The sequence below is a fragment of the Pantherophis guttatus genome, chromosome 2 (assembly GCF_059756535.1).
Source record: "Pantherophis guttatus breed Tessera chromosome 2, ASM5975653v1, whole genome shotgun sequence".
NCBI lineage: Eukaryota > Metazoa > Chordata > Lepidosauria > Squamata > Colubridae > Pantherophis > Pantherophis guttatus.
The window spans coordinates 58,816,122-58,888,210 of record NC_142064.1 but is presented as its reverse complement, the minus strand read 5'-3'; the positions used below and the strand labels follow the sequence as shown (position 1 = coordinate 58,888,210).

The 72,089-nt window shown below is 37.4% G+C and overlaps 1 protein-coding gene and 1 long non-coding RNA gene across 4 annotated transcripts; one reads left to right on the top strand and one right to left on the bottom strand.

The window, feature by feature from the left end:
- Positions 1-1,975: 1,975 nt before the first annotated feature.
- LOC148115120 (uncharacterized) lies at positions 1,976-5,952 on the bottom strand. The gene is made up of 2 exons (XR_015732206.1): positions 5,816-5,952; positions 1,976-3,565 (listed from the first exon to the last, which is right to left on the bottom strand). It is a non-coding gene; the product is annotated as an uncharacterized LOC148115120 (long non-coding RNA).
- A 23,787-nt stretch (positions 5,953-29,739) lies between these two features.
- Positions 29,740-67,892, top strand: SYK (spleen associated tyrosine kinase). Of its 3 annotated transcripts, XM_034410025.2 has the most exons (14): positions 29,846-30,213; positions 39,221-39,679; positions 42,742-42,902; positions 45,985-46,123; positions 49,135-49,222; positions 52,449-52,489; positions 54,088-54,156; positions 57,123-57,207; positions 61,678-61,855; positions 63,938-64,147; positions 65,635-65,821; positions 66,065-66,205; positions 66,403-66,515; positions 67,622-67,892. In XM_034410025.2, the coding sequence occupies exons 2-14, from the start codon at positions 39,272-39,274 to the stop codon at positions 67,692-67,694; spliced, it is 1,893 nt and encodes a 630-aa protein (XP_034265916.1). In that variant the 5' UTR covers positions 29,846-30,213; positions 39,221-39,271; the 3' UTR covers positions 67,695-67,892. The 3 variants fall into 3 exon arrangements, with proteins under 3 accessions (XP_034265918.1, XP_034265916.1, XP_034265917.1); XM_034410026.2 differs by lacking the exon at positions 54,088-54,156 and having other exon boundaries at positions 30,106-30,213; XM_034410027.2 differs by lacking the exons at positions 52,449-52,489; positions 54,088-54,156; positions 57,123-57,207 and having other exon boundaries at positions 29,740-30,213.
- Positions 67,893-72,089: the final 4,197 nt, after the last annotated feature.

Below are 72,089 nucleotides of genomic sequence, written 5' to 3'. Positions count from 1 at the left end.
ACCTTCTGGTGAGCAAAGTCAATGGGGTTACTACCGGGTTACTAATTTATCAACTGCAGTGATTCACTTAACATCTGAGGCAAGAAAGGTTGTAAAAATAGGGCAAAATTCACTTAACAAATGTCTCATTTAACAATAGAAATTTTGGGCTCAATTGTGGTTGCAAGTCAAGGACTACTTGTATTGAAAGGTTGCCAGAAAATATCCTGTGGTCAGTTTGGTGCTGAAGGAATTTTGATGTCAAAACTCATTTTCTGCACTTTAGACTAACTTAAAAAAAAAAAAAGCAAGAAAAAAGGATGCATTTGGACCTGGAAGTCCATTTTCTCAATCCTAGAAAAATTGAATCTTTGCTTGTTACTCTCAAGAATGTTCCTATTTTGGTTATAAATTTTCTGGTATTCAGAATACATGAAAACTGTGCCAATGAATGTGCTATAGAGAGGTAGTGTAGAATAGTGTCCAAAGCAATGTTTCTTAATCTGGCAGCTTTAAGATGTGTGGATGTAACAGAGTAACAGAATAACAGAGTTGGAAGGACCTTGGAGTTATTCTAGTCCAATCCACAGTCAAGCAAAAGACCCGTGAAGATAAGTGGGGGGGGGGAGTATTCATACTTGTAACATTCTATTATCATAAATTTATCATAAAGTAGCATTAGCATTCATAATTCTGCCATCCTTATCTGGTCTACTTTGAAGGGCTCGTAGTAACATATGCAGAGGTGGGCTGTTGTCAGTTTGTACCAGTACGGGCGTACCAGTTGTTAAGATTCAGCGAACAGGCAAATCCCACCACTGGCTGGTCCCCCATCCCACCCTGCCCCACCCTATCTTGCCTCATCCACCTTGGCCAGTGGCTAGAGTCATGTCTGTACCCAGCGGGTGCCTCTGGCTCCTTTGCTCACTTGCCCAGACCACGTGGCCCAGCTGAACTCCACGCCTTGCCCGCTTTGCTCACCGCGGCTGGCCACAGGGCCGCTTCGGGATGGACATGGCCAGGCTTCGGGCCTGGCTCTCGCCATCCTTCCGCCTGCATGCCACCTGCTCGCCCTTCACCTTGGATCAGCTCCAGCCAACAAAGAGGTGGCTGCTGCAGGTCCTTTGTACTGGCAAAAAGTGGCAGCTACAGAATTCTCGCACCAGCAAAGAATGGCAGCCAGAGGATTCTCACACTGACAAAAAGGTGGTGGCTGCAGGATTCTCACGCCAGCAAAGACTGGCAGCTGGTGCGTCCCCCAACCCAAGGCAAAGGGCAAGCGGGCGGTATGTGGGCAAAGGCCCAGGGGAAGACCAGAGCCAGGGACTGGTGCATTCCTGGACCCAAGGGAGAAGGACTGAAGAAAACTGGCGGCTGCAGGCTTCTCGCGCTGAAAAAGAGCCGCAGTGGCTGCAGGCCAGTGTCTCGGGTCAGGGTCATGTGCCCAGCTGCACCAACAAAGGCCAGAAGTAGCCGCCTGCCATTTCCTGCTGCAAAAACATTTTTTTTAAATCCTGACTGTCGGGCAGCGAGATACAGTGAGATGGGGCATCAGAGAATCACTGTTGCTGTTGCTGCACAAAGGTATCTTATTTTTCAGAGTATAAGATGCACCTTTTTCCCCCCTAAAAGGGGGTGAAAATTTAGGTGCTTCTTTACACCAAATGTAGCCCCTCCCACCCACTGGCCCCCACCCTTTGGCCTCTGCTCCCCAGCAGTTACCTCCTTACAGCAAACAACAAGAAAAAACAGCTCCTTTTTGCTTCAGCACAGCCTAATTAGCACAAGTTGATTGGATCAGCCTCCCGACTCTCAGCTGTCTTGCTCTCAGCTGTTTTGCGCGGGCCTCTGATGCTTGCTACAAGGAAGAAAATTGCTGGAACAGATTTTTTTTCCCCTTATGCTAATCAAGCTATGCTGAAAACAAAAATGAAAGTAAAGCAGGCTGTTTGCTGTGTGCTGCAACGACGCAAAATTGCTCAGAGGCAGAGGGAGATTTCTTTTTCTTCTTTTCCTCACCAAAAAAGGTAGATGCGTCGTATAGTCTGGTGCATCTTACACTCCGAAAAATACGGTAAGTCTAAGGTTCTAGCCACTGCCGCTTCACCCCACCTTGCCATAAGTGACATCAAGTTGGCCACACCCACCCAGTCACATGACCCCTCCCCCAGCCATGCTCACCCGGTCTTTAGGATGAACCGGTTGTTAAATTAGTTGGAGCCCCCCAATAAATATATGTCCATCATGAAATGTTTGTCTCACAAAACTGAATTTAGCATAAATTTAATGGGAAAAAAGTAAACATATGTATAAGCAAATTGATGGTCTGTAACATTGGTACCATAACATTTTTGAAGAAATGTTTGAAGTTTGAATGCAGTATTTAATAAAAGCTAGAGCAGTCGTGCCCCAGAAGACTGTAATTGATTTACAGACATAATCCCTGATTTTCCAATTACTCTGGTCAATATTTAAAATTACGAGATTTCAAGTTCACACAGTTGGCAGACTGTCCAGGTTTGAGAAGACTAAATCAGGACATAACTACATAATGTAATTTTAAAATAACTCTTTTGTTCTGTGTACACATGATGTGAATTGTGCACTTGTGCCAGATTTCATGGTAGAATTACATAATTTGTTCAATTATATCATAATACATGTCATCATCTTGGTGTCATCATGGCTTGTTTTGGATACTGCTGCATCCCAGTCAGGGGTGGGTTCTACTTACCTTTACTACTGGTTCGCAACGGGGCCGCGCACACACACACTCTTCTGCACATGCGCAGAAGCTTCTGCGCATGCTCAGAAGCATTTTGATGACATTGGAGTCAGTGGGCAGAGCCTCCCGCCGGTTTTACTACCGGTTCTATAGAACCAGTGCGAACCTGGGGCAACCCACCACTGATCCCAGTTATCTTTCAGTCTAACCTCATTGGGATATTTACAAATAGAATACAGTACTCACCTTTTTCTTCGTTTTCTAAGGTTGAATTCAGACAGTACACATAACCAGGTTAATTAAAAACCTAGCAGCTTCATTTGCACAATATACTAAACACTCATTTTTAACTTTATTTAGTGTATTCATAATTTAGCATGTTGTATAAACAGAACGTCTTTGGTTTATTTCTCATTCAATGTACTGTGTCAGCCTTGTAAGTGGGTGAATTTATTAAATGAATCAAGTGGATTATGTAAACACCACCTCAGAACGCTTGAGCGGCCTGTATGGTCGGTTTGCAAAATGTCACTTCCTATTTATTCATTCTTTTAATTAAAAGAACCTAATGAAAACAGTAACAGGTGGGGCAAAGAGCCTGGCAAGTCCCAAAAGAGCCGTCTACCGAGCTGTCGTTGCCTATCCGTGCAGTAAATCTATGACCAATTGCTTCAGAAATGAGAATATGCTTTCTCTTCTTCAAACATCTGCCCTTTTGTGAAAATGGAGCCAAAAAGGATTTCATGGCGTACACAAATATTCATTCTCCAAGATTAGTTCAGCACCGGTGTAACTAACTAGCTGTATTTCTGCATAAGCTGACTCCTTGCTGACATCTTGACAAAGGATGAAAAATGCCCCCTGCAATGGAATAAAGAACTAGGTTCATTTATTTAAGTTTGAGAACATTTGAAAATGAGGCAAGTAAGTGCATTCATAAATTAGCAAAACAAAACAAAAAGGCTATTTTTCTGTTTAGGGTGCTTTAACTCAAGAACCCAGATATGAAACCCAGCAGTTTAATGGCTTACCTAGGTAAAAAAAAAAAAAAAATCCATTTACATACCTGCGATGCTATCAAAGTAGCATCTGTATTCAGGCCCCCAAGGAAAGCTATTGAAAAACTAACTGTTTTATCGAATGTAAGTGATGAAACCCACAAGTCCAAGAAATCTCTGCTTGAATATGATATGCACAGATTGAAAAATTATTGACTTTGAGTTCTCCCGGGCACAGCTGTTGCCAGATATCCCATGTATATCATAAGTGAATTGCTTCCAATTTGAAAATATTGGCTTGGGCTGGATAGAAATGATTTTGCATAAGGGAATCACTTTTCCATAATTATCAGATACCCCAGGAGCCTATGAGCAATCTCAGAAAAGGGTAAAATAAAAGGCCCAGCTCAGATACTCAGTTCCAATTATAATAAGAGCCATCTTGGCAGCCAACATTAATGCACATTTCTGGAATCAGCTTGGCTCAAATATATCTTTTTCCCCCCTTTAATTGTTTGGATTTAAGAAGAACCAAGGGGGGGGATTGCAATTGGATAATCATTTGGAACTGTAATGAAATGATTTGACGCTATTATGGATTGGACTTTTGGTTTTCCCCAAACATTATTCTTTAGCACAGAATGTAAAATGAGATTCTGTGCATGCTAAATCTCATGAGTGCCTACTATTTTCTAGATGCACCTGCAGAGATTCTTCAGTTCTAATTCTTTGCTCACATATACTCATGTTAAAAATGTTTATTTGACAGTTCTCTTTCTCATTTCAGTTAAAAATATTTTTATATATTTATTGTGTTTACTTCATCCTATTCATTACAATGGGTAAACTTTAGAATTTGACAGTGGGAGATGGAGGAAGGAGGAAGGGGGGAAAGGAGAAAGGAAGGAAGGGGAAATTGGAAGTTTTAGTCCCAGAATGTAAAGTATGGAATCTATTTTGAGTCACATTTTATTTGGTCAAAAACTCACTGAGCCTACAGTCTGGTTTATATCACTTCAGACTTTATTTGGGACAGTGGTGGGTTGCTCCCGGTTTGGTCCAGTTCTTGCGAACCAGTAGTAATGGCGGCGGGAGGTTCCACCGACCCGCCCGGATGTCATCATGAACAATCTGTGCATGCGCAGAAGCGTGTGTGTATGTGCGTGCTCCCGTTGCGAACCAGTAGCGGAGGTAAGTAGAACCCACCCCTGATTTGGGGGCACTCAAAAGTCTCCTCATGTAGAAAATTAACAAGTTGGAGGAAAGGATAAGCAGGAACCCAATAAAAGCCAAACAATGGCTTGGAACTATGATTCTTCTTCTATATTTCCTACATACACCAAATGTTAGAGGACTGGGAGACCAAGGTTCAAATCCACTATCAATTATGAAAGCTTACGGAGCATATTCAAACTGATTACTTCCTCTCACTTAACCCATTTTATAGGCATTAGGGTTGTGCCTTTAATATCAGAAGAAAGAGATTGCTGGTGTATAAATTGCCTTAAATCTTTAAATCCCGGATCTACGCACCTTTTGCCGTGCTCTAAAGACGTTTTTATTCTAACAAGCCGGGCTGGCCTAACTCTTTTAAATTGTTTTAATTTTTTAATTGTTTAATTATGGGTTTTAATACAGGGCTGCTTTTAATTGTGGGCCAAATTAATTTAATCGGATTTTAATACTGTTTTTAAATTTTGTATTTCTTGTGTTTTATCTGTTAGCTGTTCACCGCCCCGAGTCCTTCGGGAGAGAGGTGGTATATAAATATAAAAATAAATAAATAAATAAATAAATAAATAAATAAATAAATAAATAAATAAAATACAGATTAAATAACAAGAAATAAATAACAAATAAAATAAATAAGATTAAAGTTGTGATTGAAATAGAAACTGGAGGATTAACAAAGACAAATAGATAATATGGTTGGCTTTGGAGAGCAACTGGGTTAGGGGTGTTTTGAGCATTATCAGGAAAAGAAATGTAAGCATCCCCATCCTCCAGACCAGTCCCCATCTGATTTCATTCCTCCCTTCGCTCAGTAAGCATTCACACCTCCACTCCTACCCTACTTGCAAATATATGCAGGGACATATATATAAATACATACCCTTATAGATGGAGAAATGTCTCATCGTCACCTAGGCTTCAACATCAGCTGGGTAATCAATTCTGAGGGAATTTCAGTCTGGATTCAGTTGAAAATAAGAATCTTCCACACCCACTTTCCACCCCCAAAATACTTTACTATTAACCTAGCTGCTCTTATGAACAGTAAGGACTCTAAGTTACATTTTGACTATTACATGTTCACTTTGCTAGCAAACTCTCTAATTGTCCCCTACATTATCTACAGGAATGATGTTGAACTGGTCTTTACATAAACTTATCAGCAAAAGGACTAAATCTCTCTGACCTGACATACCTTCTGAAATGGTGCAGCCCACCCAATTGATAAATATTCTGAAGGTTTACAGTTCAATTGATCTATGATTTATAAGGATTAGTTCTATGACAACTGGGGGGCGGGGAACCAGGGAAACCTGCATTGCTGCAGAGGCAACTTTTCAGATTAATGTCAGGCACTGCCTGTTAATCTTTCTGGCAAGTGCTTTTGATTTCCTGTGATTGCACAGCTCTTGAAACAAACATCTGTCATATTTAAAAATTAAGAGCTCTGTGTTTAAAAACTATCCTAAAAATAACACTGTCCTAGTTTCAAGGCTCATTCTAAAAGCTAAGTTAAAAGGCAGCACACCCACTATCTGTGTGAAATCTTTAAACAGATTCCTATTCATGTCTTTATTTTAAAAGACAGCTTGGAATTGATAGCCTTGGTACCTGAGATGACTCTGTGTGGCAAAAAGCCCAAAACATAAAGGAACATTCTTTTTTTGTCAGAATTTTGCTAAAGTAAGAACCGTATTTCCCTGAAGTAGAGGGAGAAGATGCTCAGAAACCTATTTAATGCATTCTCCAAATGTCCATATTTATCTCCTCCTGCCTCACCTAGGTAAGCAACACAGTAGATACTTTTCATCTTTTTGAATGCAAAAGGATCCTTAGGATACAATTCCTTCTATAGTCTTTTCACCCTCAGAGGCCATGTTCTATCAAGGATTAATCTTCCAAGAGCACGTAGCCATTTGCAGTATCAGACAAGGGGAGCCATGAAACAAAAATAGATTGTGGTGCACATTATTTTATAGTTGTTTATATGATGCAGGTATGAAAACGTGGAGCTTTCATTAGGACATCACAGAGCATGCTTCAGTATATTAACATTGTCATGGTAAGGATGCCTCTACACGAGCAATATGGTAGCAGAAACTGAAGCTAACAAGCTACAATTTCACACAGTTGTATATTGAATGATCTGTCATTCACACATGCAAACACACATGCTCCAACCTCAGTTCTACAACTTTGATTAATTCCGGATCTAACTGCTGCAAAAGGTTATCTGAAAATCAGGCCTGAGTTGACATTAATATGCAGATAATATTCAGACCTATTAATCCTTTTCTCCAAATCCAGAGTAAATCATTAATATTCTGAACCAATTCTTGAGTAGAGTAAGAACTAGAAGAGGGTCAGTAAATTTTGACTCCATCAAGACAAAATGGCGAGACTGTCAGCATTAAGAGTGTGAAATCTGCTATGGATTTCTATGGCAACAGATTGTAATATCTGCCAGATGGATTCTGCAACAGTTCAGAAGACTGTAATGAACAGCAAGGGTATAGTAGCAATTGGCTTTTACTGGTCAATAGCTCACTTCCAAAACATCCAACAACCCTTTGTTTTTAATGAACTAAATACAAAAGAGGTTGCTATGTTAACTATAAAGGAAAATACACTGAGAAGAGTTATATTTTAAAACCCTGTACCAGGAAATTGATATAACAAGGAATGACTGAGAAATTTGCATTAAATGAAAATTACAGAAAGAATTATGTTAACTACCAATGTTAGGAATTATTATATGCCAAAGCTCCATATGCAAGGAAACCTGCAAACATAAACTAACACAAATCTTTTTAAAAATCATTAGGAAAAAAACAAACTGCTTCCATGCTAAGCTTTATAGGAAAAATGATTGTTATACTGATCTGCACATCCCAGATGAACAGGGTCTAATGGAATTCCACAGAAATCAGCTTAGCAGAATTCTTCGATACAGCATTAGCTCTAGGGACACAAAAGCCTTAAATCAATTTTATCATTTTAGATTACTTTACCATATGCAATCTGATTTTGACATAAATAACCTGGTCATAGGAATTTCATCCAGAATTTCAGTTGTCCATGACAATCTGTGCCATTATAGTTATTCTGCAATTATAAGGTTGCAATTTCATTTAATTACAGGAGAAAATTATGCTAAATACTTTTCTCACAATTGCATTGTAGTACCAAAAAAAGAGACCAATGTAGAGATTTGGACAGGTCTTTCTTGTAAAAGAGGAACATATTTCTTTGCCTGCTATGACACTTTGAACCCAGAAGTTGCAAGAAAGAAAAAGTGACACATTTTTTCCAGATAGAAAAAAAAATATCTAAGGTTTAATAAACAGATGTGACCGCTTCACATAAACAAACATTTGCTGTCTCAACATCATGCCTTTCCAATATATAAAGATGTGATACTGTAATATATACAGAAGCTCAGTATCATGTTTATGTGCAAAATGTAATTTCTGGACAAAACTTAGAATTGCACTTCCACATTTCTGTTTCTATTAGGTCAAAGGGACTATTCCTGTTGACCTGCATTTTTATAATGGCTTTGCTGAGAAAAGGAACATTCTGAGGCATAAAAATATTTTGTAAGAGCAGTGCTTGCCTAGAAAAATCTCCTTTTGCTTCAGAATAGAACTTGCCTCCTTCTCTTAACAAAAGATTAATTAAGAAAAGGCCACATTTTGGTTCAAACTGATTTGGGAGGGGGGAAATCAGTTACAAGAGGCCTTTAAATGAAATGCAATCTGAAATAGTATGCTTCTCTTTTTACAGGAAGATTGTTCCCAACACTATGCACTTTTTTTTTGTGGAGGGGGGAATCATTTGGTTCTTTTCTTTAAAGCTGAATTTAGCCACCAGGGCTTGAATAATATGCTTTCCCTCCATCCATCTTTATTCAACTTCGATCTGGTTTTGCATCAGGATGGTAAAGTCACAAGGAAATGTTTCTTTGAAAAATGGAAGAAAACCAACCTGATGGAAGAATTGGAGAGTCCTTCTGCAGAATATCAGTTCAGACTTCTGGTAACAGAACAAACTTTATTATGGCCAGTGACCAGTGCAACATCTGCTAGGAATGATCTGTGTTTCCTTTCCATCAGGCAAGAAAAGGGCAGAAATGAGGAGATTGGCCTTTGGCCAATTTAACTATTCATGCATGACCAATTCATGCTAAGCAAATGTGGACCTTGATGGAAAAAAACTATCAACTAACTTAAGTTTAAAAAAACATGTTGCAAAGGAATGATTATTTTACTTAGGAAGCCTTAGGAAGAGGAAGGAACTATACTGACAGCTTTCTTTAAAACAGAGGTCAGTGACACGATATATGAGAGTACTGGGGAATCCACTACAATGAAAAGGATACTTGTGGCTCTCAATGAAATTAAAGTTAAAATAATTCTAATATTTTAAATTATTTTTTAAAAAAACTTCTTGAATATTTTAAAACCTGAGGAGGAAAGAGGGCTCTAGACTTTTAGTAATGACAGGGCCTGAAAATGTTGCTGTTCATCAAAATCATGTTTTCCCCTCAAAGTCTTCTGAAATGAGAGTGATTCTATTTCTGGGGGCAAGAGAGCCCACCACCCCATTCTTCAGTTAGGTCTATAAGTCTACAATGGTTATAGAAGCAAGCATATACAGTAAAATAGAACAGAATTTTATTAGCCAAGTGTGATTGGACACACAAGGAATTTGTCTTGGTGCATATGCTCTCAGTGTACATAAAAGAAAAGATACGTTCATCAAGAATCATAAGGTACAACACTTAAATGTTACTGCATTCTCTTTTGCCATTTCAGCCTTCATTGCAAAGCCAAAGAAGAAGTGCTAATGAGCTTTTTAAAAAATCTTCATGGAGAAAGAAGAGCAAATGTGTTAAAAGTGAGCTATTCGTGGCACTTCTAAGATATTTCCGGAGTGTTAAGAACATATAATTGTAAAAATGCTAATAAGGAGTATGAAAACTGAAAACAAGAAAAAGTTGACTTGCTTAGTTGTGATTAATGTAAGTTCCCAATTAACCAGCATCTTTGAACCTTCATCACACTTCAGGGTAGAAAGGACTTCATAATTTGTGTTTGTTTATCTCTATAGATACAACCAGTTCCCTGCTAAGAAAATGTGGTTTACAAATTTCATGGCCAAAAGATGATTTGAAAATAGGCTCAGAAGTTTCACCATTCAGTCTCTCTTCTCATTCGACAGCTCAATCCAGCTGCTCCAAGGATAATTGAGTGTGAGAAGCCAGTGGACACAGGATTCATTATGGAAGAGGAGAAATTGTTGTCTCTGTTGAAAGGATGAGTGATGATAGCACTATAGAAGCTAATGTTACTTGGATAGCCAGAAGCACTTAAATGACAAGCTGAGTTCATTTCCTTCCATTTGTCATGACTCAAAAGCAGGGAAGGAAGGATTCATGTAATCTGGGACAATTTTTTTACCAATTTAATTTAATACTTTGTTATACTTACAATACCTTTTATCCGTCTTTATTTTTTAAGCTCAGAACTGCTGATCTCTGATTGTCAATGTGGCAAATAATTCAGTAACAACTTTTCCACAATATACATACATCCTAATTCCAAGTTATAAATTAACACCTTTTGAAGGATGTGTATTCAGGCAGGCAACAAAGGAGGGTTGATGTGTTGCAACTTCTTATGAATTCTTGTGAACTTTAACATCTTCTTTAAATTGTTAAAAGTAACTTAAACAGGTGGTGCCCAAAACTATACATGGACGAGCAAGCAGATGTTTCTGGTTCAAGTAAGTTTACAAGTTGCTGGTTAGTATGCATGGATGAAACTTCCTTTTGCAGAAAAATATTTCAATGGTATTTATAACTATTTGTATTGACACTTCACATCACTTGGGATGCAGATGTAAAAAAGAGAGTTTGTTTTCTTAGAAATAAAAACTAGAGGTATTACATACAGCACAATAACTTGAATTTAAATTATTATTGCAAATTCAAAATCATTTCATAGTGTTACATAAAAAACAATCTAATAATATAAAAGGATCAGGTTACTAAGGGGGCGCTCACACTTGATTTTGATGCCACTAGAGAATTATTATTTCTTTTTCTTCCTCCTCCTCCTCCTCCTCCTCCTCCTCCTCCTCCTCCTCCTCCTCCTCCTCTTCTTCTTCTTCTTCTCTTTCTTTCTCCTTCTTTTCTTTCTCCTTCTTCTCCTTTTCTTCTTCTTCTTCCTCCTCCTCCTCCTCCTCCTCCTCCTCCTCCTCCCCTTCCACCTCATCCAGTCTCAATTAGAGTCATTAAGTCAGGACTACCTATATTCTATGCCCATTCCATCCAATTTACTTTGGTTTTTCTTTACATATACAATTGACTTCTATATAAAAAGTAGGCAGCATATTTTATACATAACATTTTACTTATGTTTAAGTAACTTTATGTAACTTTACTTACTCAACATTTATTCCTTGCAACAGAACACATATTACCCAATATATTTTTGGCACCTATTAAACACACTTCATATTTTCATCTTTTTCAACATTATATTAAAGTACACACATTCATCTATTTACAATAGTTTTTTCTACTAATATATAACTGGTAATCTTTCACTCCATTTTCACTGTCAAACAAAATTGCTTTAATCTTTGTCACATTTATTTCCAGATCCATGCTCCGGATTGCATTATCTTCTATAATCTATGTAACACTGTCTGTAAATCATGTAGTTTTCAGGCAAAAAGTAAACAGCTCTGCATACAAATACACACACATTTAAGAAGTATGTGAATGAAGTTCATGCTCATTTTCAGGTTTACACTGTCATAATAAGGAGGCAGGGTGTGCTTACTTTTCCTTCTTAACAGAATAATAGAGTTGGAAGGGAAACCCTATACCAGGGATGGCTAACCTTTTTGCCATTGTGTGCCAAAAGCGGGGGGAGTGTGGGGGTATGCGCATGTGTGTGCCCACACCCATAATTCAATGCACCCTGCCCCCCGGTGCATGCATGCACGAACAGCCCCCGCTCCCCACGCTTTTGGCACGCGATGGCATGGTGGGCCTGGTAGGCCTGTTTTTTTGCCCTCCCCAGGCTCCAGAGGCATTCTTGGAGCCTGGGGAGGGTGAAAACAGCCTTCCCACACACACCCCGGAGGCCCTCCAGAGACCGGAAATGGCTTATTTCCTGACTTGTGGTGGGCCCGGAAGGCCCAAAAATCAGCTGGCTAGCCCGCGCTGCATGCCAGAGCTGACATGGGTACACTCAAGTGCCCACCAATATGGCTCCGTGAACCACCTGTGGCACGCATGCCATAGGTTCACCATCACGGCTCTATACTATTTCAGACAAACGGTTGTTCAATCCCTTCTTTAAAACCTCCAATGTTGGAACATCCACAACTGTTTTAACTGTCAGGAAATTTTGCCTTAGTTCTGGGTTGGTTCTCTCCTTCATTAGTTTCCATCCATTGCTTCTTTTCTTCCCAAATGCTTTGGAGAATAACTTGACTCCCTCTTCTTTATGGCAGCCTCTTAGAAATTCAAACACTGCTATTATGTCATTCCTAGTCCTTCTTTTCATTAAACTAGACATACCCAATTCCTGTAACTGATTAATTTATTTTTAACATTTCTGAACCACCCATTTCCTTTGGATGGTCCAGCTACTCTTGTAGAATGGCAAATTTCCAGTTGGGGAAGAAACAGTCCTGTAATTTCCCACTTGATGTCTATGATCAGTTTTTGCAGCATTTTGTCAACAAAGTCACTCGGATTGAGTATACATCAATGTATCTGGGTCAAGATGGAGAGAAGAGTCACTTGGTGTGTTTCAAAACACCATTATTAAATTTATATATGATGCAAAAGTAGGGGGCTAGCCAACAGAGGACAATATCAAGGTTTAGCAGAACAGACAATGGGAACAATGGGCAGAAATTAGCATGTTGATTACCATCTTCAGATGTTTGAAGTATTGTCATGCAGAATGCTGTATTAGGCAGGTTTGCTAAGGATTATTTCATAAGACAGGGCACAGAACAATACATATGTTTAAATCAGTAGGAAGTAAAGTTCTTTGCACATCAGGAACAATTTCCTAATGGTAAAAGCTCTTCAGGATAACCTCAGGAGATGGTGGACTATCCTTTGCTGTTTAAACAGATGCTGGATGGCTATTGGCTTAGAATACAGAGATAGGAGATTCTTGCATTGGTCAGGAGGTTAGAATACATTACCTCTAAAATTTTCAATTTGTGATTCTGTAACTATTGCCTTCAACCCACCAACTAGAAGGTAAATGCACTTTCCTTATATTATTATTATTATTGTTTAGACTTCTATACCGCTTCATAGTGCTTTACAGCCCTCTCTAAGTGGTTTACAAAGTTTACAAAGTTAGCATATAGCGTATTAGCATATTGCATTAGCATTAGCATATTGCCCCCAACAATCTGGGTCCTCATTTTACCCACCTTGGAAGGATGGAAGGCTGAGTCAACCTTGAGCCGGTGAGATTTGATCTGCTGACCTGCTGAACTAGCAGTCAGCTGAAGTAGCTGCAGTACTGCACTCTAACCACTGCGCCACCTCGGCTCTAATACCTCCCATATATTTGATAATCCCACATATTTTGTTGCATCCAATTTCATTTCTACTTGGAAATGCTTCTAGCTCTTGTCTTGAAACAGAAAAAAATTAAATTCTAACTTTTGGACTTGATTAGATATGTTTGTTGTTACAGAAATAGCTAGTATATACTAAGCATGCAAAAGTAAAAAGTAAAAACCTTCCATGGCCCTTTTCTAATTGAACGTCCATCAATCCATCAGAAATAAAAGTTTTGGTTTTGATTGAATAATGATTGTTAAAATCCTTTGTATCACTGTAGAAGCTCCATCATCTTCTCATTCACTTCTTCAATTCTTTAACATTCCCCAACTCAGAATCAATCTTTCCCTGTCTGTCATCTCCCATTAGTTTCTAGGTTCATAACACTGCAGTACACAGCTGGTATTCATGAGATTCATAAGTCATGTAAGAAAGCTTGATGAAAACAAAATGAACAGGATTTGCTTCATCATCTAGGTACCACTCAGTACATCTTAAAGTGGTATTTCAAGCTATTTTATTTAACCTGTTCTTTGCTAATTCTAAATGACTACCATCTGAGTCCTGGAATTTTCTGGGTGAGCATATTGTACATAGAAGTTGCCCTAGCAACCAGTGGCCCCATGATTGACATGCCAGCTTTCCAAACACATTTCATCTTAATAAACCACCATTTTATATTCCTCTCATTTGTGCTTGCTTTAAATAATTCTTGTGTGTCCTACTCAATTTCAAAGCTGGTGAACATTTTGTAAGAGTTGGCTATCATTGGCTATTTTCAGTATATGCCATGCATTTAGCCATAGACTTAAGATGTTTGTATTAGATTTTTCCATCCTAGCAACAAGGATAAAGGCTAGAATATGCTGCCTGAATCAGTTGTGTTGGCAGAGACAGAAAGGCAAAAAGCAGTTTCATTAATTGCTGCCTCTTCCTCCTCCGATGAGTAACATGATATCTCAAAATACAACAAACGTGGTGCTTCTTCTCCATTTGCTACAACTTCACAGATATGCCTAACATGCCCAATCTATTTTGTTAGGTCTGTTACGTGCTTCCTTACATAAAATCATTTTGGATATCTCTGAAAATTATGGCAATATACAAAAATTGGGGGAAGGGAGGGGATGTTTCTTGATCTGAAAGTAATGACTAGGAAGTTTTATTTCTGATTTGCCTAGAATATATTTCACAGGCTTAGCTGGAACAATAAGGGTAAAATGTGCAATATCTATGAAATCATAGTTGACAATAAAAAGGGAGACACTGGCTTCAGGGATGGGTATTTTGATAAGATGTTCACTGTTTGCCATTTCTTCTGCCTTTTTCATCTGTTATACGTATCTTTGGCCATCCTTTCAAAAATGCAATAATACCAGAGCACGTTGGTATTGATAATCCTCCAGCATTTTGCAAAAGTAGTAGAAGATGTGAAGCCAAGAGAACACCATGATACCAAATACACCAAAACAAACAAAAAATTGAATAGAAAGCACAACTTAAATTGGAAGGGAGCAGATGAATAAAAAGTAACTTGGAGAAGCAGTGCAAATGTATGTCTCTCAGAATGTTCTAATAAAAAAAAAAAGATACAATAAGAAAACAAAAAAAAGTATTTTCTGTAGGACTTAAAAAAAAATTTATAAGGAAGAAAAAGAAAGAAAATAATGAAATACAATTTAGAAACTATAAAAATTTAAGCATTTAATAGAAAGAAGGCAAAAAATGACTCCACCAATTTTTCCCAAATAATACTGAATTAGAGCAAATACAAAGAAATTAATGTGTCAGTTCAGAACTTTACTATTAAAATTAAATCAGAAAATGATAAAAACACCCCAGATTAGAATTTTAAGTCAAATTAATATGATAGGAATTGGCAAGAATTTCTAAATAAATAAACTGAAGCACTATTCTATGGCCAATCAGACATTTAAAACACTAGATACTGAATAAGTTTTTAAATCTGATGTTATAATATATTGCAGAAAAAACACCTGGCTCTGGAGAGTTATTCAATTTTGGCTTCTATGTTGCTTCCTTTTTTTCATCTTCAGAAATTGGCATATTAAATAATTATTTTTGCTGATCTCTACATTTTATTATGAAAATACTCTATACTCTTTCCCAAACCTGATATCTGTTTACATACTATATATATTTGGGAATTAAAACAATTACTACCAACCTGCCTTCCATTGAGGATCTATATACTGCACAAGTCAAAAAGAGGGCTGTGAAAATATTTACAGACCCCTCGCATCCTGGACATAAACTGTTTCAACTCCTACCCTCAAAACAACGCTATAGAGTACTGCACACCAGAACAACTAGACACAAGAACAGTTCTTTCCCAAACGCCATCACTCTGCTAAACAAATAATTCCCTCAACACTGTCAAACTATTTACTAAGTCTGCATTACTATTAATCTTCTCATCGCTCCTATCACCCATCTCCTCCCACTTATGACTGTATGACTGTAACCTTGTTGCTGGTATCCTTAAGATTTATATTGACTGTTTCCCTATGACTATCATTAAGTGTTGTACCTTATGATTCTTAATGAATGTATCTTTTATGTACACCGAAAGTGAATGCACCTAGACAAATTCTTTGTGTGGCCAATAAAGAATTCTATTCTATTCTAATAATAAATTGACTCTTTTTTCTTTTTTCTTTTTGAAGTTGAAATATACTTCTTGCTGTCCCCAATGGAAGTTTTTTTCTCTCTCTTGTTCTATTCCCAATTGATAGGCTCGTCTGGTTTGATATTTTTGCTTAACAAAATTCTAATTTATTTAGATCATTAAAATTAATCACCAGAATTACATAATACATAAGAAAAAAAAAGTACAAATATTCACTAAAGTTCCCCTTTTGTGGGGAACAAACAACTTAAAAACCAGTGTTTGCAGCATTTTCTTAGTGCTGTCACAAAAGAGAGAACATTTTTAATGCAAATGCAAATAAAAAAGCAGAGTTATTCCTCTTAAAGCCATTCAACAATAATAATAAAAAATGTAGTCATATTATTGTTCTAAATTCCTGCAATGTATTGTGCCATCTGCTGGAAACAAGAACAAATCCAACAGAGAATTTCCAATTTACAGGAATCCAAAAAATACATTGGAACACAAATGCCTACTAATAATGTTAATGGTATATTTTCCAGCTATAGAAAAATTAGTATTTCTTTTGTGCATTAAAATATCTGCATGGGTTCTTAATTGGCTTATGATATTTTTATCCAAGCTAATTATAATTTCCATAAATATATGATGCTGAATAGCAGAATTCTAGATCTTTTTTCTACAGTTTTTCTTAAGATGATGCCTACACTTCTACAGAATAGTATACCATTCACTATTCAGGGAGAAAATATAAAGATCCTGCATGCAGTTCTTATAATTACTGGTGGATTATTCATGAAATAAAAAGTGATAATTAAGGACAAAGCTTCATTTTGCTTAAAGAAGCAAATATGATTTCCACCACATGTACGTTTTTGAAGAAAGGAAGGCCCTATAAAAATGCAGGTTCAGAGTCCAATCCATCCTGTGATAAGGAATCTGAATTTATACTTGCTGTTGTGATTTTAATAGCAATGTGATCTGCAGGATAATAATCAAAACTGGTAACATTTGCAAACCATTATGTGTGTTTTTTTTACCAACAACAAAAATAACTTCCAAATGCTGTTTGAAAATTTGCAAGTACTTTTGGTCCTCTCTGCAGGTGCTTTAATGCTGCCAAAATCAAAGATTCAATTGAATGTCATCCTTTTATATTTGGTAGCATTTCAAATTGACACGTCTTAAACATTTTAAATAGATGTTTTAGCATTTGTTATCCATTGACACATTAATTGCAATTTAAATAAGATGTTGAGTGTGTTACATATTGGCAATAAATAATATGGAAGTCAATATGATTGAATTCATTAGATCTTGTTTCCTGGGGGAATTTTTGGCATGATGCAACTCTACAATTTTCTTGACTGCAATAATAACCATATTTATTGAATAAAAATCGATTTTGGGAGACATTCCTCAATAATGTTCAATTCTTCAGTACAATAAGCGGTGTGCATCCCTTTGATTATAGCGGGAAGCTAGCTTTATATTTAAGATGAAAATGACACCACTTTCAAATCAAACCTATTGGTAAATGATTTCATGGCCTTATTCAGTAGTTTTCTTGACAACAAGAGAAGTTCTTTCACTCTGCTTTTTTCAGTTTCCCAATCTAGACTATAGCACTGGGAATGTTTGTTAAGGACTAATGAAATTCTGCCAATCTTTTTGAAGTGAGCTAAATGCCTAAATAATTAGAATCTGTAACACTGATTTAAAATACTGTTCAGGTTCACAGCAGCTATTTCATTGTTAACATCATCTCTTTCTCATAGTTTTGTTCTAGTTTTTACCCACAGCTGTTTCATTAATCTACTTTTATCTGGATGGTTTGTCTAAAAATTACAACATACAGGCATCACTGAGTGCCATTCAAAGTGACATCATTTGCAATACTATCTTCAACCTTACAAACCTATTTGTGCTTAGTTATGAACTTTTAGAATCTAATTTAACCAATTAACATACTTCCAGATACCCTCATTAACTTTAGGCATGGCTGTTGCTGGCACACCTACTTTAGAGTAATAGTCACATTTTTACAATTCAGCACATCTGGTAAGAGAAATGCATTCAGTGAACTACATGATGAGTTTAATAGATCAAAAAGTTGGAGAGGTACTAGTATGTCCATTATTTTTATACACACACACATGCATATAATTTATATCCTCTTTATTATTGAAAAACATACTCAACTAAGTAACACAGAATACTCGTATAGTGACACTCTAAAACTAAAGAAATGTAGAATATAATTTTCCGAAGCACCCTGTTCCTCCTAACCTTACTTACTTTATATAAGACAACTAGTTCAACTTTTCATATATCTGGCAAGACATCCATCACTCATTATAATTGGTGTCCTAAGTAGGTTTTAGGTTTAGGTTTTATTTGATTTGTATACCGCCCTACTCCCGAAGGACTCAGGGCGGTGAACAGCCAACAATAAAATACATAAATACACAAAATTTAAAAACCCGATAAAATCAAATTAAACTTTTTGGCCCAGACAAATTAAAATACCCCAATAATTTAAAAACAGATTAAAATTTACATATTTTAAAAAGGGAAGAGATCAGGCCAAGCCCGCTTGATGGAATAAAAAGGTCTTCACAGCACGGCGGAAGGAATGCAGATCCGGGATCCTCCGTATCTCCGGGGGGAGCTCATTCCAGATGGTAGGTGCCCCCACAGAGAAGGCTCTCCCCCTAGGGGCCGCCAGTCGACACTGTTTGGCTGACGGCACCCGGAGGAGTCCCTCTCTATGAGAGCGTACTGGCCGGTGGGAGGCTATTGGTGGTAGTAGGCGGTCCCGTAAATACCGGGGAGTGTGAAAGTACGGGTGAAATCTAAAAATTTTTGCTACCGGTTCTGTGGGTGTGGCTTAATTAGTGGGCGTGGCTTGGTGGTAAGGTGACTGGGTGGGCGTGGCCAAGTCAATGTCACTTCTTTGCCCTTTTTAACCTACAAAACACAACACAACACAATTGGCTCACCCACAATGTAAAAGCAGCTGTGCTAGACTCAAAATGGCCCGCAACAAGCAGGAACCTCACACAGCCACAAAAAGCCAAAAAAAACAACTTTCACACTTTACACACACACAACACAACACAACACAACTGGCTCACCCACAATGTAAAAGCAGCTGTGCTAGACCCAAAATGGCCCCTGCAACAAGCAGGAACCTCACACAGCCACAAAAAGCCCAAAAAACCAACTTTCACACTTTACACACACAAAATTCCACATACAGCTTTGTGAGATTTTGTGTGTTTGTGTAGTTAGAGTGAAACACTACAGAAACACACTAAATCTCAGAAAGCTGCACAAACATTATTTTATTTTAATTTATTTTTATTTTATATAAAAGCAGCTAAATTTAAAACTTCCTAAACTTTAAATGGCTAGGGCTAAAAAAAGAACAACCAGAAAAACCCCCAATTAACTATTTTTTTTAAAGCTCCCAAAGGGAAAAAGACTTACCCAATAGAACAGGGGTCTCCAACCTTGGCAACTTTAAGATTTGTGGACTTCAACTCCCAGAATTCCTCAGCCAGCTTTGCTGGGAGTTGAAGTCCACAAGTCTAGGCAGGAAGGCAAGCAGGCAGAAAGAGCTGCTCACCGATGAGCTTGATTGCAGGCAGGGAGATTCAGTTGCTTGCTGATGCATGGATTGCGATCATCATGCGATCAGCAGCTAAGGTAAGCAAGCTGGAGGCTGGGAGAGAAGGGGGGAGAAAAAAAGAAACTTCTTTTCTTTTACATGGCTCTGGTGATCCAAGCTGAGTTGCCTGATTAGCAGGCAACTCAGCTGGGATGTCAGAGCTTGGCTGGTCAGAGCCATTTAAAAGAAAAAAAGGCTCTGATGATCGCAGGGCTCAGCTGGGCGTGGGGGGTGGGGCAGGGATTTTTGCTACTGGTTCTCCGAACTGCCCGCCGCCATTGCTGCCTACTCGCCCGAGCTGGTCCGAACCGGGAGCATTTCACCCCTGAGTGAAAGTAATGTAAATACTCTTCATATCATAGGCTACCTATTTGCATTTCCTATCTCAATTCTTCCTCTGGCTGGTTGATGCGTAAATGTGGGCTATTTTGGCTCAGTTCTCATCAGGATGTCACAGAGAAGGAAGTGCATAAGCAAGTGAAAGAATGAGGTGGTTGTTCACCTGATAAAATTTTCTATAGTGCTCTGCCCATTTTATTTACAGGATGTAAATTTAATCTGGACATTTGGCAGCCCACCCACCCTTTTAACCTTCCAAAAAGTGCTCAAGACCCAGCCTTTCTCTTAAGTGCTGGAATATGGTGAGATTGGTAAAATGAACTTGTTGTGGGCTGCACAGGGAACCAAGAATGACACCAAAAGCTACTCAGAGTAGTTTATTGTTTCTTGCCTATAAATGGGAATCTTTCCAGACAAAAGCACACATCTGCCTAGGTATTAGATATAACCTGTGAAGAGTTAGGGAGGATCCACCCTGGCTCTCTTCCCACATACCAAGGATTCCAGGCTAATCTGCTTATCTCCTTGGTTTCTGAGACTCTGAACCACATTCCACCAGTTTAGCTATTGTGCCAGGTCTTTTGTTGGTAATATTTTTGTTGCTAAATAGATGTTGTTTTATTTTTGGTGGTAAGTTGCACAGCAGTGGTGGGTTCAGAGGTGGGTTTCAGCAGGTTCTGACCAGTTCTGGAGAACCAGTAGTGGAAATTTTGAGTAGTTCGGAGAACCGGTAGTAAAAATTCTGACTGGCCCCGCCCCCATCTATTCTCTGCCTCCCAAATTCCAGCTGATCGGGAGGAAATAGGGATTTTGCAGTAACCTTCCCCTGGATTGGGGAAGGAATGGAGATTTTATAGTATCCTTTCCCTGTCACGCCCATCAAGCCACGCCCACAGAACTGATAGTAAAAAAAATTGAAACCCACCACTGGGTGGGTTGCTCCTGGTTCGGTCTGGTTCTTGCGAACCAGTAGTAACGGCGGCAGGAGGCTCCTCCCACTTGCGCCCACCCATCATGAATGATCTGCGCATGCTCAGAAGCTTCTCTGCATGTGCAGGCAGGTGTGCACTCCCGTTGCATACTGGTAGTGGAGGTAAGTAGAACCCACCCCTGTTGCACAGGGTTTAGTACAAGGGGGGTGGGTGTTATATAAATGTTTTAAATAAATGTGTCCACACACCTCAGTTCATGGAACTTAGGAGATCTCCACACATCTTTCTCTGGTATGCAACAGGAAGGCAATTTTCTTACTTGAAGCCATCACCTTCATTGTAGACAATGCCCCCATCCCAGGGGTGGGTTCTACTTACTTTTACTACCAGTTCGCAACGGGGTATGAAGCATTCTGATGACATCAGGGCTGGTGGGCGGAGCCTCCCTCCGGTTTTACTACCGGTTCTATAGAACTGGTCCGAACCAGGGGCAACCCGCCACTGCCCCATCGTATTTGGGCACTGAGCAGTGGGGGAGAAATATTTTCTTCCCTTCAGTTAGTGGTCACCGCTCTCCACAGCCATGCTGTCCTGGACAGTTGAGTTGCTGCCTGCTTCTGAAGGGCTGTGGACTAAGACTTTTTTCTCCTTTATCAAATTCACTGATCAAACAGTGAAAGCTTAGAGGGTTTTTTTCTTTCCTTCTTTAAAAAAATTATCCACTCCGGATGCACCAAGTAGAATGAAGTCAAGTATGAGGATGGGGCTCACACAAAAACCCTATCAATGGAAATGTTGTCAACTCCATCCCCATGAAAAAAGTGATGCGTTACCATTGCAGATGGGATATGTAAATCAGCAGCAGAATCCCCTCTCGGGGCCTGTAGTAAGCATGTTTAAACAAGCCATCATAGTGAAGGCTGGGAAAAGGGATGGGAACTTTTCATATGTGCACGCGCACATGCTGTTCTTCTGTAAGTTAACGGGATATTTACTTTTACAGTGTTTTGGGTAAATAATCTCTTATTTCCAATGTAGATAGAGTGGTCTTAGTTTAGCAAACTATATATTCTTTTATATATAAAGCTCTTTAACTGACGCTTCACTATCTTGCTCCTTTGGTTCCTGATCACACAGGTCTCTAATTACAAGCTGATGTGCTCATTTTGTTAGCTGCTTTTGTATTTATACTTCTCCACTTACTTTTAGCACAGAAAGTAGAAAGAGGGAAAAATAATTCTTTCCCAAATGGTTAGGGTTAATTATTATTATTAATAATTATAATTATATATTACAGTTAATATAATTAATTATAATAATTAATAATCCATTATTATCTAGCCTCAATGACATCTGATCTGTCCCTCCCAGTTGTGGATTTTTTGTTGCCACCAGACCAATCTGTTATGCAGACCTCTCCTTCTAATTCCACTTGCCCTTGCTGGTTGCTCTGCTGCAAATTCCTTCTCCATTTTTGTTCATGCATCACCTCCAGACCCCACAGCACAAATATCTCTCCTCTGTTGCCTGTGAAGTCTGTCCTTTATATCTTTGCACTAAAAGGCAGAGGGCCTGTTCCAGTGGTGGGGTTCAATTTTTTTAACAACCGGTTCTGTGGGCGTGGCTTATTTGGGTGGGCGTGGCTAGCTGATCATGTGACCGAGTGGCCGTGGCTATGTGTATAGGGACTACTCAGAGGGCTGAAAAAAGTCACTTCTGACCGGTCCTCGCACTTTTGACTGGTCCTCGCACTTATGACCATCCTCACATTTATGCCCGTTGCAGCATTCTTAACAACCATGTCACTCATTTCACAACTGCTTCTCTTCACCATGGTGACAAGATAGGGCAAAAACCATAGTGGTGGGTTGCCCCTCGTTCGGACCAGTGCGAGGACCGGTCAAAAGTGCGAGGACCAGTCAAAAATAACTTTTTCAGCCCTCTGAGTAGTCCATATGCAGAAAAGGACTAGCCAGAGGGCTGAAAAAAGTTATTTCTGACAGGTCCTCACACTTTTGACTGGTCCTCGCACTTATGACTGGTCATCATTTATGCCCATTGCAGCATTCTTAACAATCATGTCACTCATTTCACAACTGCGGTGCTTCATGTGACTGGGTGGGCATGGCCAGGTGGTCATGTGGCATCGCTTCTTTGCCCTAATGACAGTTTGCTGTAATGGTCATAAGTGTGAAAAACGGTCATAAATCACTTTTTCCAGTGCCATTATAACTGTTGTAAATCAAGGATTACCTGTAGAAAAATACAAAAAGCTTCTTTGCTTGCAAAAAGCTGCCCTAAATACCAATCATTAGATTAGAAATACCTGCAAATTGGAGTTACAAATCAGGGAGGGTGCCAGAGCACCTTGAGGAATTAAAATAGTTAAAATGCAATGATAACTATCAGCAGCCAACTCTTGCTCATAAAGTGAAACCCTTTAGCAGAGAGATCATTTAAGCTCTTCAGAATGAAGCAAAGCAGCAAACAGAGTAGCTGTTGCTTGTTAAACCAATTACCAGAACAAATAGACACAGGACTAGTCAGATTTCCAAAGCTGCTTCTTTTCAGGAACAGAGATTAACATTTTTCCTTCCAAGCAAAACTGAATAGGGAAAATTATTCCATCACTAAACACAGGATTAAACATCATCAAGCACAGAATTAAACTTCACCAAAAACCAGTTTTAGACCAAAAGTCAGAAAGGGTAGGTAAACTCACGTTTGAAGGTCAATCTTTCTAGCTAGCTGAATGTCACTCATCTTGGTTCCTTGTCATTAAAAGCTTCTGCTTCGTTATTCAATTATTTCTTCAAAGTGCTGATCATTGCAACCTGGCTGGAAGAACTCCAACAGGGGAGTATTTCCTCCCAACAGCGGTGTAAAAAGTTTAAAACAACCCTTCCCCTTTAAGAAAGTCAAGCAAAAAAAAAAACCTCCGAGAACCTCCGGAACCGGAAGTGACAGTAAGTCTAGGCATACTGCCGGAGAGGCAGTTTCTGTAAGCAGGGCAATAAAGATTAGGCTAGGAAACAACACCAAATGTAATTCCTTACAAGATTAACTCTGTAAAGTGGAAAAAAACAAAAGGAGATTTCTTTTAACAACCGGTTCTCCGAACTGCTTAACTACTTAACAACCGGTTCTACCGAACCGGTGCGAACCAGTAGAATCCCACCACTGAATGGGCATAAATGTGAAGATGGTCATAAGTGTGAGGACCAGTCAAAAGTGCAAGGATCGGTCAGAAATGATTTTTTTCAGCTATATACATAGCCACGGCGACCTGGTCACATTATCAGTTAGTCACGCCCACAGAACCGGTTGTTAAAAAAATTGAATCCCACCACTGGAATAGGCCCTCTGCCTTTTAGTGCAAAGATATAAAGGACAGACTTCACAGGCAACAGAGGAGAGATATTTGTGCTGTGGGGTCTGGAGATGATGCATGAACAAAAATGGAGAAGGAATCTGCAGCAGAGCAACCAGCAAGGGCAAGTGGAATTAGAAGGAGAGGTCTGCATAACAGATTGGTCATAACACCACTGGCCTGTTCATACAACATTAGGCAAGAAGCTTCTTTCTTAGTTTCTATGTGACACTTTGCATGTCTTTGGCAGGTAGAAAAACAATTATCCTTGTGACAGTGGTGGGATTCAAATTTTTTTACTACCGGTTCTGTGGGTGTGGCATGGCTTGGTGGGCGTGGCAGGGGAAGGATACTGTAAAATTTCCATTCCCACCCCACTCCAGGGGAAGGTTACTGTAAAATCTCCATTTCCTCCAATCAGCTGGGACTCAGGAGACAGAGAATAGATGGGGGCGGGGCCAGTCAGAGGTGGTATTTACCGGTTCTCCAAACTACTCAAAATTTCCACTACTGGTTCTCCAGAACTGGTCAGAACCTGCTGAATACCATCTCTGCCTTGTGACTATTTTACAACATTATCCTGATCCGGAAACCTCACATTGCCATGTATCACCATGGCCAAAGAGAAGAAAAGAGTTAGAACTCAGAATGTCCTAAATCAGCTTTATTTCCATCCAGTTTCCAAATGGAAGAACAAGCTGCAATGCAGAAAAGTCTGAAGTGTTGTTCAACTGAGCCTTGGCACAGAAGTAATACTTAAGGCTGCAAAAAGAAAATGAGGAAGTGAGTGTTCTACTCATTCTTAACTGATTTCAGAGGGGAGGGAGGTAGGGAGGGAGAGCTTTTGGACAAAAAAATTGCAAATTTGAGACAGGACACGAAGGAGTATATCTGTCTGAATAATCAAGGTTTCACCTTAATAACATTCCCTTCCACAAATACTGGGACCTGAAAGGAAAGGCTTCCTAGGGGTTTCCTAATTTTTCTCTCTCCCTCAAATAGAGGAATTAATATCCTGGACTGGAGGTGAGAACAGGCTGATATAACTGAGGGAAGAAATGTCCACTTCAATTTATGTCTCAAATGATTTAAAGCTTGGGAATGTTGGGAGAGGGAGTCATTAATATTAATCTGGAAATACAGGAATAGCAAAGGCTAATTTTGGAAAGAGGAGGAAGCAAGACACATAACAAGCAAGATGAAGAGTTTGAGGAAAGAAATGCATATTAAGCAGAGAACAGATAAAAAAGCAGCTTCATCTTTGTAGTAGGAAGGGGCGCCATTTTTAAAAGAATACTTTAAAGAATTGCCATTGTGTTCGATTTACTGTTACAATCATTTTTCACCAATATGTTTGTAGTTACGGGCCAACACAACTTGGGGTCACTAGGTTGATAAGTGTTTTCTTCGTCTGTGAATATTGGGGCAATTGGTGTCTTCCAATTCCATTAATCGGTTGCCCTCTTGAGAACTAAATGAGATTAAGATTAAAGTATTCCTAATTAAAATGAACACAAGTATAGGACACCACAAAAATATCCAAGGAGCAAAAATAATGCATCTTAATTCAAATTAAAATGTGTCCTTTACATACTCATCCCTGATTATTCATTACAAGATCTATAGGCATCTTTACTAATAGAGTAGCTCTCTCCCCCAAGTTATAAAATGAGCCACATATTTGACAAAGACATTCTAGAATCCACCGGTCAGAATCCCTTGTTACAGAAAATTAGTAAAATGTGCTAGAGAAGACCCAATAGATCTGTTTTTAGTACTGTGAGTATTGAATTCTACCTAAGGAAATTCTTGTTTAGCAGAATTGTATCTTTAGGCTTATTTCGAAACACTTGAAGAAACACAGAATTAAATGGTGTGATGATAGCAAATGGGATCCAACTGTCAATAAAGGCAATACTCTGTGCACATCGAAAGAAACCATTTTAGCAGCATGAGATTTCATCTACACAGAACTACAGGTAGTCCTCAACTTAGAACAGTTTATTTAGTGACCGTTCAAAGTTACAACGGCACTGAAAAAAGTGACTTATGACCATTTTTCACAGTTACAACCTGTATAGCATCCCCTTGATCACATGATCAAAATTCAGATGCTAGTAACTGGTTCATACTTACGACCATTGCTGGGTCCTAGGGTCATGTGATCCCATTTTGCGACCTTCTGTCAAGCAGTCAATGGGCAAGCCGGATTCATTTACCAACCAGGTTACTAACTTAACAACTGCATTGATTCACTCAACAACTGTGGCAAGAAAGGTTGTAAAATGGGGCAAAAATCACTTAACAAATATCTCACTTAACAATAGAAATTGTGGGCTCAATTGTGGTCATAAGTCAAAGACTACCTGTACAGAGAGGACTCACCAATATGCAATCAATGAAATATCTCGGTAACATAGAAGAAAGCAAATACTTATTTTACGAATGATTTATTCTATATAAAGGCTATTACCTTTATGTAATTTAACTTAACTGTTTAATATCAACATCTGGAACTATTTTTCACTCCAGAGACATGAAACAATAAAAGCAGTGTATTTTTATATCTATTTCCAATACATTTACTATCATTATTCCTCTTATTCCTGTTAATACAATATAATATCTGAAAGAAAGAAACTGACTTAACCAGCTGGTTGGGAAATTTTGAAATGACAGACATCCAGCTCTTGCATAACTTATTCTTAACTTTTTCGTCGCTCACATCTTTGCATAGGAGTGGCTGCGAATGTCTTGGCATTCTGGGAATTCACTGCAGGCAATTTTTTTTTTAAAATGTTCCTAAATACACTTTGAAAAGAAGCACAGTATAAAGCTTTCAGTGTACCGTGTTCCCCCAAAAATAAGACCCTGTCCTATATTTTTTTGAATCCCAAAATAAGCACTTGGCCTTATTTTCAGGGAGATCTTATTATTTTGGGGTGCGTGGAGCAAGATGGGGCTCCTCTTGCCATCTTATCTGATTTCCAGCTCTGCATTTAAATATTTTCGGGGAGGGCTTATTTTCGGGGGGAGGCTTATTTTAGCGCATGCACTTAAAAGCCTGATTAGGCTTATTATCAGGGGATGCCTTATTTTCGGGGAAACAGGGTACTGCTTTATTTGTTAACTAGAATATATGGAATTGAGTGTCAAATATAGACAATACAGATAGACCTCGACTTATGAACACAATTGAGCCTAACATTTCCATTGCTAACCAAAACAGTTGTTAAGTGAGTTTTGTCCCATTTTATAACTTTCCTTGACACAGGTGTTAAGTGACTCAATGCAGTTGTTAAATTAGTAACACGGTTGTTAAGTGAACACTTCTGCATTAACTTTGCTTGTCAGAAAAGGAGATATCACATGATCCCGGCACACTGCAGCCATCAAATACAAACCAGTTGCCAAGCATCCAAATATTTTGATCATGTTACCATGGGGAGATACTGCAATAGTTATAAGAGTGAAAAATGGTCATAAGCCACTTTTTTCACTGCTGTTGTAACTTTGAACAGTCACTAAAGGAATGGTTGTAAGTGGAAGACTACACGTAAAGGCTAAGGACTTTTTTTTTTTTTTAAAGCCCTGGTATTTTCCCCCCTCCATGGGCTCATTTAACATAAACCTAAGCAATTTGATATAGATGGTTCAGGTACTTTTTAAAGATAATAGCTAAATATGTCTAAAAAAATTACTGTGTATAAATAAATGCACAAACTCCATTGATACAGGACCTCCTCTACCCAACAGTGAAGGCTGACAGACTGTACCTGTTGCCTGATTTTTGGAGAGGTTCAATAAAAGCACGGAAACAGATGTTTCTCTTGCTCCTTTCGTTTTTCTGAATGGTACAGCAGACATTTGGCACACCAGTGTATTGCCTGGAGGAAAAATTCAGGTCTGCAGATGAGAAGGCTGTTTCCATGCTGAATGTAAATGTTGAATAATCAAAGGAAAGATTGAGTAGCAAAAGATTATTATATTCTTTCTTAGGCCTTGGAACAGTGCAAAAGTTCAGTAAGAACTAAAGGCAACAATTGGTCTCTCTTCTTTAGCACACTTATCTACTCCATCCACACTCCCAAAAACAGTGAAAGGAAGCAGTAGCTGCTTCTTGCCTCCATGTTGTACTTTTCCTGTCCTCCAAGGAGTAATGGTTCACCTGTTTTCTCCTTTACAAAGGACTATATTCTTGCACTTCCTGTTTCAATTCTCTCATTGGTTGATATGTAAATCTAGACTATTTTGGCTCAGTTCTCATTAGGATGCCATGGAGAGGGGAGAGCACCAGCAAGTGAGTGAATGAGATGGTTTCTCATCTGTTGATCCATTTTCTAACCCAGCCACCCCCAATGGAGTAAACTCAGGGTTGAAATCCAGCAGGTTCTGACAGGTTCTGGAGATCCATTAGCGGAAATTTTGAGTAGTTTGGAGAACCAGCGAATATCACCTCTGGCTGGTCCCAGAGTGGGGAGGGAATGGAGATTTTGCAGTATCCTTCCCCTGGAGTAGGGTATAAATGGAGATTTTGCACGCCCCTGCCACGCCCATCAAGCCACACCACACCCACCAAGCCATGCCCACAGAACCAGTAGTAAAAAAATTTGAATTTCACCACTGAGTAAGATGAACTGTTTGTGCTCATGTCTCAGGTTACCAATGTGGGCCCTATGATCTGACTATCTTCCCAGAGAGAATAAGCAAGATGGTGCCTTTTCTTGCTTTCTTGCATCTTAACGAAGTGGGACAGAAGCCAAAGGGATGCTAGCAGCTGCCTATCTGGGAAGCCTGCCCTAGAGACCTTCTTCCAGGTACCTTAAGTTATGTTGAAAAAGAAAAAAACAAAACGAAAGAGAGCTAATTTTCCTGTTAGATCACTTCTCGTGTCAGATTTTTTTTTCTCCCTTCAGAGTCTTGTATCTTGTTTTCAGTTTAAGGGTCTACTGAACAGAACGCTCACGTTTATTATCGAGTTAATAAACCTAATAAAACAAATCCACAAAGTCCATGCCGAGCCACATCGGTATTAAAAGTAACCTACAATCAGCCTGTTGTTTTTGTAGTGGCAGACTAACACGGCTATCTTTCTGGAAAGTTTTAAACATAAGCCAAGGTCCTGCGGGTCACGCAGGCGGTGGACTGTGACAACCAATGTTAATTCCCCAAACTTTTCTGCCAGACTTGCAGGCGGAAAGCTCGACTTTTGAAATTGCCACGTTCCCGCGGAAGTCCTGGAAGCGCCCGTTGCCCGGTTTGAACAGGTTACTTGCCCAAAGCTGGCTCTTTTCCGCCCCTTCCCTAATCGGCCCGAAAGGCTCTTAAGCAAATGAAGACAGCTGCGTCCTTCGTCCGACGAGGAAGTGTTGCTCAGCTGAGCCTCGGCGCTGAGGAAATAGTTGGGGCTGCGAAGGAGAAAATGAGGAAGCGAGCGCTCCACTCATCCTGAACCGAACCTGAGCTTCAGCAGAAGCGCCCAGCGGGCGTGGGCAGAAAAGAGCCGAGGCGTCGGGGGAGAAGCGCGCCGATTTGGGAGCTGAAGTTGGAACGGGGGGTGGGGTGGGGGGTGGGCGAAAGCTCGCCGCCGAGATCCTGAAGGCGCAAACCGACGAGGATTTCACTTGCGAGCGCGTCTCTCCGCAAATTCCCTCCCGCAGAGGCAGGGGCTGGTGAGGAGAGGCCCCTGTCGGAGGTTCCCACCGCCCGTCGGTTTCTCAAGTAAGAGGCGTTTCTTCCCGAATTTCGAGAGACGGTGTGTGTGTGTGAGAGAGAGAGACAGAAAGGGGGTTCCGGATTCCCCTTTTTTAATGTCAGCCAGGATTTGGAGTTGGGTAACTGCGGGAGACGGACGGAGGAGGAGGAGGAGGAGGAAACCCGAGGTCCGACTTAAGGTTTCCCTACTCCTTTCAAGTTTGGGGAGCTGAGAGTAACCTGGAGGACAATGCCCTCCAAAGCGAGAAATATACCGAAAAGGTCGCTTGGAAGGCGGGGCGTGGGGATGCGAGGTCAAGCTCAGCAGAAGCAAGGCAGGGAATGAGTCATTTCGGGGAAAGAGGCGTCTCCAGTGTGAAAAGAGGATGAAAAAAAAAGCAGGTCCCTCGGGGGGAACTCCTTGAAAAAAAAAAAAACCTCCTTGAAAAATCGCGCCTGCGTTAGGTTACAGTTCTCGCCTTCTCTCGCAAAATGGTTGGCCCAATGCAACTGGACGAAACGGGTCCAAATGGTTGGTGGTTATGGTCCAACGAAACTGGAGTTTCACTAGGTTGTGACAGGCTGATGTGTCTATGGATAGTTATGGATAATAGTTACCTGGATGCACAGATAAACATAGTAGGTTTTTTTTTTCTGGAAGATTTTTTTTTTTGTTCCATACAAGCATTGACAGAACTGAAGTGAAAGCTGCCTTGCTCCTGAAGTCAACTCAATATCACTTTTCTTTGTGATTTCATAATATACAGACTACAAGTGGAAGGTGGTGTTTTTGGGGGGTGGGTGGGTGGGGTCAGGAACAATTTTGTTTTGCGTTGTTGTTTTTCTTGTCTCGGTATATTAGCGCGCAGATCCATTTGACAAAAGTTGCCCTTATAGGCACGATTTTATCTGTTTGGCGGATGAATCTTAATAAACACAGTGAGGAGTGCTTCAAAAAAAAAAAAGTAAAAGTGCCTTCTGGGCTACACCAAGATAGGGAAGTAAAAGAGGCTGTTTTACAATAAGTGCAGAAATAGGGTGGCTTGATGCAGATGGCAGGAGGGGAAACCAGGAATCAGAATAATGTGTACAGAATTGTTGATCATAAGCCATCTGCCTACAGGAGGAGAGAATGAAATGGGATTGGAAGTTAAGATCCTTCATGAACAATTTAGCAGGTTTCATTTGCTTTTGTCTCATGCTTGATTAGTAGGGTTGTTTAACTTCTTAGGATGTGTTTTGGGTGTCTTGTGCCAGTGAGTCAGTGTTGACTCCTGGTAACTGCCTGGATCAGTCCCTGCAATTTTCTTTGCCACTGCCGCCTCCTTAGAATTCCCAGTTTCTAGCCTGATGTCTTAACTACTACACCAGACTGGCTCTCATATCAACTTAGGACAAAGTAACCTTCAATTTCTATTGCAGTCTGTACATCGCTATTACTTAAGAACAGTTCTTTGGGATCTTTGTTTTTCCTTGTTTTATCCCCTTAGAATTATTCTACAGAGAAACACCCTCAAGACTTTGAATGGGTACTATTGACAAATTCTGAATGTGTGAAACTGTAGGCTAAGTTACAGGTTAGTTCACTTTTGAATAACTCAGAAATCTGTAGGCCCTGCCAGAGTAGGATTCAAGACAGAGTTGCCATCTTTGCAGTGAGGGCAAATCTTCTCCCTTTTCTGTAAACTGCCCCCTTTCCCTCTGCAATTGGTGGGCAGTATGTCACCACTGGACCTAAACAAAGATTGCAAATTCTTCAATTTAGCTGCTGCAGTTGAGAGCAGTGGTGGTCTTTTCCAAGGGCAGGCAAGTAAGAAAAGAATGAAACAGATATGGTAAGGGAGGCTAGGTAGAAAGAATATTATGGTGGGATGTGGTGGCAGGTTTTGTGGATGTTACTAATGAAAATAGTGACTTTATGCAATGCATTCCAAGCCAATACATTGTATCCTTTTGTCCATGCGGGAAAAAAACTGGGGTTTTGGTCTCTTGGACAGATGGAGGAGAAATAGAAATACAGAGCCCCATGGCTGGATGGAGGCCTTAGCCCTGGGGTGATGGGCCATTTATTGATTCATTTACTGATATTTGCCCATCTCATATAACTCTGGAGAGCTCACAACGATGAAAAAGGCAGAACTAAAAACAATAAAAATACAGTATAAAACCACATAAAAGCATATAAGAGCATATTTTATGCATTAAAAATATTAAATAAAATCAGCAGTATTCCAGAAACACTTCAGCAAAATTCAGTATAGCCATTGGCAGGTTCTGCCACACATCTGGATCCCCAAGTGCAGAGGCAAAGCCGCTTCTTCAAAGCCTTGCAATCTAATCTCTGGGGGGATGGTAGTCCAAAGACCAGGTACCACAATAAAGAAGTTCTCTTCCTGGGCCTGAACAGATGGCACATATTAGTAGATGAGACCTGGAGCATGGCTCTCCTCCTGGGCGAAATGAAATAGACACAGTACAACTAGGGAGAGGTGATTCATCCATTAATCTGATTTAACTGTAATACCACAGGTTGCTGACCTTTCTTGGAGTTTATCTTGGGGAAAGACTGATTGAATCATTAAGGGAGAAAAAATTACAACAGTCCTGAGAAAGTGTGAGAAAGTAATTCAAAATAACCCTGCCTTACCATAGGTAACCAGGCAACGTGAATGCAGACCATAAATAACCAGGGCTGTTGATTACATGCAAAGATTTCAATTACTTCAGCCCGTGTAATGAACGTGTTATGGGCGATTCTTTTCTATTCTTTAATATATCCTTTAAACCTTATGTATTTAAATTCATTAAACAACCCTGTTGACACATACAATTTTGCTGCAAAGCTACAAATGTGTACATTTTTTTCCTCAAACTCATTTTACTGAATTAGTAAATTCTACGTAAAGTCTACACTAAGACTATCTAATCTTAGTGTATGAAAATATTGTGTGTGTGTGCACCTGCTTGTTTTTCAGTCAGTCATGGCTCCTGGCAATTGCCTGGACAAGTCCCTGCAGTTTTCTTGTTACCATTTTTGCAAGTGGTTTGCCATTGCTTCCTCTTTAAGACTGAGAGAGGGAGAGAATGACTGGCCCAAAGTCAACCAGCTGGCTTTGTGCTTGACAACCAATACTGTATGCAAGTATATTGGGTATATTGAGACCAGAGTTGGTATTCAGCAGGTTCTGACCAGTTCTGGAGAACCGGTAGCGGAAATTTTGAGTAGTTCAGGGATACCATCTCTGACTGGCTCCACCGCCATCTATTCCCTGCCTCCTGAGTCCCAGCTGAACTGGAGGAAATGGGGATTTTGCAATAACCTTCTCCTGGAGTGGAGAGGGAATGGAGATTTTGCAGCATCCTTCTCCTGGAGTGGGGAGGGAATGGAGATTTTACAGTAACTTTCCCCTGCCACACCCACCAAGCCATGCCCACCAAGCCATGCCCACAGAACCGGTAGTAAAATTTTTGGAATGCCACCACTGATTGAGACCAATAATGGATCTCAAAACAGGTATCTACAACTTTTTCAGTAAACGGTGAGAAGACGGAAGAGACTTAGACCTAATTCCTAATTCTTGTAATGGGATATAAGACTCACCCTCCATTTTTCTGTAAGGCCTGAGTTTCAGACGCCAATCAATGTTTTTTAGGTAATGGTCATGTGGCAAACCACCTTATCTGGGCAACTCCAAATTACCCTATAAATACTCACTCATTATATGTTTGGCTGTTTTCCAGACCAGTACAAGAATACATAGAGAACATTTTGTTTAGTTAAGATTGTCCAATGAAAAGTTATCAAAAATACAGATTTATTTATATATGGAAGGGATCAAATCTGAGATTAAAAAAAAGACTAGTGAAGAAGAAATCAAAACAAACAGATCTCTCTATTTCTGCTGAATGATACCAATCTTATTTATTGGTTTTATTTATTAAGAATCTGTGGATTGCATTTTGTCAGTCATTACTTGTATGAGCACAGTTGAAAGTTACAAAAGTTGCTGCTCATTTTTTCCCTGAAATTTGTAATTAAGAATCTGATGCTACTGTTTGGGTGGGGGAGGTGGGGGTGGGGGGTTCCAAAGGCCAGTAGGTTGTCAAGCAAGACAATAAGACATTTGTGTCCTTTATTAGACTAAGCCAGCAGCATAGGCCTGAATCACATACAGTATCTCTACTCCATTGTGGCTGAGTTTTAAATAGAAGTACTGTATCATGTAAGTGGATCTGCAAGACAATACTGTAAGTCAAATTTTAGACTCTGCTGCCTTTACCGCAAGGTTTTCAACAGTCATAATAACACATTTAGTTATGTTTAATAAGGTTTATGTTAAAAACTTCTGAGGATGTCACAGAAGCACAGACATTTTGTCAGATTTTTGCCTTCAGGAATGGAAAGAGAGTACTGATTATAGGCAAAGAAATTCAATCTTGGAAACTCCCCTGTCAGACCATATGAAATTTGCTAGGACGAATAGGAAGGGGCATTGGACATTATGTTGAAAGAAGCCTAAAATGCACTGAAGGATCTTCCCCAAAGTAGTTTCTAATCTATTCCAGTAAAGGTATTAACCCAAAATGAAACCAGCTGAAAGGGAAGTATTCAGAAGATATTTGTTTAGGAAGAATTAAAAAAGAAAGAAACATTGCTCCTTCCTCAATTTACCCTGCCATCTGTACCCTTTAAATTCAGTAATTTTAATTTTCAACCATAGATATAGTTAAAAATACTGTGCTTGAGAATTATTTATGTGTACAATTTATATAAATTCTAGGGGTGTTCTAGGGGTGTAGATGGTTCTTGTCCTCAGTTCATGGGTCAGCAAAAATAGATACCCAAGTTATCCAACTGATGAACAGCTTTTAATTTGAAGTTGCAAAGTATTTCTGGATATTTGTTATTATTCTGCATCTGCATGCACATATATACTGTATAGTAATTCTGTGATAAAATCTTTTCTATTTTTTTTTTAATATTGTCTTTCAATTTGATTGGTTTGCTTAACTTTTTTTAAATCGATATAGTAATCTTTTGGTGACATATTGGGTAGAATCAGGGGTGGGTTCTAATTACCTTTACTACCGGTTTGTAATGGGGCCGCGCGTGCTTCGCTTCCTGATGTCATCAGGAAGCGGTGGGTGGAGCCTCCCGCTGGTTTTACTACCGGTTCTATAGAACCGGTCCGAACCAGGGGCAACCCACCACTGGGTAGAATCCCAGGGTTTTGCAAGTAATTAGGGGGCAGAAGTATTTGTTAATGTAACTTGTCTCTTATTGTAGATTTCTGCCTGTGTCCTCTTTGATTTTATATGTTTGATCAATTCCATGGGAATATTTCTGAAGGAAACATATGGGTTTTTCAAACCAAGAAATGTGGGAGATTTCAGAGCAATAGAGTGATGCGTAACAAGAATAAATCAAATGCTCTGCAACTTTGCAACATTAAAATAAGCTCAAAATTCATCATGTGTTATTGCTACATATAACAATCCATGATTGTGGAGGTTGAAGTAGATTGACTTTAGCTATTGTGGTATAGTGTCATACTTAATAAGAATATCTTCACTTACATTGAGGAACATTTAGATCATTACATACATACACTTTGTTCCACTTGATTTTCTTTACTTTCATGGGTAAAGTTTTATATTTGCTTATTGCTCTATTGGCTCTGAAATTAGGTATACCTTTTAATGTATTGATTCCTTGAGATGCTGGCTCTACATTTTCACATATATGCAAATTATTACAATTTTCTTTCTTTCTGCTATGCTTGATGAGATTTGTTTATTCACAGAATTGGCAGATAATTGATACTTGTATGTATAGTAAAATAAAAAGTCCAGGTTAAGATATAGAATATTGCCTTCACAAAAAATAAATTCAAAGTCAGGACCCACCACCCATAATCCCATTTATTAATTTATATGTCTATATATACATTCTGGTTATAATCTGTTGTGTGAATATGACAGATCTGTCATTTGATTACCTTTGAAATCATTATATGAGAATCAGTTAAGGCACCCAGCTAGAAACCAGGAAACCATGAGTTCTAGTTCCAACTTAGACACAAAGTCAACTGCTTTTCACAGGATGTGTTCAAGCAGAGCCTGGACAGCCATCTGTTCTGGAATGAATCTCTCTCCCGCCTCTCACTCTCTGCATTCTGCTTTATACATTTAGATGTTTGGTAGGCTAAGTTCAGAGCCATTGCTTCCTCTCCTCTGCTGTACTGTAAACTTCATAAATAGCATCTTATTTTCAATATTAAATATTATCTTCAGGCGAGTGAAATGTAGCTAACACATTTGGAAAAGTGTTGGCTTTTTCATGTAGTGTTGGATTGCTAGCATTAACAAATTATTTATAAAAATAGATGAAGGCAGATGGGCTATTAAAATTCTCAGGGGATTTTTCTCTTATTTTACTGGTTGACATATTTTGCTAAGTGTAACTATAATCCTGACTCTTCCGTCGCTAAAATACTTCTGGTTTTTGACAGAAAACACACTTTCTTTTCTAAGTTTTCATTTTAAAAAAATCTTTGAAAACTAGAGGGTTTTTTCTTTAAAAAAAAATCTAACTGGCTTTCTTAATTTGGTACTTGAAATTAGGACTGTCTTATTGATGCCAACTTCTATTAAATATGCATAAGACTCCCAATATTTTTTAAAAAAACTTTATTATTAACAATTATTTATTATTTTAGCTTGTGCAAGATAGGATATTATGTCCATGCAAGAATTTTAATTTAATCATATTTACTTTCAATTGAAATGGAATTATTTGCTGAAGAATATTATCATGTTGCATTTTTTCTTTCTCTTAGTATATACTTGGAAAATACTTCCGAAATCTGCAGGTAAATTTTTTGAGGATGATGAAATACATGCAGCTGGACTTTAGTAGAAAATTGCTAACTACTCATCCATTCTACTTGAAAAGATTGATGTATGGTATTAGTTGGGGGAGTGGGGTTTGAAAATTATACCAGTAATAAGAACAGTGGAAAATTGCCTAATGTAGGACAAATCTGTTCTCTGATGTTCACATTTTTAAAAGCACATATTAATTCTGTCCCATTTCAACTTCAGTTTGTAAGAGGTCTTGTCTGCTCATATTTTTTGCCTTTTTATACAGTAAATACATTTATAAAATACATCTATGCATGTATATTAATGTGACATATTTGTATAATTCCTCCCACATCCTATCCATGTATACATTTTTATCTTATTTTTCCGTCTCTCTCACCCCACTGCAAATCTCTAAGAATCATTTCAAATAATATTCATCCATTATTAATATTGTCAGATCACACATTAATTTAGAAACTATGAATTTTTAATTTAAAATAAAATTAAACTGAATAAGGTTAAAATAATTTTAAAAAGATATTCCAAGAGCCCTCAGCCCATCTTAGCAAGATGGGTGGCATACAAGTTTGATAAAATGAATATATATATATAAACAGTTTCTAAGGAATAGTCCAAAGATACAGTCATAACTACAGAATTCTAAGCAAACACAGTTTTTCTATCATTCAGAAGCTCTTAGAATAAAAGAGCAATTGGTTTTTAGAAAGCTTAGTACATCAGTGGTGTATATGTATGAGTTATGTGCACCAATATAGACAAACTGTTTGCTTGGATTCATATGCAAACCATTCACACTTCGGTGAATAAAGCTAAACTAGGAAGTTCTTGATTCCGAACTGATGTGCAGTTGTGTACATGTACCTATAAACTTTTAAGGAAAGCACTCCTTCAGCCTGTATGCAATAGAAGGATGGTGAAATATCTACGTTATTGACATAGTTCTACATTATAGTCATTTTAGTTCAAATGCTTCTTTTACCTGGGTGAACTTAGGGTAAGACCAAAGTTATTAAAACAAAATTAATTTTGGATTTTCACTTTATTGGGAATTAATTTGATGATCTAAAACATGTCAACAATTTTTAAAAATTATTTCCAGTTCAGTGGAATGTTGAAAAGGGAAAAAAAACCATAAAGGACTTTGGGAAACTTTCAGCTAAATATGTATGAAAAAACCTGAAGCAAATTATGTAGGCAAAGAAGATGGCAAAAGAAGCATTGAGATAAGAAGTGGGCCAGAGTTAGCCAGTAGTTTCAGTTAAAAAAGAAATTTAGTAATATTTTCCCAAATGCTTTTTCTGAGGAGATAGAAGAGCTGAAGGAAACTTCATGTTATATATTTGAATATATAGTTTAGATTTAGCCATTTGAATGATAAGCAGATGATGGAAAAATAATTCAGCACAAATGTTGCAGTGTTTCATGTTTTTCATTGATTTGACAAAAACGGATTTCAGCTGGGATCCTTAAGAATGAAAAGGTTCTCCTATCTCCTAACCCCCTGTCAGGTTATCCTTAAACTGCTGGAATCTGTTTTTCCTCTTGGATACTTGCCCTACTCTAAGTCCCATCCCTCTTTTGACCAAGAGTCAAAAGGTATTATTAAAGAGTTAGAAGGCATTTCAGAAGCCACAGAATCAGGAGTGCTATTCAGCAGGTTCTGGAGAACTGGTAGCAGAAATTTTGAGTAGTTCGGAGAACCGGCAAATATCACCTCTGGCTGGCCCCAGACTGGGGTGGGAATGGAGATTTTGCAATATCCTTCCCCAAGGAGTGGGGAGGGATTGGAGATTTTGAAGTATCCTTCCCCTGCCATACCCACCAAGCCACATCACACCCACCAGAACCGGTAGTAAAAAAATTTGAATTCCACCACTGCACAGAATTCTTTCTCTTTCGTGTTTATTTTCTGGCACTACATTGCTTACTCCTGTACTAGCGCATTATGAGCATACGGTTGGCAGCGAAATTATTGTTTCTCTTTGATTTTCATGATTATGATTCATTGATTATTTTTCAGCTCATGATCACATTGTGTACCTTTCCATCTCCTGGTTTCAAATAAGATCATCGAGGTAGCATACAAAATAACATACACTTGTACAAAAGTGTCACTAACTTGTTTTTTTTTTTTAATTCTTTCTAGGTGTAATATAGCTTCAAAAGCAGATAAGGAAAGAAAAGTAGTGGGAGAAAAATGGCAAGTTATGATAATGTTAGCCACCTATCTTATTTTTTTGGCAACATCACACGTGAAGAAGCTGAAGATTATCTATTGCATGGAGGACTAAACAACGGACTGTACTTACTGCGACAGAGCCGAAACTATCTGGGTGGTTTTGCTTTGTCTCTGGCAAACAGTGGAAAGGTTTATCATTATACCATTGAGAGGGAAATTAATGGCACTTATGCTATTACTGGAGGGAAATCCCACCGGAGTCCAGTGGAACTCATTGACTACCACTCAGATGAAATTGATGGTCTCGTGTGTTTACTCAGGAAACCATGTAATCGGCCACCAGGAGTGGAACCAAAAACAAGTCAGTTCGAGGACTTGAAGGAAAATCTAATCAAAGAATACGTTAAACAAACCTGGAATTTATGTGTAAGATTTATTTTTTTTTGTCCTTTTATGTACGTCTATGGAGATTCTCAATCATCCAGGTCATAGTTGTCCCAAAGATGCTTTTTCAGGCAACTGGACTTTCTGTTTTTCCTTTGAAGACGTTTCACTTCTCATCCAAAAAGTTTCTTCAGCTCTGGAAGCTTCTTCCTCCTCAGAGCTGAAGAAGCTTCTTGGATGAGAAGCGAAACGTCTTCAAAGAAAAAACGGAAAGTCCAGTTGCCTCTTGAAAAAGCACCTTTAGGGTTCCTTTTCTGTAGTTTTTCCTCTTTTGCTTTTGGGAGGTTAGTGGCTATAGTTGGATAAGTATCTAAGAGCATGTCATATATGTGGAGAAAGCCAGGATTTCCAATTTTTCTGGAGTTTTGGGAAATTGAATTTGAATTTGAAATTCAATTGGAAATTGAAGTTGCTTCCTATACTGTATTTGTTCAGTATAGACATCCTCAGCTTAAACCGATCCATTTAGCAACCTTTTGAAGTTACAACAGCATTGAAAAAAGTGACTTATGACCAGTCCTCACATTCATGATTGTCACAGTCACATGATCAAAATTCGGGTGCTTGACAACTGGCATATATATATGACAATTGCAGCACTCTGGAGTCATGTCATCATCATTCATGACATTCGTACCCAGCATCTGACAAACAAGTCAATGATGGAAACTGGGGTCTCTTAAAGACTGCACGATTCACTTAACAACTGCAGTAATTTGCTTAACAACATGGCAAAAAAGTCATAAAATCAGCTATGTCTCACTTAACAACCATCTTGCTTATCAGTGGAAATTCCAGTCTCACTGTGGATTTAAGTGGAGGACTACCTTTACTTCTATTTTCGGACTTAAACTACACTTGACGTATTTTCCCACTATTTTAACTACATACCATTTTAACTACATACCATTTTAATTTCCATCATAAACTACATGCCATAGTTTCCCACCATTTTAAAGTGATACATGTATTTATCCCTTTAAAATGGTGGGGAACTCTGGCGTGTATTTAAGCCATTTTGTTCTGAGCATTTTCTGTGAACTGCAAAAACAGGTCAGCTTGCCAGATACCCTCCTCTTGACATGTTGCTATCCTTTGTTCAACAAATAAGAAGTACAGTGATGCTTAAAAGTTTGTGAACCCGTTTGGATTTTTGGTATTTCTGCGTAAGTATGACCTATGATCTGATTTCCCCACAAATCCTAAAAATAGGTAAAGAAAACCCAATTAAACAAATGAGTTAAAAACACTATACAGATTCATTTATTTATTGAGGAAAATAATCCAAAACTACATATTTAAGTGGGGCAAAAGTAGGTGAACCTAATTTTGAAACTTGTGTGCAGAACATACCATATTTTAGGCCATACTTGGGAAGAAAAATTAAAAATTCAAAAGGTTTACAAACTTTAAAGCACCACTGAATGTAAAAGAGTAAGAAAAAACAAGAGGTGAACCAAAACCACAACTTGTAATAGCATGCTTGTTGTACTCCCTAATTAACATACCACTATTGCTGGGTGCAACATTTTTTCTTTTAATTTGAGAATGGATTTCAGAATACCTGGAATTTTCCAGTTATACATACACGTAATTCAATTTGTTATTTTGGAAACACTGATCATGTTATTTCTAGGCAACATTTATTCATATATTTTTTACTTTCAGATATATTGTGTTACTTTCCATGTTTCAAATTTGTTCTCATAAAAATATTCCTGTTGGAACTGACTAAGATCCATCTTAGTCCAGCATTTCCTTTTTCATGGTGTCCAACCCGATGCCTCTGGACTGCTCACAAGATGGAGCCATATTCCTGTCTTTCTGATGTTTCTTTGCAGCTGGTATTTGGGACATGCTAAAATTCGTAACCCTTGATAGACTCTAATCTTCAGGATGTGCTAGAACATCTGATAATACAATGTGCTTTGGATGTCCCAATTTCTATCCTGGGAAAGTCAGTACAGGTTCAGATATTGGTCCAACAAGTAGTTCTCAACTTATGACCACAGTTGGGATCAGAACCTCCAGCACTAAGTGATTCAGTTGTTAAGTAAGTTGTACCCAATTTTACAACTTTTTTTTGCTGCAGTCATTAACTGTATCACCACAGTTGTTAAGTGAATCCAAATTCCCCCATTGACTTTGCTTGTTGGAGGCCCCCTATGAAGGTTACAAATGGTGATCATGTGACACTGAGAAAGTGCAACTTTTATAAATATATGTCAGTTGCCAAGTGCCCGAATTTTGATCATGCAACCACAGAGGTGCTGCAATGTCATAACTATGAGGACTGGCTGTAAATCCATTTTTTTCAGCCCATCATAACTTTGAATGATCAATAAATGAATGGTTGTAAGTCAAAGACTATATATCTTCTACATCAGGGGTATCAAACTAGTGGTGTCACGTCATCATGTGACTTTGATGCATCTGGCCCATGGGCCGTGAGTTCTACAGCAAAAGCACAGGTACAAAGTATTAATTCAGTTTTTCTGTATTCATATTCTCTAGCATTCATTTCACTGCTTTGTCATCTAATCACCTAAACTGGTGAAGTTGGCTAATATCCAACTTTAAATATGAATTTCAAAATTCTTGTTTAATGATTTTGTAATTCATTTCTCAGTTATTTTAAATTTTATTTGTATTATTTATTATGATTTTACACCATCTCTACCAGGGTTTATATCACAATCATTTTCACAGTACTGCTTCTGCAGGCAGAAGTTAGAAAACACCACTTTTGGTAAGGGACAGGAAAAAAAAATGGACAGACTGCCCTTGCAGTGAGCCAATGATGGTTGAGAACAATATCATATTTTAAAATCCTTCAAAAAAGGATTAGTGGGGTAAATTTCTCTCAGGGCAAACCAGACATTCAGATGATCTCTAAAACTTATGCTAAAAGTTCTACACTCGGAATGTTTATACTTTAAAAACTTAGTAAACGGCTCTGTTTATGTCAAAACCATTCATACATCAACTTCCATAATTAACTATATTATATTCTTATATTCTTTGCCCTCCGGTCAATTATACAGGGACATGCCCTTGAGCAAGCAATTATTAGTCAGAAACCACAACTGGAGAAACTGATCGCTACAACTGCACACTTGAAAATGCCCTGGTTCCATGGGATGATATCTCGGGAGGATTCAGAGCAACGCCTACTTCTGGGTACAAAGACCAATGGGAAATTTTTGTAAGTATACATTGTAATTTTTGTAAGTATACATTGTAAGTATACATGTACATTTCCTACATGACTTAATGCTAAAAAAACAGAAGAAGAGTAGGAAAAATAATCAAAACAATCTTTTTAACCATTCCAACATTTCTTTTTAATGTTGGTCATTGCAGTTCCATTTACTTAAAACAGCATTCATGATTTCTTTACAGTGGCATGATCAGTTCTTTAAAGTATAAAGAACACCATGTCCACCAATTGTGAAGCTGGAAAAACCTTTTTTAATACACTATCACTGTCTCTAAAAATAAAATGGACAAATTAAAGGTAGGTGGTGGTTATAATCTCTGTAACCAAATAGAAGGTCCATATTTCAGTTAGTTCATAGTTCATTTGGTCATTGAATGTCAGAACTTGGATGAACAACTAGAGAACTCCCTGTGTTGCTCATTTTACATTGAAAGATATTGAATTTGACAGATATTTCCATATTCTTTTCTCTAAAACTATAGTTAGGTTGCTATGCTTTCTGACCATGTTTATACCATTTATACAATTTTTCAACGTACGTATTGTCCCATACATTATCATCTTTCTTCTTCTTTCATTCTGCAGTATTATTTTTAGATTAGTATTTCATACTTTGAACTCAGATCTAAAAGCATTGTCTTTCTTTTTGCTGTGCTGTTTACAAAGTTACTCTAAGCTTGACCTAAGAAAGGTCCTTCTGTGCCTAGAATTCTACAGCTAGCCTGATAGTTGCTGAAAACTCTTAAAGTCCATAGACATAGAAGCTACCCAGGTTGAAGAAAACAGAAATAGAGCAGTTTTCAGGAAAAGAAAAAAGAAGACTTGGCCCAAAATGCTATAGCACAATCTCCCTTTTCAATTATTACCTGTGCTTTGGCTTGAAAGAAAAAATAATAAATTACCTAATAACCCTGAAGCAAATCTTACTTGTTGAGGATAATCAAGTGAAAAGTTACAGTTGATAGGTTTCATCTACCATTTAGAAAGCAGATTGCAGTAGCCCCAAGACTTAGGCAACTATATACCTACTGTGATCTTAATAGATGTCTAATAATTTACTAAATAAGTAACAGAGAAATATAATAAATAAGATAAGCTGCATAATATGTGATTTCATTATAAAACTCTTTTCTAGTATCCTGAAAACCAGAACTAGATTGTGTGAAAGTCTAAATTCTGTAAATACAGAAAAATGCTGTAATTTGCAGATAAAAATATTCTGATCTATTTGTATTTCCTGTCTTTTTTATTAGAACTAAACTATTTATAGGTTAATCAAAAAATACACAGAATGATAGTAAATCAGGAACTGGAATATACTAATCATTCATGGAAGCTTGGAAATAATGCATTAAGATCAGATCAGTTATATTTTTTTACAGATTGTGATCACAGAATGAATATAAATCAGTACAGTTTTTTTCTAACTAGCCTTCATTTTTCCTTATTTTACAACTTTTAAAAATATAAACTTCACAGAACATGATTTGAGGGAGGAGGATAAGTAAAAATGAAACCAATTTGTATGATAGTCCTCCTTATCTGGTGTCATTCGGGTATATTAAAGTGCAATTTTCGCTCAAAGCATTTGAAAGGCATTAGATTAAGGTACAGTAGATTGCTATAAAACATCATGGTGTTACAGTCAGGATAAGACACTTTGTAGATATTAATATCTTTTCTTAGGGATTTTATAAAACTAAACAGATTCTTCTTGATAGATATATTCCCTATTGTGTGCCACTTACTCTCTTATAATCCCTTCTTTTCCAATCTCTCTGTTCTGCAAGAGGGGGAGGGAGGAATAGATCAGACATGGGAGAGATTGCCTAGAGAAATCATTTGTTTTTTTCCTATTTTCCCTCCCACCCCAAATTTTTCATGGTTTCAGTGTCTACAAATGAACAATGCAATCCAGTCATGGAAGACAAACATCAAATTTACTATAACTCATAATACACTAAGAGAAAAATGATATGTTTTTCTCCTGGTATATTAGCCCAGTGGTGATTTCTAAAATAGGCATATATATTCAGAAATTTTTTGAAAATGTAAGAATCAAGTTGGAATGTTTTATCATATGTGATGGTCAATTTTTGTGGCAAATGATCAACTGCAGGATGAACCAAATTATAAATACTGACTTTCGTTTGCAGTTATTTTCCCGTTAGGTATTGCTAAATTTTACAGAAACATACAAAATAGATTGAACTGTCTTTACATATGATATTTGCTGCCAGGATATTTTGTAATTTACATTTCATTTTGTTGATAGCTTGCGGCCATATCTGAGATTTGGGTTCTCTTAAAATAAGTGTCCTTTAAACTAAGATGGTTTATTTTCAGTAGATAGATCTTTAAAATTTATTTTAAAATTATTTTTAATAATAATTAAACATAACAGTATTGAAAATGCTAAAGTATTAAAATGTCATGAAACTATCTTTATAATTGTTTTGATCCAATTCTAAATGGCTATATAAGGATAACATTTGAGATGTTTCTTTCAGTGGAATAAGTTCTGCTTTCATTTTAATTTTATTTTAACATTATTCTGCAAACTTTTCTGTGTAATTTGCAATTTCTGTTTCTTTTTTCTCCTTTTCCTTTTAAAATAAATTATTCATTCTTTAAAAAATCCCTCAGTCTGAACCACAATCATCCTTGTTTACCTACTGGTGGCAGGAGCAGTTAAAGATTGTAGTTTGGGCAATGTGTCCCAACCAGGGGTGAAATCTACTTACCTTCCTTACCGGTTCAGAAATGCACATGCCGCACATCACATGCAGACCCTTGCGCATGTGCAGAAGGTAAAAAACACATTACTTACTGGTTAAAACCAGGAAGTAATGACACCCAAGCGGGTGGGTGGAGCCTCGCACCGCCATCGCTACTGGTTCTCCAAACCACCTGCCACAATCACTACCAGATTGCCCAATTCAGTCCGAACTGGGAGCATTTCACCCCTGGTCCCAGCATGTTTTGCCATGAATATTAAGTTAGATTTTCATAGACCTTCTTTTTATATAGACTATAATTTCCCTTTTATTCTTATTTTACTTTTTAGGATTCGGGAAAGAGATAACAGTGGATCCTATGCTCTTTGTTTACTCAATGAAGGCAAGGTAGCACATTATCGCATTGATAAAGACAAGAAAGGAAAGCTTTCAATACCAGCTGGAAAGAAATTTGATACTTTATGTCAGGTTTGTTGAATAGTATTCACTTAACTAACTTGTTTCCTGGTTGTTTACATATTTATGTTGCTGTAAGTGTCCATAGTTTTTAACAATATAATTATATTCATAGTTAGATTTATTGAAGCCTTATGTATGTGTTATGTGTGGTTGTGTGTATAAAATATGCCATGTTTAATATTAATTAAATTAACCTGTCCTATTAAGATAACCCAGCAAGTTTTGTGGCAGAGCAGATTCAGAAAGATATTTGTAATAATAGATCTATTACAGATCTATTATATTTAGATCTATAATGTATCTATTATATTTAGATCTATTTAGATCTTCATTTATACCTAAATGAAAATAGCTATTGAAAAAAATCTAGGATTCCATTTCAGAATATGTCAAATATTTTCTGTATCTTGAGTGAGTTTCAGTTATAAAATGTCTCAAAAGAGAGACTACCTTGGAAAATTTTAATCTTGGAAAGGAAGCAAACAATTGCAATAAACAAACAATTTTTTTTTGAAAAAAATTATTTAAAACATTAGACAATATTATACACAAAAACTTGCATAGAAGGAAAAAACAAAACAAACATATATGTAAATTGTCATCCCTAGTTGAATACTTATAAATATATTTGAAAGATAATAATTCTTGCCTTTATATATTTTTAAGTGTTTTAATCATTGTGACATTATTTTAATTGTTGGATGAACTTCACCCAGATTCACATTCAATGAGATGGATAGCCCTATCTCATACCACCTATATAACATTGTAGAGCAAGGGTGTCAAACTCGATTTCATTGAGGGCCGCATCAGGGTTGTGTTTGACCTTGGAGGGCAGGGGATAGGCATAGCTGGGGGTGGCGGTGGCCATGCTAAGCATAGCCAGCTCAACGTCACTCGTGTCAGGGCACCTGTAGTGGCCAAATACTAAGGCAGGATTTCCCCGAGACCCTACCTCACACTCATTATAATTTCCTTCCTTCCTTTTCTTCCTTCTTTCTTCTCCCTTCTTCTTCCTTCTCCTCTTTCCTTATTTTTTCTTCCTTGCTCTCTTCCCATCTTATCTTCTTTTTCTTTCCTTTTTCCCTTTCTCCTTTCCTGTCCCTTCTTGCATGCTCAAATGCAAAAGGGGAACATTGTTTTGTTTTTAGGTTTTTTATAGGCCTCTGCCAGCGAAAACAGAGCCCGGGGGGCCATGTGTACCCCCCGCACCCCATTTTTGGCCATGACAACCTCCTGCAGCCCTCTGCCACAACGGAGCTCCGTTTTCATTGGCAGAGGCACTGCAGACTCTTCCTTTGCTGTTTCTAGACCGGCCCTGCAGGGCCTTGAGTTTGACACCCCTGTTTTACAGTGAATTCCTTTTAGTTTGTATACTAAAACTTTACTCATATTTCTTGTTGATGGAAAAGGACAGTTAGAATTGTTAGAATAAATAAATTGTGCATTGTGACATCACAACACAAACTATGTAACTTACACACCAATTTCAGGAAACATTTGATAAGTGAGAATTTGTATTCTGACATCATGATGGACCATTAATCAGTTTTGCATCACAATACGTTGAACTGGATTTTTATGAATAATTTTAGAAGTGGGATGAACTGTTAATTTTATTGCATTTTGACTGTATGAAAATGAAAATCCTTAATATGGATTTCTCAAATTTTATTTATGACTTTTAATGTCATTCATATACTGATAAAAAAAAATCTCTCATACCACCTATATAACATTGTAGAGTGAATTCCTTTTAGTTTGTATACTAAAACTTTACTCATATTTCTTGTTGATGGAAAAGGACAGTTAAAAAGAGAGAGGCAATTATTTCTAATTGTGCTATAAATGTTGTACAGGTAGTCCTCAATTTATGATCACAATTGAACCCAAAATCTATGTTGCTAAGTGACAAATTTGTTACGTGAGTTTTGCCCCATTTTACTGCAGTTGTTAAATTAGTAACATGGCTGTTAAGTGAATCAGATTTCCTCATTGACTGGACTTATCAGAAGGTCGGAAAAAGATGATCACATAACCCCGGGACACTGCAGCAGTCATAAATGTGAGTCAGTTGTTAAGCAGCTGAATGTAAATCACATGAGTTTGGGATTGCTGCAACGGTCATAAGTGTGAAAAATGATCATTAGTCACTTTTTTTCAGTGTTGTAACTTTGAACGGTCACTAAGTGAACTGTTGTAAGTTGAGGACTACCTGTACTACTATTCTGTCTGCAGAAAACTGGGTTAAAAGTGTGGTAAACAAGCCAAATTTTTACTTTCTCTGGGCAGTTTGTTTTTAAATACACAGTTCTTCAATGATACTAGAAGTTTATTTTGATCAAACATGCAAAATGTACAGCAATTTGGTCCATACAATCTAATTTTCTAATGCTTATATACTTATATTTTTTTACCATATGAGATAGTTTGCATATTAGCAAATAAATATGATGTTGCCTCATCATATTTCTAATCTTGGGGTGTACAAGTTTAATGTCTGCAGAAATCTATTTAAGTCAATGGTTGGTGAAAAAGAAGAACACATACGTAGCTCCACAAGGCTGTTTAAATTTTATTATGAGAGTTAAATCTCACATACTTCAGAAGAAAACAGTCTGATATCACATAGTTATCAAAACAAGATTGGTGAAAATTGGATCTCGTGCTCCAAGAAGAAGCCAAGTAGCCCATTAAAAAGAATGAACAATATAACATAAAGAAAAGGTTTGAATAGTTATTCTATAAATGGCCCTTGTACTTGAAATGCTGCAATTTTTTTATGATAGCTTTCTAATGTTAATAAAATTACTTATCAGAAATTCTTACATTCTTATGAAATTGCCAAGTTATTTCCAGTCCTGTTTGTTCACTGAAACCTGATATTTATGTGCAGTATTAAGTAGAAATTATAATCCAAAATTTTAGTTGTGGGATAGAACTAAACGTTTAATAGCTTGTGCATGCATTTGTTTTCATTTAATTGCTGCTACCGGTATTTTATTTTATCCAAATGACAGCTAGTGGAACATTATTCCTACAAAGCAGATGGACTTCTAAGAATAATCACAGAGCCAGTTAAAGATCCAAATTTTCAGTCAAGAAATAGTAAGTAACTTACATTTTTAAAATATGGAAGTCAAATCCATACACTGTGTGCATTACTAACGTCTGATTATGTCAAGAAGATGAAGAAAATTCCTAGTAATAAAATTAAAAGTACCCTAACAATGTCATTATTGGCAAAATTAACTTAATTTTTCTGAAATACAGTTTCTTAAAAAAAGATAATAAGTATCTATTGCAGGAGTGTCAAACTATTGCAGGATTTCATTGAGGGCCACAACAGGGCTGACCTCACAGGGGTGACCGGATGGGTGTGGCCAGCTTGATGACGCTCACTGGGCGTGGCTGACTTGGGATGGCCGGGTCGGCATGGAACAAGTCATACCTGCTAACTTGATGTGGGGACAATTTTGTGCCCCACAAGCTCCTCGCTTCCCCAAATTGCTGGCAGCCAAGTGTGTGCGTGTGCGCACACACATACACACATTCCAAGTTTAGGGACTTCATCCACATAGGAAGAAGAGGACCTTCTCCCTAAGCCCAGACATGATTGGCAGTTTGTAAACTCAGATGTGGATAAAAGTCTCCAAGCTTGGAATGGTTTGTGTGTGTGTGCGCGCGTGTGTGTGTGCTTGTGCACAGCATGCCAAAAGAGGCGTTCTTCTCCCAATCCCAGACATTGTTGGCATTGCACCCTCCCCGCAAAGGAGGAGGCATAGTACGCCGCTGCTGTGTGTAGAAACATAGAGGAGAAAGTTTGCAGGAAGCAGTTTCCTCCAAGTCCAACTTCTGCCTTGACAGATCTCTGGAGAGCAAGAGGAGGTGGCAGGGGAGCAGTGCTCCCTGGTCCTGCGTTAGGGAGGCTGGTCCTTCTCGAAAGGGAATCCCTGTTTCCAATTATGAGTGGTAAAGATACTAGCTTGTTTGGGCAGTTTTTTCTCATGCTGCTCCCCCACCATCCACTCCTCCTCTCCATGGCAGCTCTCCACTCCACTCCACTCCACTCCACTCGAGGTCTTTCAAGGCAGAGGTTGGACTCGGAGGAAACTGCTTCCTGCAAAATTTCACTGCATCAGCATTATGGTTGCCCTCAAAGGGCCAGTTGCATGTAATTGTTGATTGTATCATATTAGTTCAGGAGTGTATTAACATGGAACGAACAGGATTAACATTTTAAATATGAACAAATATTTCAAATAAATCTGCAAAAACATTTAAAAGAAACAAACATAAGCTTTGAATATGTAAAAATAAATTTAAAACAAAGAAAAAAACAAGCTTTTTAGTTCTCTCTCTCTCATGTTGTTTTGTCCGAGCCGGATGCTTGGCATCTTTTATTGGCTACAAGTTCATCCATGTTTGGAGTTAGGTTCTGAGCTGTGGAAGCTCTCAGGATAGAGTGGGGGTGTGAATCAGTGTGAACCCTTCTGTCTGCACTCTTTCATCATGGAGAAACGTTGCTCACACAGGTATGTACTTCCAAACATGCACATCATTCAAGCTGCTTGTAGGTGGAGTTGGCGAATTGTTTCAGGTATGAACCTGATGAATTGTGGATGGAGGAAAAAATCAGCAATCCACCATCATTCTGAAGCTGGTCTAGCAGCCACAAGGGCTACTCAATCTCTCTAGTTAAGCTATCTCCATTTCTGATCAGATTCTGATCTTTTCAGGGCTGCCTTTCAATGTCTCTGATTGTAGGGGGGAAAACCCAAGACACAATCTAGCTTTCCCAAATAGGAAACAAGGAACCACCGTCTCCATCTTTTCCCAACATCCAAGAAGCCAAATATCTATCCAAAATTTAGCTTTCTCGGGCAATGCTGGTTAAATCCCTCGGGGCCTTCTTGTGGGTCTGTCTTTTTGGGGGGGGGAGACCCAAAGCATCCCTCCATTGACTTCCAGACATTTTCCACAAAGCCTTGGAGCATGGTGTGCTTTGGGGGCCTAGGGGATGGGGGCTCATGGGAGAGGATGCCCATCAGGTGTTCAGTGCCAATGGTTTAACGTGTGTAGTGTGCCAATGAAGGGTTTTGGGCCTTTGGGCAGTGTCTCCTGTACCCTAGTGATATCAGGGTACCTCATCACCTTTGAGTGATATCCTCCAGTTTAAGTGCCTTTAAAATGGTAGGCAAATTCCCAATGGATAATAGAGTTTGGCATGAAGGTACTGTCTGAATCAGAATATAAATTGTAGTAACTTTTATTTCTATTACAAGATCTATTGTAGTATTTTATGTGTAATATAAAATTACAATACATACAATTCAAATCACATTGTTCTTTATCACAACAGTGTATTGCATCTAATTTTGTAAATTAAAATCTAACGGGCTTAAAAATTTCAATTGACTAATATCATGTAATACCTGACTAAAAACCGTAATACCCTTACAGTTTCCAGGATGGCCCCGTGGGCCGGATCCAACCCCATCACAGGCTGGATCCAGCCCATGGACCTTGAGTGTGACATCCCTGATCTATAGCATCAATTATAGAAACATAATTTTCTCTCAGTTTGGAGTGGTGAGATATGGTGGAGGGGTGTATGTATGGTGGAGGGACACTTATGTACCGATATGTGATCCATTCCATCTCCAAAATGAAATTGGATCAGATATGAATGCCATATTCTTGTAAACGAGGAGTGTGCAAATATTTCAAAGATTTTTTTGCCTAGCACATTACACAAATGAAGTGTGACTCCCATAAATATTGCCGTTAAAGTGAGCTCTGGATAATTTGGCTGCTTTCAGATTGTAGATCTATGTTACTAAAACCAAACTTTCACTGTGAGGGCTGGTAAAACAAAGCTTCACTATCATACAAAACTACATTTTTCTTGATTTATAATAAACTGTAGTTAGTTTACACATCAGGAAAAACTGACTTCATAAAGTTTCTATCTACCTGGGGCCAATTTTAGGGAGAGTTACATTACATTTTGCTCCCAATTTTATCTTTTGCTGATGAACTAGTAATGAGGCTCTTCTACTTTTCAGCCTGATGAAAAATCCTCCAGTAAATTGCAAAAGTACAAGATCCTCTTGAGTAGCAGACAAAAATTTATACATAACCTTTTCTATTCCAGAAAATTATGTTCCAGGATCAATTCACATATGCTCATTTGTTTACTTTCATTTTTTTTTAATGGGAACTGAATTTGTCTTTGTATGGAGGTAAAGTCTGTCTTTGCTCCTTGAAGCTGATCTTAATAATAAGTCACAACTGATATTTTTATAGTAATTGATATATCTTTTTACCTTAGATTCATTACCCACCAAACTTTCTAAGCCTCGCAACTCCACGGTAAGAAAATCTACTGTTGAAAACCAGTAATATCTTAAATAATATAAAGTCTGGCAATATTTAAGTGTTTTGTGTGACTTATATATTTATTCTTGCTGAATAGTGAATTAAAATAAGTTTCAGAAATAGGTTGCAAATTACCTTTTTATGCATTTTCATAAATATGTTTGTTGTTGTTTTTAAATTTTACATAATATTAATTTGTTAAAAGGCAACTATACTACCAGTGGTTACTGAATATTCATATATGAGTTTTTATCTGGTACAAATAAAATATTAGCTATCATTTTTCAAATTTTGAAACACTAATTCTGTTTTCAGAATAACTAATGAAATAAGTAGTTTTAGATATATTTGTTTTCTCTGTAAGCAAGTGCATATAGGATTTGAATGCATTAGAAGCAGAAAGTATAATTGGAGAACGTGAAATAAAATAATGGGGACTATGTTTAAAAGAAATACTGTATGTGACAAAGTTACAGAGATTTATATAAGATATTTGAAAAAGTGGAGAAAATAATAAGCACAATCCAATAAGGCTTTTGGTCCCAAACATTAAACATTATTGGAAATTCCTGTCCTAGTTTGTAAGACTAGATTTTATATTTTCCATTCACTTCATGCTAGAACAAGCATGTAAGTGGAAGTGATTGTTTTAAACTTGTTTGCACTAGTTAAAATACTCTAATCTCTTATGTTAGACATAATCTATTAATTGTGATAAGTCATGTGACCAGTTGGTAAATCTGATCATTGTGCCTTATAAATTGATGCTTTATAGTTTAGCTTAATACCAACCAATTATGCTTATCTGCAAACATTTTTAACAAACCAGGGCTTAAATTTGTGTATCGATGGCTACTTGTGATAGATTTGTGACGCAGTTACCCAAGTACCTACACCCGGAAGGGAATTAATAAGTATCATAAATTCCTCTGGAAGAATCTCCAAAAACTGTGGTTTCACAGAAGCTATTTATATGTATATTTCCATAAATGTATTAATTAGACCAAAATGATCAAACTTTTTCTTAATGGATTAGATGAGGATAGTGTATGTTATGAATAAATTAAATTCCATTTCCAATATTCAAATATACATAAAACAAATTATATCATTGGGGAAAAGAAATAAAAAATTGAAGTTTTCCAACCAACAAAATTTCTTAATATCTCCCATATTATTGCTAAATATATCATCATAAGGCTGTATGTCCCAGCCTTATGACCTTTACTAGCAACAGAGCAAGCTGACTACAAAGCCAAAAGTTCTAATTAAAAATGCAACCATTGTCATGAAATCCAGAATTGTTTCTACTTATAATAGGTCATTGTAATCAATAAACCTGCAGATGAATAATTTAAGATCTATTTATTTTAGTGGATCTCTTTTAAAATAAATCAAAGTTTGAATTTAGCCAGTGTTTTGATGGAAGCAAACATCCACTTAACTTTAAAAACCACTGATTATAATGTACATCACAAAATATGCTATACTTAGAACAGACCTATTGTAAATGACTGAAAAAAATAGATATGGATTTTTCACATTTTCTTCATACATTTATTTATTCTTTTGATATCCTTTATGGTTTCTAGACTTGGTCAACAGGTGGACTTATCACCAGAATCAAATCATACACTTTCCCAAAGCCAGGAACCCAAAAGGTGCAATTAAACACAGTTTTGTTAAGTCCTACCCTACATTTAAAAATTATCTTCATTTTGTTGATTTACAAACCTGTTTGTAGTTTATTCTGCTTCTTGTTGCTAATCTCTGAGCATCTAGCACCTTTCTTCAGCTTTTACTTCTTAATTTATATAATTAACCCATGGCTATTTTATACTTGGGCTTGCATTTTATTTGTTTTGAAATACAACAATGATTTGTTTTATAATAATTATGTTGGTTAGAAAGAAAGTAAATATTTTACAAGCAGGTCTAATTTCTGAAAGGCAGCCTAAATTTACTGGGCTCCCATTGCAATGCATTGTCCTCCTCTGAGAAGTAATTTTAGCTTGACTGGAGTGAGTGTGAGTGCAGGGCTTAATAGACCAACTCCCATCTCAACCACTTAGAGATGCCCAAGAAGAGAACAAACATATTAGATAAGAGCACTGTGATCTTGGCTAGGTTGCTTGGGTGGCCATCAGGAGTAGAAACAGTTACAGAAAAGGTCATTGAATAAGTGCTCAAACCTAAGCTAGCAGTCAGATAGACTGCATGCTCCAGATTCATTAGGAGAAATGCAACTTCCTTCAAAGCTACTTGTGACTTCACCAGGAGATCATGACCCAGACTTTATGAATCCCTTGCCTACATAATTCAAAGCATTACACTAATTTCTGCTACTTACCTCTAAAACTATAATAACTCTGCTGGTGCTATTGAGTGTTTTGAGTGCCATTTTGTAACCTCTTTCAAGGCCTTCCAGCTTCCTAGTCCAATGCAAATTCCTATATGATATACAATAAACAAAATGGTTCATGGATCTCATTGGGCTACAGAAACTCTTCTAATAGAAAAGGGTTAGCAAGATTTTATTAGAGTATTAAATATGTTGATGAGTCTAAAACAAACATAAATATTGTATTTATTCACAGCCTATTATGACAAATGAGTTTTAGGCATTTTACATAAATGTTAGATGTAAAGGAGAGGCCTGATTTACAAAACAGATTTACAAACGCTTGTTTCTTTTCCGATCACAGGGTCATATTCACCTCTTCATAACTAAATAGGGAAAAGTTAATTAATTTTGCCTCTCTCCTTAATTGTGTTAAAGTCTCGTACGAGTAAGTTTCATATTTAAAAGTAATTCTCCAATGTTATCAATCAATTTAGTTCTGTCTTTAGCAATGGGGAACTGAGAGTGTTGAAACTGACAGAACTAAATTAATAACATTAGAGAATTACTTTGTGCTTTGGAGAAGACAGGAACATTAAGTGATCAGTCCTCTTACCTATCTCTGTTTTTCTCTGTTTCTCTTACATTTTTCTAGAACAGGGGTGTCAAACTCGATTTCATTGAGGGCCGCATCAGGGCTGTGTTTGACCTCGGGGGGCTGGGAGGTCATGGCTAGGGGGCATGGCCAGCTCAATGTCACTCATGTTAGGGGCACCTGTGGTGGTCCAAGCACTGTGCCAGTGAAAATGGAGTTCAGGAAGGCTGGGTATGGCCCTCCCGAGCTCCATTTTTGCTGGCAGAGGGCTGCAGGAAGCAGTCACAGCTGAAAATGGAGCTCAGGAGAGCCACACGCACCTTCCCGAGCTCCGTTTTCACTGACAGAGGCACCACGGGCCAGTCCTTCACTGTTTCCAGGGCAGCCCCACAGCCATATCTAAACACCCCTGTTCTAGCAGATATAAGTATTTACATAGTGTATGTACTGTGAAATTCATAGGCATCTATTAATTACTACTGATTCCCTTTAAAAGGTTCAGCACCAGTAACAATTATTTTCCTTTTCTGTGGCATATATAACAAATAAAACTATTTATAAGTGATCTAGTATCAGCAGATTTTATGTTAAAAGCATTTGTAACTGAACTTCCATTCTTTCCTTGAAAAGTGATGCTGAAATAGTACTCAGGATTCCAATTGCCATCATAGAGGCAGCTCTAAATCTATGTTACTTTGTAAATATTTATGAAGTAATACGTTTTATTTATAAACAAGCATATCAGGTTGCTAGTTGTCTTTTTTTTTTAAAAAAGATACTTAAATTGTTTTGCTAGCAATATAATTTCTTTGTAGCTTAGCTTTTTAAATCAAATTTATCTCAAAACCTTCCACTTTCTTGGAATATCAGTTTTTGTGAAACTTCTACAATTTAACTGGAAGCATGTTAAATTTGAATTTACAGATAAAGTGATAAAAACAATTAAAAATATTAGCAAAATGCTGTTATTGCTGTAATATAGAGTTACAACTAGTATATTTCAATCTGTGTGTTATCTATATAGACAACTATCTATTGCATCATGTTTATCCTCATACATCTATATTTATCAGTTTTCTAGTGTTCCAAGCAAGTTTAATGTGTTATTCAGCTTTCCATTTTTATTGACTTGCATTAAAAAAGCATAGATCAATGGTTGGGAAAAGCAATAAGAGATATTTAGAGATAAGTTCATCCAACTGGCCTAAGTTATCCATGTTAGTTTCAAATAATGCTAGACCAGTAGATTACATTTATTTCCCGAATTACTGCTTCAAAGTCCATGCACTTTTGAAGAATAGTTTATAAAATGAAAAATAGCAGTGAAAATATAAAGTATATTAGAAGAAAAACACTGAGCAGTTCTTGTTTCAGGATTCCAAAATAGGGATTCCAAAATAGGATCTATAGTTGTCTAATTGAAATATAAAACTGTTATTTAATTCCTTCTTTAGGAAAGTATTTAAAATATTTGCAGAAATCTTTATGCTTTTGCATTGTAAGTCTTACTTTACTGCCAAATATAAGCAACAAATAACTTTTCAAAAATTTAGGTAAGATTTACTCTCTTTCTTTAACTCCGCTTGCACATTGTTTTTGCTTAATGTTTGTCATGTAATTTTCTTCTTAATGTTGTCCCTCTCTTTGACCCCAAATGATTGAAATAAAAAATATATATCTTTTTATCATAGCCCTCTTTCTCTGTTCGTGGCCAGAGAGATGATTCTGCACTACTTGCAATGTTTAACAATTATGCGCCCTCATGGGCAAAACGAGGTACGTAATGATATTGTGTCATTTCTGATAATGTCTAAAATACAGCAGTGAAGAAAATCAACTATTCACAAGTTCAAAGTGCTTATTTATTTTACTACAAGTGAAATCACTTCTTCAGGTCTCACACTGGCCTATGACTTATGCATACTGATTGAGATATATTGGTGCTTTGTAAAACTGTGGACCAGACTTCTCCAATATTTCTCTAACCTGGTGCCCAGAAAAATGCTGGACTGTCATTTATTTATTTATGCAGTTTATATAGTCATCCAGCTATCCAATAAACTCTGGGAAGTGGGTCAGATAAAAGCAAAGAACTCCATTATAGTCCAAAAACATATAAACTGTACTGAGGCCTAACAAAGCTATAAACCCACTAACTGCATATATCCATGACAGAGCTCCAATGCTGACAACTGTGCTATCCTGCGCGCGTGCGCACACACGCACAACTGTGGTTTAGTGGATTTATTAATATTCCCCAGCAACTCTCTTCACTAAAACCCAGAACTGTCCTAATTAAGTCCAGCCACAAGTAGACCAAAGCTAGTCCACAGAGTAATGGCCAATGAGTCCACAAGGCATTTGAAAGTTTCTCAATCAAAACAAACTCACAAGGCAAAATTAAATCCACAATACAAGAGTTCTTGTACACAGTTCACGAGGCAAGAAAAGTCCAGAGTTCACAAGGCACAATCCAAGTCAAGGTATGGTGTCAATCCAAAACAAGGCAAGAATCACAGCGACAAGAAAACACACAGCTAGAAAATGAACACGTTGTTCCCAGCATCACTTCCATCTGCCTGCTGTGTTAAAAAGCTAACTTCTGGTGCAACTGATCAAGAAGAGCGAGGCATTCTCCTCGAGAGTAATCTGGCTGACTTTTTCTGCTCCTGCCTTTTCTCTACCCTACGTGTTCTTGGATCAAGTGCAGAAGGCAGTTCCTCTTCCTCATCACTGACTGGCTGCAGCTGCATGTTTTCTCCACCTGAAACCTAAAGGCTATCCTGCTGCAGGTGTCCTTGAGCTAAATCCCTCTCAGACAACTGCTTGGAGCCATTAACCAACTGCCTTCCAGATGTGCCTGGAACTGGTTCATCTTCCTCTGAACTGACATCTGGAAAGAGATCTGGGGAAGCATTCAGGGAGTCATCACAACAACCCAACCCCAGTTGTATTGGGGTTGGGTTGAATTGTATTGTGGTGGTGGTGGGTACACTGAGGGAGCTAAACTAATCTCATTGCACATATGTTGGGCACTGACAATAAAGATTTGAATCTGAATTTGAATCAGGTCTTCACGACCTTTTGAAAGGGCAGTAATTAGGAGCAGTCATAGCCAACACAGCCAGCCTATTGAATGTTCTGTTCTTACTTTTTGCTAACTGGTATAAAAGCTTTCTTACATTTTGTATCTGGCATTTTCCTTTCCAGTAGAGTCTAAAAGAGACTCTAGCCTCAATATATAATCCAAATAATTTTCTATGGTTATAAATTTATTTGATCAAAAAATGCACTTGCTCTTTAATTTGGAATCTGAGAAAAAGGCTTTGTTTTGCCTATCTGTCTTTCTATTCCAAATTATTTTGTAACACTGGTTGGAAACCACACACACACTTTTGTAGTTGTCTTTAATACATGTTCAAACCAGTGAATATCTTTCTCTCTCTCTCTTGAATTAAAAAGTTTGTATGTGGAAATAAAGTCAGCGACATAACAACAGAAAGACCGTAATTGGGATAATATATAACACAAATGTATTTTCAGAAAATTTATCTAAGAAATCCTTGGCTTGTTTGTCAGAAAACAGATAAGTCCAGAGTTTAGGTGCTCTTGATGAAGAGTCCTTTCCTTCTAAGGATTAATGTTGCCTGTTTTCATAAAGTTTGAAACTGTATGTCAGGATTGTCAAACTGAAAGGCAGCCTTGAAAATATCAGAATCTAATCAGAAATGGAGATAGTTTAACTAGAGAGGTTGAGTAGCCCTTGTGGTTACTAGACCAGCTTCGGAGTGATGGTGGATTACTGATTTTTTCTTCCATCCATCCAGGAGCTCTCCTATATAAAATGTATAATCTCAATTGTATCAAAGGGCTGCAGGCATTTCCGGACTCGCAGCATCCTACTGAACCTCAGGAGCGCTCGCAACTGCTTGTCTCAAGCAGCACCTTGGACTTTGAGTTTTCTGTGCAGTCTTATACACCATATAGACAAATCTGCTGTGAATACCTGTGTGCTGATATTTAAACCCCCAAAAATGGCCAAATGGAAAGTGGCCTTTGAAAACAGGTGTTTTCAAAACGGGGGAGACAGTGTACCTGTTTGCTGACATTGAAATAAGGCCGTGTGCCTTGTTTGCGGAGCTATTGTGGCTGTATTTAAAGAATATAATGTGAGACGGCACTATGAGACAAAACATCAGGACAATTTCAAAAACTTGGACATACACCAGAAGCTAAAGAAGGTGAAAGAGTTGAAAAAGAGTCTGATATCATGGCAGCACATTTCACAAAAGCAAAGTCACAAAGTGAAGCTGCTGTGAAAGCTAGTTTTATAGTGGCACTGTGCTAAACCTTCAGTTTCAGGGATGGGCCCGTGATCACGGACATGTATGATGCAGTGAGAGCCTTTCGAGTAAAGCTGCGACTGTGGAAGACTCAGATGTAGCAAACAAACTTGAGTCACTTTCCCTGTTGCCAAACACTCATCAGCCAAGTCACCACCGCTGTGTTCTCAGATGCTCATTTTGCCGATAAACTGAGCACACTTCAAATGGAGTTTCCACGTTGCTTTGTTGCTTTTGAAGCACAGACATTCAATTTTGGGCTGCTCAGCAATCCATTTACAGTTGACGCCTGTAAGCATGCAGATGGAGCTGATAGAACTCCAATGTAACACCATACTTATGATTCTGTAGGGCCCACACAATTCACAAGGTTCATCCCTGAAACGATTCCCCAACTCCACCTACAAGCTGCTTGAATGCTGTGCATGTTTGGAAGTATATACCTGTGTGAGCAACTTTTCTCTAAAATGAGGGTGAACAAAAGCACACACAAAAGTGTTCTCACCGATGCAAACCTCCACTCTATCCTGAGAGTTTCCACAGCTCAGAACCTAACTCCAAACATGGATGAACTTGTAGCCAATAAAAGATGCTAAGCATCCGGCTCGGACAAAACAGCATGAGAGACAGAGAGAACTAAAAAACTTACGTTTTTTCTTTGTTTTAAATTTGTTTTTGCAGATTTATTTGAAATATTTGTTCATATTTGAAATGTTAATCCTGTTCGTCCCACGTTAATACACTCCTGAACTACTATGATACAATCAACAATTACATGCAACTGGCCCTTTGAGGGCAACCATAATGCTGATGCAGTGAAATTTTGCAGGAAGCAGTTTCCTCCAAGTCCAACCTCAGCCTTGAAAGATCTCTGGAGTGGAATGGAGTGGAGAGCTGCCATAGAGAGAAGGAGGGAATGGTGGGAGAGCAGCATGAGGGAAAGCTGTCCCAACAAGCTAGCACCCTTACCACTCATAATTGGAAACAGGGATTCCCTTTCAAGAAGGGCCAGTCTCCCTCATGCAGGACCAGAGAGCACTGCTTCCCTGCCGCCTCCTCTTGTTCTCCAGAGATCTGTCAAGGCAGAAGTTGGACTCGGAGGAAACTGCTTCCTGCAAACTTTCTCCTCTATGTTTCCACACACAGCAGTGGCGTCCTCCGCCTCCTCCTTTGCTGGGAGGGTGCACCAGACAGGCAAATGCCAATGGTGTCTTGGATTGGGAGAAGAACATCTCCTTTGGCATGCTGTGCACGTGCGCACACACACACACAAACACCATTTCAAGCTTGGAGACTTATCCACATCGGAGCATACAAACTGCCAATCATGCCTGGGCTTAGGAAGAAGGCCTTCTCCTTCCTATGTGGATAAAAGTCCCCAAACCTGGAATGCACTTGGCTGCCAGCAATTTGGGGAGGCGAGGAACTTTGTGTGGCATCAAAGTGTCCCCACATCAAGTTAGCTGGTATGACTTTTTCCATCCCAACCCAACCATCATGAGTCAGCCACGCCCAGTGAGCGGCATCAAGCTGGCCATGCCCATCCAGTCAGTCACGCCCAGTGAGCAGCGTCAAGCTGGCCACACCTACCCAGTCAGCCACACCCACCCAGCCGCCTAAATCAACCACAGCCCTGATGCAGCCCTCAATGAAATCGAGTTTGACACCCCTGCTGTATGTGATTAATTAAGATGTACAAAAGCAAATGAGAACCTTATGCATAAAATAGCATAGTAATAAAAGCATTATAGTTCAATACCAAACTAAAATATAATTATGATTGTTTGAAAAGATGTGTCTCATTTTGAGCTAATATTATAAAGTTAATATTTTAAATTCAATCAGTAAGGACAGATTACAAAGGAGTGTTGTAATAAAATAAGATATGCTGTTCATTTAACAGGTGAACAAAGGGAACCTTTGCCTATGGATACAGAAGTTTATGAAAGTCCATATGCAGATCCAGAAGAAGTAAAAGCTAAAAATGTCACCCTTGACCGAAATTTACTGACTTTGGAAGAAAAAGAACTTGGTTCTGGTAATTTTGGTACTGTAAAAAAAGGCACTTATGAAATGAAAAAGTAGGTTATTGTTCCTCATCTTTATGCTTTTAGTATCCTTTTCTTTATTTGATTTTGATACTGTTATTACAGTAATTATTAGAAAAAAATTGTATGAGACCCTTTAACAGAATTAAAAGTTAACTCGGTTCAATTAAATGAATATTGTTCATTTGCTATAGCCTTCCAAAACACTTGATAATTTAAAATGAAAAGAGAGTTGTTCCCATAAAACAATAGTACATTGCTTTAACTACATTAATTCTCAAGTCACAGATATTTGCACTGGATTCCAGTTGTATAACAAAAATCTAGCATGTTACTTTTAAACCAAAGACGCTATTATCTCCTAGCTCAGTCAGAAGTCCCCTTAAATTCAATAATTGCCTACCGAATTTCAGTTGAATCTTCCTTATGAATATGGATATAATTGTATCTTTAAAATTCAGTTTTCTGTATGTTTACAACTGAATCTTTAAAATTCAGTTTTCTGTACGTTAAAATTTTATTTTATTTTATTATTTATGATTATTTATTTTTTGTAACAAAACAATTTAATTTGAAAAAAGTACAAACTAAAATAAAAGAAAAATTTAATATTTTATACTTATCAATAGTCACTGATTTACCAATAAATTCACTACTATAACATGAATAGTTCAAAATATTATTGTAAGATATCACAGAACCTGTGCTATATTGTTGCATCCTTTGATTGGTAGAAAATAATCTCTTTTGCATTTTTCAAAACAGATTGGTCACACATTTCTGACAACCATTCTTTGACAGATTAAAATTTCTTAACATAATTGTTTTGTAATCCATCACCACCCCCATGCTTAATACAAGCACAATTCTTGATAAACAGCCAAATTCCAAAGCTTCAACATGATATTAACATATTTTTAACATTTAAAGATGTTCCCATAAATCTATTAATATGCACTAATTCACTATCCCCCAAAAGATACTAAATGATCACCTTACCTTATAATATAAGTCAATATGGGTCAAATACTATATCATATGGATCAAAAATCGCATTGGGCCAAGATTTTACCAAGCCACCTCTTGGTAAAATGAAAATATAGTCAAATATAATCTTTTATAAGTTTGGCAATTATTAACTATTTCCTTTGTGCTATTTTCATGGCAAGTTCTTGAAACAACATGTGGTAGGAAAAATTTCTAGGAGAACTAATGGTGAGAAATCTATGAGCCATTTTAGGATGTAAATTGAGTTGTGATAGGGACTCAAGAATATCTAACCCCATGGGAAAATTCTATTTTGGTAAATTATTTAATTGGAAAGCTAAGGTAGAAGCTGGGTCATGATTTTAAATCAACTATGATATAATGACTAGTTTAAGGATTTTCTCCAACTTCAAATTGAATTTTGGTTTCTCAGTTTGTAGTAGTGGAAGTGTCTTCAGCTTAAGTGTGTTTTAAGGGATCAATATGGACCAGATGCTTTGGTTGCCTGAAAGGCACCTGAGTTGCTTTCTTGTAGTGTAGTGGAATCCATTACACTATAACATACTGTACCTCAGTGGTGGGTTGCTACTGGTTCTCCCCAGTTCGGGTTAGCCAGTAGCGGAGATGGTGAGGTGAGAGTGAACTGGTTCGCTCTGTCCGTCAGTTGGGCCTTTCCGCCCGCCCCTGCGCTATACTTACCTATATTTGTTCGTTTTTAGCCCAGCTGATAGGCGTGGCAGAGTGGATTGCCGTGCCTCAGCTGTTCTGAAATTCAATGCACTTGCGCAAAGCGCGCACAAAGCATATGCATAAAGTGAACTAGTGGTAACACCAGTTGAAACCGACCACTGCTGTACTTCTATAAAAGGGCACGAAAAATTTGGACGTGGACTCTTCTGTGATACTTCAAAGATAGACTAAAGAATTGGAATTTCTGATAAAGCCACAGTAATGGCTTCATGAATGTTATCTACAGATTTGAAATTAAGGCTAATTCTGTTTGAAAAATGTCAACAGAGCAAAGCAAGCAAAATTTATTTTAGGACAGAAATAGACCACCTCATTTCCAGCCATCTACCATTCTCCAAAGCTTAACATAATTATGTTTTCCTGGAATTCCTGTTACAGAGGAAAGAAAATTGTGGCTGTGAAAATTCTCAAAAATGAAAGTAATGATCCAGCAGTAAAAGATGAACTCCTAAGAGAAGCTAATGTAATGCAACAACTTGATAACCCATATATTGTCCGAATGATTGGCATATGTGAAGCTGAATCTTGGATGCTGGTAATGGAAATGGCTGAGCTTGGCCCCTTGAATAAATATCTGCTAAAACATGGGTGAGTTGACATTAAGCTGGCAGGCTTTGACCAATAATGGATGGAATCTAAAATGACCACTGTTCATTGAAAAGTGTAGGTTATATGAAAATAACAGCTTTTGTAATATCCAACGAATTGCTGAAATTGGTATTGTTTGAATACTTCAAAAGGAAACATTTTCATAACAGTGACATTTTCAAAATTAACATTTTCTTCTTCAATTTACTTTGAAGGCATATATGCAGCTTGTGTCATACTGCTTATTTTCACTACAAGTGAATTTACTGAATACAAATATACATAGCTATGCTGTATTCATATAAAGCAGTGGTTCTCAACCAGGTCACGGCCCCTTTGGGGGTCGAACGACCCTTTCACAGGGGTCGCCTAAGACCATCGGAAAACACATATTTTCAATGGTTCTAGGAATAATTTTATGGTTGGGGGTCACCACAACATGAGGAACTGTATTAAAGGGTCATGGCATTAGGAAGGTTGAGAACCACTGATATAAAGGATGATATATTTTGACTTGCCATCCATGCTTACCTGAATTCATGGCTACAATTTTGCTGGATTTAGTATTCCACAGGTACATTTACAGAGCATGGAAGTCACTGCAATGTAGAAAAGTGACAAATGTAAATGATTGAGTCTGTTCAGGTCAGAGATGAGGAACAATGGGCCCATTATGACTTGTGGATTTCAATTCCCAAAATTCCTGAGCCAGCCATCCTGGCTCAGGAATTCTGGAAGTTGAAGTCCACAGGTCATAAAAGAGTCCTAGTTCCTCACCCCTGGTCTATACCATCATCATGCTTCTTAATTATCTCATATTAATTGTGATATTGATCCAGTATATATTCTTGTTTGGACAAGCCAGTACAATTCTGGGAGTTGAAGTCCACAAGTCATAAAAGGGCCTTCGTTCTCCACCACTGGTTTGGATGAACCTTTGATTTCTGCAAGGTCTACTTTCCAGAAAATCTCTATTTAATGATTGGCATTTGCTTGTAAATCAACCTAAGTCAAGCTTTTTAGGCCACATTCCATTTGGCCTATTAGAATCTAACATTTGTCCTGTTAGAATCAGGACAAAGAAATAAGCAAATAGCAAGAAAATATTAATTTTATTCTAATTTATATGTAATTTAAAAGATTAATTCAACTAGTATATTTATTTCCTGTATTAATAATAATAATAAGCACCTGTCAAATTATAATTATTTCACATTAAAATTTATAATTGACAATTTTTGAAAGTTTCTGAGACTGTACAAGATGGAGGGGGAAATACTCTGTTCTAGACTATTTGGATGTTACATGGATATAATAAAAATTTAGCAATAATGTACGGAAAAAATGAATGCATAATGTGTTCTCTAAGCAATAAAGTTGGAATATTTATTCAATATATTATTAGCATCCACTTTCTACTGCGTGGGAGTGAGGAATGAAGAATATAAAAAGAAATAGGTTTCTAAAAGTTTGGTTTGATTTTGCAGAGATGTCACGGAAAAGAATCTAATAGAGTTGGTGCATCAAGTTTCCATGGGAATGAAATATTTGGAAGAAAATAATTTTGTACATAGAGATTTAGCTGCAAGAAATGTGCTTCTGGTTACACAACATTATGCCAAAATCAGTGACTTTGGACTTTCAAAAGCTCTTGGCTCTAATGATTATTACAAGGTAATTTTTCCATCCTTTAACATGTTTTAAAATTTTTATCACCAAATGTCAATGTGAATTGTGGCGTCACTATAATTCAGCTTTTGCTCAACCTTATGCCTTGCACAAATTTTCAACAAATAATTATGGTTCATTGAACAATTACAATGGAACATGTTTTCTGATTCTTTTATAGATTGTGGTTGATAGATATAATATACTAATATATTTTATTGTTTTCTTCAATTTTGGGTGTCATTACAGGCAGAACATCATGGCAAGTGGCCAGTTAAATGGTATGCTCCAGAATGCATGAACTTCTTCAAATTTTCTAGCAAGAGTGATGTTTGGAGTTTTGGTGTGTTAATGTGGGAGACATTTTCCTATGGGCAAAAGCCATATAAGGTAAATAAACTTTCTTTACCATTATTAAACTTTCCTTTTTAATTCCAAATCATAGATTTAAAAAATAAACCAAGATGGAGATGCTATTCAAATGTCCATTGCGACACATCTTTGTGACAAAATATTTCAGAAATTGTGATATTCTTATTTCAGTCGAAGCCAACATTGTCTCAGTTTTCTGTGTCACTCGGTTGTAGGGTCTGAAAGGACTTGACGTTGCTCAGATGATTGAAAGAGGAGAACGATTGGAATGTCCAGTGGGTTGCTCGTCTGATATCTATAAATTAATGAAATTGTGTTGGACATATAAGTAAGTATTTTCATATCAATATTTCTTGGAGCTTATCAGGCTCATTGACAATAGTTAAATATTCCATTGAAACCAGCATATAGGGCAGGGGTCTCCAACCTTGGCAACTTTAAGCCCGGAGGACTTCAACTCCCAGAATTCTCCAGCTCCAACCTTGGCCACTTTAAGCCTGGAGGACTTCAACTCCCAGAATTCTCCAGCCAGTTGGCTAGAGAATTCTGGGAGTTGGTCCTCCAGGCTTAAAGTGGCCAAGGTTGGAGACCCTAATATAGAGTCATTCTTTGCCCCTCAGTTTGGAATTCTTTAGCAAATGAGAAGTGATACATCTCATTTTTCATGCGTCACAACATACCGTATTTTTCTGTGTATAAGACACTACTTTTTCCTTAACATGTTTACTTGAAAATTGAGGTGCGTCTTATACACAGGAGGCCAAGGAGAATTCCACACATGCCGGATGAGCCTCTATCTTATATGCAGCTCTATCATTCCTCTCTATTGTAGTTGTTTCCTGTATCACATTGGTTTCACTCTAGGTTTCATCTCTATTGTTCCTGTGATGCATTTCTTGTTCTTGTTGTATTACTCACTCTAACAAGTTGGCTTCTTTACAGCTATGGCTTATAGCATGCTTACTACAAGAAACTACATGAAACACGGGGGCGTCTTATACATGGGGGCATCTTATACTCAGAAAAATACAGTAAATACCATGATTTGATCTCTTGGTCCTGACTTTTTGACCCATTCTCTGTTTCCACCTCCACCCTGCAGATAACCTTCCTTTGGAACTATTTGATAGTATTGGTAGGTAAGAAGATGAAAGAAAAATACAGATCATAACTTTGCCTAGATTTGTGGTCCTTTCCAGTGTTTCCAAAATGTCATTTCACAATGCAGTATTTTATTGGCTGCTTCTTGCTAAGTCCTGAGAAACCACTATTAGATTATCTGATAAGGATAGCAGTTATACAATAAGCTGTTCTGAAGCAAGAGAAAGTGCTGGTAAATGTTGTTGTTAAAGAGATAATATATTGACTGAAAATTGCCAGACAAATAATAAAGAGTCTGCTTGGCTACAAAAATATTTTCCTTTTTTCTTCCAGTGTTGATGATCGGCCATCATTTTTTACTGTTGAATTAAAGCTACGCAACTACTACTATGACATTGCTCAATAAGTATACTGTGGAATTGCAATGAAGACGTCCCAAGAGGCAGATACAAAAGTTGACTTTTCAAATAAGTTGCAGAAGTATCAAAATGCACTCCAGAAGAATCATTGTGAAAAGACCATTGCAGTAGAATTACCTTGCTACTTTTAAAAACTTGCTAGTTTCTACAGTAATATTTTTAAAGTGAGCTTATTTGATGTTCAAGGATGTGGCATTAGTTATACTTGCTTAAGTCTACTTTAAAAATGGGTTTTGTCCAGTTGTTTCTGTCTTGCTGTTCAAATGAACCATCTTTTATGATATCAAAAGAACATTTCTATTTTCATCATTATTGCTGTTAAGAGAATTGGATACTTTCACTTTTGAAAACTCAAAGCAGAGATTGGTTTTAAATTAGAAATGAGCCAATAAGGTTAGAAATAATAGATCATAGCTTTAAAACATATGGCATATATGTGCAAAACAAAACCTATATCCCTACCTCTGTCTTGGTATTTATTATTTGGAAAAAATATAAATGTCTATAAACAAAATTAGCAAATTGTTTCATATAGTAATAACAGATCCCTATTGTTTTAATCTTTAAATTTAATAATAAAAGTAAAAAAATAAGTATAAGTATAGATGAACTAACAGTGCTTAACCTCAGTCTGTTGCATCATATAATCATGACCCTGATAGGCTCTGGGAACCCCATTTATTTAGGTCTACTCTATATTAAACCTTAATTGTTTAGTTAGGGGTCATTGAGTAAGGCTTATTTCCTGGGATATTGCTCAGTATTTCAATTTATTTCCAACAATAGCCCATAACTCTTCCTAAGACAATCATGCAAAATTCTCTTTTATCCTCTCCTTCTACCTTAACCTTTATCCCCCCTTTCTTCCTTTTGTCCAACTTGACAAAGTTTGTATGTTTTATGCTATGATCAACTCACCTTACATGTTCAAAGTTTGTGAATTTCACCTTATTAATTGTTGCTTCAAAAGACAGTGAGCCTTTACGTGGTCCAGGACTGAATAATCATTTTTGCCAGATATTCTTACTGTCTTTAGATCCATCATCTGAACTTCATTCTTTCATTCTTTTTCAGTATCGATATAGAGTATATTATTGGAAAGATCATTGCTTTAACTATTCTGTTCATTATTGTCATCAAATATTCTCTTGTAAAATATCCTTCAGTGAGGGTGTTTACCCAGTCTAACAATAATACAAACATATTCTAGCAACTTCTTTATACTACGTGTTCCCATAACGTCTTCATCTTGCTCCCAGCCCACTGATGAGACAGGCTTAAATTGTTCTCATCCATTATCAAAGCAATGCTTTCTCTCTTATAGGGAGAGGAACTCCTTAGTTATCCCAAAGTGTGTAAAATCTTAGATGCTTCATGGACTATTCTGTCAGCAGCAGAGTCAGGTGACTTCTAGAGGGTAGGATCAGCTTCAAGTTACTGCAGTTACACATTTCTCTTCAGTACCTTCTGTCACCATTTTCTTTTCTTAGCCTTTGGCAGAAAGCACTGGGCATAATTGCTCCAGACCCAGCAATTTCATCAAGAACTTAACAAATTGTGAAGGTTCTCCAGATCCAGGAATGGGATTGGCGATGGGACAATACATTTTATGGCAGTATTGATTTCTGCTGATTCAAACATAGCCACTTGAATTAGGCTTTAGGGAAGGGCCATCTTTGCCACAGCATTTATCTCTAAGATGAATGTCTTCTTTACTCATTATTTTTACTTTACTTTGTGGCCCAAAAGCTGATTTACCATCTACCATCTTCATGACCAACTGTAAGCTCATGATATTAGCTTGTGATCATGAGGTGATGTTATTTATGAGGTGACTAGAAATCCTTCCACAGCTGATGACCAAGATGCTTTGATAACAAACATCTGCAAGTAACCAAAGCTTTCTCAGCTCAGGCATAGAGAAACTGTTACTGAACTGATTCATATAATAAGAGTTTCTATTTCTGCATTACTGGGCAATAATACTATTCTTTGTGCTTTTTGTATTTGCTGTAATATAGAGCTATCAGAAAAAGAACTGGAATGTTCATGCCTTAGCATCTGAATTTAAGTTTCTTGAAATGTTTCTACTAAACAGCCTTATTCTCAGAACAATATCAAGTGTTCAGACAGTAGGGTATATCCAACTATGCATGTTTCCCCTGTTAGCTTAACATCTGGCAGTGAAATATATTCTTCTACTAGTGTTCTATTCAAGGATGCTGCAGAAGATTGCAGCCACTTGTGGGTATTACAAGGAGAATAAAGGCAAATTCTTTTTCCATGTGCTTACAGAATATAAGTGTAATTTTAGATATCCCCTATTATCTTATTTAGACAGCCAGTTTGGTGTAATGGTTAAGGCACCTGGCTAGAAAAGAGGAGACAATGTGCATGAAGCCAGCTGGTTTACCTTGGGCTAATCACTCTCTTCAACCCTAGGAAGAAAGGAAGAACAAACCACTTCTAAAAAAAAACCTTGCCAAGGAAACTGCAGGGACTTGTCCAGGTAGTCTCTGAGAATCAGACAGGATTAAATGGAAGAAAAAAATACACACCTTAGTTTGTAACTATCTTACATTTATGTAATCCTGCATTTTTTTCCTTATCACAGAAAGTCCACTAAAAAGGGAGACTTTGGTTAACACCACAAAACGTTTGATTGATAGTATTATCAAACTTTTTTTAAAGCATTATTATTGGCTGAGAATTTAATTATTTATGTATTGCTTATGATGAATAAGTCCCTAAAGAACTCTTGATCTTTTCTGTATGTTTTTTAAAATGTTATTAGTTTTTAATTTTATCCCTGAAGACATGTGGTATATGTAGCCATACATCCTATTATGAAGATTTAAGAACTATGGTAATAGAAACTAAATTATGCAATAGAAATGTATATTATTTTAAATAACTGGACATAAAACATTTTCACTTTAATTTATTTTAAAATCTCTTTAGGCATATAGTAAAATATTTGGTAATAATAGAATTGAATAGCTAAAACTTAATTCATATCATAATCATATAAGTTTATTTGTCAAGCATATATAAGATAACAGGTAAAAGTATAAACATAATTTGAATACATGAAAAGAATAAGTAACAAATTATCATTTGTTAATTTTATATACTTTCACAAGATCTTATTTTATCTGTTTCTATGGTAAATATATTTGTAAGGAGGCAGATGAATTCAAACCCACCTGCGTATAACAGATATCGTCATAGTAATAAGATGAATGTATCTATTTAAAAATCCTAATGCATTTCCTGAATGAGAAATAATACGTGTAGCTTAAATAAAGATTTCCCATCTTTGATTAGACATCAATTGTCACAATCTGTCAACAACAGATTGTCACAACCGTCAACAATACAGACTTTTTAAAAGTTGATGTACCTATCAAAATTGAAGGTGAGGCCTTTGAATATCTTTCTTACCTATTTTAAACACCTTAAAACATTGTTTCTCTTGTTTGTAATAAACCATTGGAAATAAATGTGTGGCTGACAAGGGTGACCAAAGCCACGGAAAGACAGTTTACTGACTATACATAGTTTATACAAAACAAAACTCCTCTTCATTTAAGTCTATATACCTTGAATTCCATGGAGCTTCCAAACATACTTACAAGGATTGTTTTTTAATTGCCTCTTTAGACCTCTTTGTGGGTTGAAGGAAAAATGAGCTTCCATTTCTAGAAATGATTCAATAGGGAAACAATACAACTCCCTTTATTTTGACTTTATTGCCAGAGGGGAAAAAAGAAACATAGCAAATAAACATTTAGAATCTCATCACCAACTACTTACTGGAATGCTTTCTGAGAGGCTTTCAATGTAAATGTGTACAAAAGAGAGTGCTGCTATAATCTTTCCCTTATCTCTCTTGAATGTAGAGGATTAGTTCTTTTGACACATAAAACTTTTGTATAAAGAATGTCTGTGAAATGTGAGAAAATTAAAAAAACCAGCCAAAATAAAGGATACATCGAAATGCAATGACATTTAAACCTTGATATTTTAAATAAAAGGTGTCATTGTATGCATTTTTAAAATATTTTTTTAAAATTATGTTCTGTTTTTATCATCCACAAATGAATAGAATGTTTTTGTCACCTTATTTCCACTGTCTGCAGTTTTCAAAATTAAATTTGTGTTTGCCTAGTTTTTTTCTAAATAGCTGCCTTTCTCTATCTACAACTTCAGTTTTTGTATGAAGTGCATTGTATATTAAAAGATATTTTACAGATGGCAATGGACTTCTTTTACAAACATTCAACATTTGTATGGTGGTTACAATTCAGCCTGTAGCTTGTGCTTGTTACTCTCTAGGGCTAGCATGGCCAACTACTCTTTCATTGTTATAAATATTGATT

What these genes read in the sequence shown, in the direction of transcription:
- SYK (XM_034410025.2), top strand. Translation starts at nt 39,272, where the DNA reads ATGGCAAGTTATGATAATGTTAGCCACCTATCTTATTTTTTTGGCAAC. An exon ending in CTAAGCCTCGCAACTCCACG is followed by an intron (nt 52,490 to 54,087) that starts GTAAGAAAATCT and finishes TATGGTTTCTAG; the next exon opens with ACTTGGTCAACAGGTGGACT. An exon ending in CAAAGCCAGGAACCCAAAAG is followed by an intron (nt 54,157 to 57,122) that starts GTGCAATTAAAC and finishes TTTTTATCATAG; the next exon opens with CCCTCTTTCTCTGTTCGTGG.